Here is a 72,089-nt window from a genome sequence, read left to right as displayed (position 1 = left end):
AATGATGGTTTAAGATATGATTTATTTATAATTTTAATTTTTGTATAAATATTGAAGTACGATCTAAATATAAAAGTATAAAATTATACATGTTGTGAGAGCTCTAATTTTATATTTTTTATTTATGTAAATATTTTTTCGACAAATTTTGATTTATTTTTGAAAAATTAAAATCAAAATTTTATATTTTCAAAAATTAAATCAATGTTTATTAATTTCTTGAAAATAAAATAAATAAATAAATAAATAAATAAAGGAGGGGGAAAAGGTTTGGGGCCAGCTGCATAATCCACGCCGTCTAGCGAACGGGGTAGCGGCCACGGCCACTACCATGCTAGCGACGACAGCGGGATGCTGCAGCAGACCAGGGAGGGGGAGCTCTGGCTTTCCAGTGGCGGCGAGGATCCACCGCCTCTCGCGTGTTTTACGGTGGCCGCGGGAAATGCGGCTTCCGTCGTGGCGATGGGAGGCGGCGCGTCTTCCGCCGCCCTCCCTTTTGGCTTCTCCGACGGCTGGTGTGGCTAGGGGCGGCCGCTCGGCTGCCCATGCGACACAGGAGAGGTGCGGGTCACCGGCCATGGAGGTTTCCGTTCGATTTAATCGGGGAGAAGACAACGGGAAGAAGAAGAAAAGGGTATTTGGTTTGGATCTTAACGGATCCTGATCCAAACCCATTCCAATAAGATCCGAACCCATAATGACTATCGGGTTTTGGGTTTTGATTTATTAAGGTTTTAGATCAGACCCAAACCTGATAAAGACTGCTTTTAAAACCATTTTGCAAATAAACCCCTGAATAATAGTTTATTATAGAAAGGTTTCTGCTGTTTTTGTTGAGCTTTATTTCTAAATAACTATTTTATAAAAAAGTCCTTTTCTATTTAGGATTTACAGTTAAATTCTCCGTCATTAAGGTTTCCAATAAAATCGCTGTAATTTGCTTATTTTTCATCCAATTTGAATGATTTTTTAACTATTGGACTCGTGATGGCTTAAAAAATATTTTGGTTTAATTCCTCGTAATGATAGAATATTTAAATAATTTATATATTATTTATTGAATAATTTCACTCACTATTACAATATTTGAGTGCGTTTTCGCATAGCCCCAAAGAATCCAGAGTACTCTATGAATCTTAGATAGCTTAGTGATTAAGGAATAATGATTTTTTCTCTCATTAAAGATTTTGAATTATATAAAGATGTGTCTATTAGAGTTGACCCAAGGTGACTGTAATTTGATACAAAATTAACAGAAATAAGTGGACTTACTTGAATTGCATAAAGACGGAGAGTTATACACCCAAAAGTGAGAATAACCTTGAATTCTTGTAATCATAGTTAGTTAAATCACTAAAAGTGCAACTAATATGATAGATTACAATTTAAACATAAATTATATGTCCATGCCATAATTATTGTTGTTGTTTACATATTTCATATTATTGTTGTTGGAGTTGGATGATTTCAGCATACAGATTTTTTTTTCATCTCATGAAAACAGAGCGAAAAGTATAGATTACAAATTTTTACCTGTTGCATACCCTATATCTCATCTAGTATCACTTAAAAGAAATCTAACATGCATGATTAATTTAGATTTACAGATCTGAAAATTAAAAATTAAGAATGATTAAAAACTTATCTAAGATCGCATCCACTTGCACGCCGAATCTAGATTGATTGCTGGTTTTGTTTGAAGCCACGCACATGCCTGACCTCTACAGATATCCATATAAGACGATGTAAATCTGTAGTCTTCTAGATCACCGAGGTGCTAGTCTTTTTCAGATTTGCTTCATTTAATTGGATCTCGTCGTAGAAGAAGACGGTATGAAAATCTTCGCATAGGACCTCGAAGAAGAAGCTAGAAGGAACCCTTTCTCTTCTCTTCTCTTCTTCATTCTTTCTCTCTGATTTTCTCTCTCTCTTTGGGCATGGGATCTGATTGAGGAGTGCTTTTGGCATCCTAGAGGTGGGGTGCCCCTATTTATAAGCAAAGAGGGCAGCCACATGAAGTCCACACCCAAACCAAAAGGAGTCCTACTCCTTTTTGAATTCCCATGCCATAATCCAAACTTAAATCTCTTTTAGGAGTTCTAATCTAATTCTAAATCGTTAGGATTGAGTTAATTCCAAAAGAGAGAAGGAGAGAGAGTCTTAGGAGAATGGGGTGCTAACTATTGGTGCCCCTTCTCTTATTGCGCACATAGGGAGAAGGGCGTGGCTCCTCTCTCTTTGTGTGCCAAAGAGGAGGGAGAATCCCAGTCAAACTGGGACTCTCTTATCCTAGTCTAATTAGGTGAGATCCTGGTTTAATTTGAGTTCAATTCGAATCCCATTCGAAGCCAGATCAAACCCAATTCGAGTTGAATTCGAAATCTAGTCAAACTAAGTTTTTAATCCAAGACTTACTTAGATTGGAAAAGCCCATTCAATCCAAATTAGGTCAAGACTAATTAAATTAAATCTGATTTAATTAAATTAGGTTCTAAACCTAAATTTGATCTTATCAAATTCAATTGCAACACTTACAATTAAGTCAAATTTGCTAACACTTGGCAAATCTTCTACTTATAACTTTTACCGATCGATCCTAATTATCAATCCAATTGATAATTAGATTTGAATCTAATCAATTAACTTGATCAACCCCTTTTGTGTGTAACCCTATAGGTTCTATTCTGTTTGATAGTGAGACTTACAATAATCTCTGTTGGTGCAAAAATCAGCTTGCGCCGGAGAAGCTGGAGTCGAGGGAGTCGCGGTCGCCGTCGAGACCTGCAAAGAAAGTCTAAACCGGAGGTGGGGTTGCTCCGGCAAGACCCTCCGACGCTCAAGTCAGTTCTCTGCCTCAACAAGAATGGAGTGCTCGAACAGAGAATTTAGTAGAGTTTTTAGATGAAAGATGAAAGCTTATCGAATAACGTATCTGGAGCCCCCTTTTATAGGCGGAAGGGGCAGTAGCCTGATAGCGACATCTGTAACCGTCTGGCAGTGGGCTGCCCAGGGTCAGACGGAGTTTGCTGCGAAGAGTAGTGGAGTGGACCCATGGCTATCACCGGGGTGTGCCACGTGGAGTCTGCCGCGGGGAGTAGAGCGGCGTCTGTTGTCGTGACTCACCAGCGGATGGGAGAATCGCGCGGTATCCGTCGCAGGAAGTGGAGCAGAATCGTGGCCGTTATTGTGGCCTGCCAGGGAGTAGTGGAGCTGCACGGTATCCGTCGCAGGAAGTGGAGCAGGATCGTGGCCGTTATTGTGGCCTGCTAGGGAGTAGTGGAGCTGCGCGAGATCCGTCGTGGGAAGTGGAGCAGTGCTGTGACCGTTACTGCGGCCTGTCAGAGAGTGATGGAGCTGCACGGAATACGCCGCAGGAAGTGGAGCAGGATCGTGGTCGTTATTGTGGCCTGCCTGGGAGTGCAGATCCGTCGGCTGAAGTTCGACAGCGGTCGGAGCTGATGACGGAGTCTGGCTCCCGTAGGAGTCCGGGCGGAGTCCTCCTTGCGGTTGGAGTCGTGGGCGGAGCCCGGCTCCCGTGGGAGCCCAGGCGGAGTCCCCTGCAACTAAAGTCAGGTGCGAAGTCCGGCTCTCGTAGGAGTCCGGACGGATCTTATCGGCAGTCGAAGTTGGCGACGAAGCCCGGCTCCCGTAGGAGTTCGGGCGGAGTCTACTTGCAGTTGAAGTTGTCGGCGGAGTCCGGCTCCCATAGGAGTCCGGACGAAGTCTGTCTGTAGCCGTTGGAGTCGAGGATGAAGCCCGACTCCCGTAGGAGTCTGGGCGGAGTCTTCCTGCACTTAAAATTAAAGGAGAAGTCAGGCTCCCGTAGGAGTCCGGACAAGGCTTACCGGCAGTTGATGTCGAGGACGGAGCCCGGCTCCCGTAGGAGTTCGGGCGGAGTCTACTTGCGGTTGAAGTTATCGGTGGAGTCCGGCTCCCGTAGGAGTCCGGACGGAGTCTGTCTGCAGCCGTTGGAGTCGAGGACGAAGCCCGACTCCCGTAGGAGTCCGGGCGGAGTCTTCCTGCAATTAAAGTTAAAGGCGAAGTCCGGCAACCGTAGGAGTCCGGACAAGGCTTACCGGCAGTTGATGTTGAGGATGGAGCCCGGCTCCCGTAGGAGTTCGGGTGGAGTCTACTTGCGGTTGAAGTTGTCGGCGGAGTCCGGCTCCCGTAGGAGTCCGGACGAAGTCTGTCTGCAGCCGTTGGAGTCGAGGACGAAGTCCGGCTCCCATAGGAGTCCGGGCGGAGTCTTCCTGCAATTAAAGTTAAAGGCGAAGTCCGGCTCCCGTAGGAGTCTGGAAAAGGCTTACCGGCAGTTGATGTCGAGGACGGAGCCCGGCTCCCGTAGGAGTTCGGGCGGAGTCTACTTGCGGTTGAAGTTGTCGGCGGAGTCCGGCTCCCGTAGGAGTCCGGACGAAGTCTGTCTGCAGCCGTTGGAGTCGAGGACGAAGTCCGGCTCCCATAGGAGTTCGGGTGGAGTCTTCCTGTAATTAAAGTCAAAGACGAAGTCCGGCTCCCGTAGGAGTCCGGACAAGGCTTACCGGCAGTTGATGTTGAGGACGGAGTCCGGCTCCCGTAGGAGTTCAGGTGGAGTCTACTTGCGATTGAAGTTGTCGGCGGAGTCCGGCTCCCGTAGGAGTCCGGACGAAGTCTGTCTGCAGCCGTTGGAGTCGAGGACAAAGCCCGGCTCCCATAGGAGTCCGGGCGGAGTCTTCCTGCAATTAAAGTTAAAGGCGAAGTCCGGCTCCCGTAGGAGTCCGGACAAGGCTTACCGGCAGTTGATGTTGAGGACGGAGCCCGGCTCCCGTAGGAGTTCGGGCGGAGTCTACTTGCGGTTGAAGTTGTCGGCGGAGTCCGGCTCCCGTAGGAGTCCGGACGAAGTCTGTCTGCAGTCGTTGGAGTCAAGGACGAAGCCCGGCTCCCATAGGAGTCCGGGCGGAGTCTTCTTGTAATTAAAGTGAAAGGCGAAGTCCGGCTCCCGTAGGAGTCCGGACAAGGCTTATCGGCAGTTGATGTTGAGGACGGAGCCCGGCTCCCGTAGGAGTTCGGGCGGAGTCTACTTGCGGTTGAAGTTGTCGGCGGAGTCCGACTCCCGTAGGAGTCCAGACGAAGTCTGTCTGCAGCCGTTGGAGTCGAGGACGAAGCCCGACTCCCATAGGAGTCCGGACGGAGTCTTCCTGCAATTAAAGTTAAAGGCGAAGTCCGGCACCCGTAGGAGTTCGGACAAGGCTTACCGGCAGTTGATGTTGAGGACGGAGCCCGGCTCCCGTAGGAGTTCGGACGGAGTCTACTTGCGGTTGAAGTTGTCGGCGGAGTCCGGCTCTTGTAGGAGTCCGGACGAAGTCTGTCTGCAGCGGTTGGAGTCGAGGACGAAGCCATGCTCCCATAGGAGTCCGGGCGAAGTCTTCCTGTAATTAAAGTTAAAGGCGAAGTCCGGCTCTCGTAGGAGTCCAGACAAGGCTTATCGGCAGTTGATGTTAAGGACGGAGCCCGGCTCCCGTAGGAGTTCGGGCGGAGTCTACTTGCGGTTGAAGTTGTCGGCGGAGTCCGGCTCCCGTAGGAGTCCGGACGAAGTCTGTCTGCAGCCGTTGGAGTCGAGGATGAAGCCCGGCTCCCATAGGAGTCCGAGTAGAGTCTTCCTGTAATTAAAGTCAAAGGCGAAGTCCGGCTCCCGTAGGAGTCCGGGCGAAGTCCACGGAGCCCGGCTCCCGTAGGAGTTCGGGTGGAGTCTACTTGCGGTTGAAGTTGTCGGCGGAGTCCGGCTCCCGTAGGAGTCCGGACGAAGTCTGTCTGCAGTCGTTGGAGTCGAGGACGAAGCCCGGCTCCCATAGGAGTCCGGGCGGAGTCTTCCTGTAATTAAAGTTAAAGGCGAATTCCGGCTCCCGTAGGAGTCCGGACAAGGCTTATCGGTAGTTGATGTTAAGGACGGAGCCCGGCTCCCGTAGGAGTTCGGGCGGAGTCTACTTGCGGTTGAAGTTGTCGGCGGAGTCCGGTTCCCGTAGTAGTCCGGACGAAGTCTGTCTGCAGCCATTGGAGTCGAGGATGAAGTCCGGCTCCCATAGGAGTCCGGGCGAAGTCTTCCTGTAATTAAAGTCAAAGGCGAAGTCCGGCTCCCGTAGGAGTCCGGGCGAAGTCCCCTTGGGGTTGATTCTGCTGAGGACTTCGGCTGTAGGTATTTTATACCCAACACCAGTCCCCTTACTTCCGAGTTTGAATTTCGAATGAAGGAAGTACAGAGAGATGGGCACAGCCGAAACCGTCCCCTCGAATCCTGCGCACTGCCGCCCCCAGATATTTTGGCATTAAATGTGCGCGTGCTGGAGTCTTTTCAGATCGGGGCGATACGAAGGGACCTTCAAATTTTCGCCGGTACACTGGCCCAGTACGGCGCCATAATGGCCCTGCTAATCCATCAGCCGCTTTTAGCCGCCTGCCGGGGGAGTGGGACACGTGCCGGGTGTGGACTGGCTTGGGGGATTCGTGATCATTATGGCGCCGGATCCCAGGGTCTATTTAAACCCGTCCTCCCACCTTTAGGTGCCCTATTTCATTTCAGAGTTTTATCAGTGTCTGCCTTCTCTTCGAGAGCCCTGTTTCAGTGGGCATCTTCTCGAGCCGTAGGTGTCTTCCAAATCGTCCCTGTCTTCGTCCCTCTGGTCCCTCAGAGCGATATAGGTTAGTTCCAGCACCTTCAACCTTCTTCCCACCGCCTAGGACTCTTCTCTGTCATTATTTTTGCATCCCTCCGAGTTAGTTTCCTGTGGCCTCTCGCCCCCATCCTGTCCGTCTTCTTAGGGACCTTTAGAGCCCTCCTTCGAAACTACCCGAAATATCGTCCGGCTCTTCCGCTCCCTGCAGTTCTGGGAGCTCTTCCGCCTTAAACCCCCAGGTCCCCTGCTCTGTAGACGAACCTGCGTCTGGGCTGGGCTCCGCCCGATTTTTGCACCGGGCGCCATTCCATGTTCCCTGACCTCGGAGGAACTCCTTCTGATAGGGTTCAGTATGGAGTTCCTCCGGAGTACGACCTGGAGCTGTCTGGCCCTTCTGACCGGGCCAGCACTCCCCCATCTGGTCGTTTTTGTCTGTACCAGAAGCGTTCCGCGCCGGACTCCGGCTTCCGCTTCCCTCCTTTGTTGTTGCCATCTTCCGCTTCTTAGACATCTCCTTGGCTTCCGTGGCCCCGAATTCTTTTAGGTTTTTGATAGGATTTCTCTCCCTTTGCCACGTAGTCGAGGTCCAACCGTCCCTCTCCCTGTTTAGGCACTTCTATACTTTTAAGCGCCATCCTTCGACGAAGGACTGGTGGTACTTCTCCCCCAGTTCGGCAAGAAGGGTTGCTGAAAGGTGCCCCTTCTTCAATCCACAATTGAAGGGAAATATCTCTTCGTCCACTGTCCGACCTTGAGACTGGGCCTGCCCCCTTGGGGCTCTCTGAGGGATTCTGTCCGTCGGCCCCCAGCCTGGGGGAGGATGACCTCCAGGCTGCCCGGAAGCTTCTAGCTTACTCCGCTCCTTCCCTTCCCGACTTCTGAGGGAGCAATTTCTTTTCAACATCGGCCTGAGTCCCCAGGATCCACGAGTATTCATCTTTTACCTTATCTTCTCTTTTCATGCCTTTCTCCTTTTCCTTTCTCTTTTTACCTCTTCTTCCTTTCTCTCTTTTTTCTCTCCGTTTCTTTCTTTCTTTCTTTCCCTTCCTTCTCTTTCTTCTTCTTTTTTTTTTTTTTTTGACTCTTGATTGATTGGTTTGCTTCTTTTTCTTCTTCCTTTTCTCTCTCTTTTTTTTTTTTTTTTTTTTTTTTTTTAGAAATGGACGCCGAAGCAGCGCGGATGTTGCAGGGGCCTTAGGGCCCACAAGAGAAAGGGTGCTGCGACCTCCGGATCGGCGAAGAGGGCCAGGGCGGAGGAGTCGAGCTTAGCTGCACCCGTCCAGGTGGCCCCGGCCATCGACATTCCCTCGGATGCCGAGCCAACGGCTCCCGGGCCTCCTCGAGGAGTCCGCCGACTGGGGCCCCCATTTCGGGGGTCCGCCCACGGAGGCGCCCATAGCCGAGAGAAAAGAAGAAATCGATGGCCCGCAGGGCGAGTAGCCGCCGAACTACTGCGGACGAGTCCCTCTGCTTCGAAGAGGGGTCGGAGAATCCCTTCAATGATAGGGACTTGATCAGGCGGTTGATCGACGGTTGCATTCTGCCTGACGTCGTTGAGAGGATCGACCGTGCCGATCCTAGCAGCGGGCCTGGGACCCTTGGGGTCCTTCTTGAGGTAAGCGAATCTTCATTTCATGGCTATTCGGCCTTTGTTCTAATCTCCTAGCCGCCCTTGCAGATTGGGCACCAGCTCCTCGCCTATATCGAGGCGGCGAGCCGTGCGAGGAGGACGTCCTCCAGGTGGAGGAACGCTGCCAGGCCGAGGTTGCTCGCCTCCAAGCAAAGACGGCCGAAGTAGTCGCCCTCCAGAGGCCCTGGAAAGAGAGAAACGAGCCCGGGAGGAGGAGAGACAGACCTTGAAGGAATCGACGAGAAAGGCGGAGGCCAGATCGCCAACTTGATCGAGCAAACTCCGATCCTGATCTCGGAGGCCAGAGTCCTTGCGGTAGAGGAATTCAAGGCCTCCGCGGAGATGAGGGACCTGAAGGTCCAATTTGGCCAGGAAGCGTTCATAAGGGGTTCGAGCTCTGCCAAGAAAGGTGGCCAGAAAATTTTCAGACTCGACCTCAGCTTCCTAGGCGAGGAGTCTGAAGACGAGACCGGTCCCTCGCTAGCCGCCACTGCTGTCGCAGCCCCCTTGCCGGGGACGCCGAGTTCTCCACCCCCGCCCCCGAGGTCTGAGACCTCCGATCTTGTACCTTTATTTCATCGTAATTTTTCTTTTCTGTTTGTTTTCAAAAATCATCCAATCAATAAAGTTAATTTCTTGTTGCGGACGGCTTCTCCTCCCCCCTCCTTCTCTCTGTTCTCCTTCCTGCAATGAGTCGTGCTTTGACGCTTTTGCCTTCCGATGGCAGTGTCCTGCAGAAGCACTCCCCTGCCCCTGGGGGTCCCGCTGAAATCGACGATCCAGCGGCTGAAGAAGGAAGTCCTTCACCTGACAAAGAAGTTAAAGAAGATGGAAGGCGAGCTCCGCAGATTGAGGAAGGTCATTCTGAAGCCACCGCTGAGGCCACCCACTTTCGGAATCTCCACGTGAAGGGGATCATGGAGTATAGCCGGAGGAAGGTGGACTTCGCGAAGAACTCGAGGAATGCAAGAAGAGCGCCACGATCGAATTTGGGCCCAGGCCGCCAGGATCAGTGCCCTCAAGGTGGAACTGTCAGCTGCAAAGGGAAAGATCGGCCAGCTGAAAGGAAATTCATCCCGGCTCTTGGCCCGGGTCGACGGTGACCAGGAGTGGTCGAAGAAGGTCTCCGACCTTCAGCAGCGACTTCAGGACGTCGAGGTGAGCCACGACGTGCATCGGGCTAGCTGGCGCAGGCAGGTGGAAGAATATAAAGGGAGATTCAGGGCGGCGGCCGATGAAGTCGTCCGTCTCCAAGGCAGCTGGCTAGCAGGGCACAGCTTACTTTCGCCCGAGATTCTGATGAGCTCCAAGCCCTAAGAGGCACCGTTGAGGGGATTTCTGTCTCCCTCGGGGAAAAGCGACTGAGCTGCAACAACTGAAGATCCAACTGGCATATAAGCAGCGGGCCGTCGTGGAGGCGGAATCCGAGGTCTTGAGGAAGAGGCGTCGAGAGGCGGAGGCCGAGAGCCAGCGACTTCGTCGGGCGCTTCAAGACGCGCTGCAGAAAAGGGAGAGCTAGAAGAAGAAATTGAGAATCTAAGGCAGTCCTGGTTAAGGGATGGAGTAGATAATTCTAGGTCGGAGGGAGCAGGGCCTCCTTAGAGCTCTTTTCGTCTTTCTATCTTTTCATGTATTTACTTCCCTTTTTGTCGTTTTGCCTTTCTTTCCTTGGCCTTCCGGGCTTTGTAGCGTGTATATCGGAAATGGAATGAAAAGGGCATTTTGTGTTACCTCGTCCGCGCGTTGCACTAAATTGCCGTTCGTCGAACTTTTCTTGTCGTTTGACTTGTCTGATGTAGACGTCGTTGGGGGGGCGCCCGGTCGTCGATGCGTTAGCTCGCCTTTCTCGTCGTACATGGCCGCAAGCCCGAGCTTGGCCGTCCGGGCTCCATATTATTCGGAGATGTCGTTGTCTTCTTAACCGGTGTCGAAAGTCTTTTTAGAGGCCGGGGGTGTTCGGTAGGAACTCCCCGTTTCAGTCGGGACGAAGCCCTTTAGGTCTTTTGGTGCGGTTCATCCTTCATCTGTTCCCGTCGTAGTTCGTCATCCTTCCTTTTTAATTTTTCTCCTCTTCTCAGAGTGAGGGTCCTCCTCCCGCTTTTCGCGGGATTGCATAGAAGCGAGGAGGTGCCGCTGAGGGGCTTTTTCCTTTCATCCGATCTTGTTGGGCGGCCGGATTTCGCCGCCATCAGTCCTTGCTGCAGAAGTCGCGGGTGGAGCCCGGCTCCCGTAGGAGTCCGGGTGGGGTCTTCCTTGGCGTCGTGGACGGAGCCCGGCTCCCGTAGGAGTCCGGGTGGAGTCTTTCTTGGCATCGTGGACGGAGCCCGACTCCCGTAGGAGTCCGGGCCTTCCACTTTGCTCGAGCCAGGGCGAGGTTCTCCTCCCATTCTCGGCTTGGCTGTGGGGGCACGTTAGGGCGCTATAAGGCCTCTCCCCCCATCCGGTCTAAAAGAATCAGACCTTTGACTTTGCTCATGTCAGGACGAGGTTCTTCTCCTGTTTCTGACATGGCTGTGGGGGCACATTAGGGCGTTGTAAGGCCTCTCCCCCCATCCGGTCTAAAAGAATCGGGCCTTTGACTTTGCTCATGTCAGGACGAGGTTCTCCTCCTGTTCCTGACATGGCTGTGGGGGCACATTAGGGCGTTGTAAGGCCTCTCCCCCCATCCGGTCTAAAAGAACCGGGCCTTTGACTTTGCTCATGTCAGGACGAGGTTCTCCTCCTATTCCTGACATGGCTGTGGGGGCACATTAGGGCGTTGTAAGGCCTCTCCCCCCATCCGATCTAAAAGAACCGGACCTTTGACTTTGCTCATGTCAGGACGAGGTTCTCCTCCTGTTCCTGACATGGCTGTGGGGGCATATTAGGGCGCTGTAAGGCCTCTCCCCCATCCGATTTCGAATAGTCGGACTTTCATTTTAGGTATGTTAGGACGGGGTTCTCCCCCGTTCTCAACATAACTTTGCTTCAAGCGTTTGGAGAGGTCATATCCAGTCGTAACAAATCCACGCCAGATGGGAAGAGTACGTCAAGTAGAAAGAAATTTAGGCTCAAGGTGAAATCGTAAGTGATACATTTACAGATTTTTCAAGTTCCAGGTCGCGGGTGGTCCGCTCCTCCTTGAGGCCCTCCGGTGATGGAGTCGATGGTCCCGATGGGAGGTCGGTCCCCAGGTTGCTCCTCCCTTCTTGCGGTTCAGACTGCGGAAGGGTCCTTGGCCGATCCCCTCTACCCTCAGGCCTGCGTCGGATGAACCTGTCGAGTCGACCTCGTCGAATGAGCTCCTCGATCTCATCCCAGAGCTGGATGCATTCCTCTGTGTCGTGGCCGTGGTCGTGGTGGTAGAGGCAGAACTTGTTGGGGTTGCGCTTCCCAGGGTGTGTGCGCATCCTCTCCGGCCTAGGGAGCTGCTCCCTGACTTCCATCAATACCTGGGCCTTCGAGGCGTTGAGGGGGGCGTAGTTGCGAAATCTCCCTGGTGGAGAACCCCGCCGAACCCCATGATCCGGACTTCTCTGCCTGCGCGCCCGGGGTGGAGTATGGGCGCGCTTGTGCCCGGGAGGGGATCGAGAACGCAGCCGGGCTTCCTTTGGCCTTTTTTCAATTGCGGGCTTACTCGAGTCTCCCGCTTGCCGCTCCCTCGCCGTCTCTTCATCCTTCATTTTGAAGGCTTCTTCCGCTCGGACGTATCCTTCGGCCTGGGCCAGCAAATCAGCAAAATCTCTGGGATACTTCTTCTCCAGGGAGAACAAAAGATCATTCTTCTGAAGGCCACCCTTCAGGGCGGCCATTGCGACTGATTGGTCCAAGTTCCGGACCTCCAGTGCCGCGATGTTGAAGCGGTTGATGTAGGCCTGAATGGACTCTCCTTCCCTCTGCTTGATGTTGATGAGGGACTCCGAACCCTTTCGGGGGCGCCGGCTGCTGACAAAATGGGCCACAAATTGGTGGCTCATTTGATCGAAGAAAAAGATGGTACCCGATTTCAAAGCCGAGTACCAGTTCCTTGCCGCTCCCTTCAAGGTGGACAGGAAGGCCCGGCATAGAATGGCATCAGGAGCACCGTGAAGCAGCATCATCGTCCGGAAGGCCTCCAGATGATCAACCGGGTCCGAAGTTCCGTCGTAGCTTTCGAACTGGAGAAGCTTGAAGTTTGGCGGGATCGGTTCCTGCATGATCATTTGGGAGAAGGGAGGGTCAGTACAAATATCCTCACCATAAGCGGGAGGCGCATGGCGGAGTTCTTCGATCCGCCGGTTCATCTCCTGGAGCCTCCGATACAGGAAATCCTCTCGACTTCGAGTCTCGAGGGTCCTCTGACAGAATGGGGGCAGGGATCTTCCAGAGGTGGAGTCGTGGTCTGATTGAGGGCTCTCTACCCTCGGGTTCGTTTTCCCAGGAAGGACGGGGCGGCTGGCCCAGGTGGCCCGCCCCGCCGTCGGATTCTGGTGTTCCGGGGATGCCCTTTCCGGACGTACCGATGCCTGCGGCTGCTGCTGCTGCATAGCTTGCACAGCTTCGGTGAGGCCTCTGACCTGCTGCGCCAGCAGGTCAAACTGCTCCGCGCCGACCGCCGCCGCCGGAGGAGGAGGAGGAGGTTGAGAAACAGGAGGGGAGGCTGGAGCCTGGGATCTGGCCGTGGAGGCCGTGGACCGTCGTGTGGACGCCTTGCGAGGAGGCATCAAGTATGGATCCCATGGGGGAAACAAGGAGTGGGTGTCGGAGGAGACGATCGGGGGCGGCTCCGTTGAACGCTCCTTCAAGAACAAGGGTACTGCGAAGACACAGGCCCCTTCCTCTAGCGCCAATCCTGTTGGTGCAAAAATCCACTTGCACCGGAGAAGTTGGAGTCGAGGGAGTCGCGGTCGCCGCCGGGACCTGCAAAAGAAGTCTAAACCGGAGGTGGGGTTGCTCCGGCAAGACCCTCCGACGCTCAAGTCAGTTCTCTGCCTCAACAAGAATGGAGTGCTCGAACGGAGAATTTAGCAGAGTCTTTAGATGAAAGATGAAAGCTTATCGAATAACGTATCTGGAGCCCCCTTTTATAGGCGGAGGGGGCAGTAGCCTGATAGCGACATCTGTAACCGTCTGGCAGTGGGCTGCCCAGGGTCAGGCGGAGTTTGCTGCGAAGAGTAGTGGAGTGGACCCGTGGCTATCACCGGGGTGTGCCACGTGGAGTCTGCCGCGGGGAGTAGAGCAGCGTCTGTTGTCGTGACTCGCCAGCGGATGGGAGAATCGCGTGGTATCCATCGCAGAAAGTAGAGCAGGATCGTGGCCGTTATTGTGGCCTGCCAGGGAGTAGTGGAGTTGCACGGTATCCGTCGCAGGAAGTGGAGCAGGATCGTGGTCGTTATTGTGGCCTGCCAGGGAGTAGTGGAGCTGCGCGAGATCCGTCGTGGGAAGTGGAGCAGTGCTGTGACCGTTACTGCGGCCTGTCAGGGAGTGATGGAGCTGCGCGGAATCCGTCGCAGGAAGTGGAGCAGGATCGTGGTCGTTATTATGGCCTGCCTGGGAATGCAGATCCGTCGGCTGAAGTTCGGCAGCGGTCGGAGCTGATGACGGAGTCTGGCTCCCGTAGGAGTCCGGGCGGAGTCCTCCTTGTGGTTAGAGTCGTGGGCGGAGCCCGGCTCCCGTGGGAGCCCGGGCGGAGTCCCCTGCAACTAAAGTCAGGTGCGAAGTCCGGCTCTCGTAGGAGTCCGGACGGATCTTACCGGCAGTCGAAGTTGGCGACGGAGCCCGGCTCCCGTAGGAGTTCGGGTGGAGTCTACTTGCAGTTGAAGTTGTCGGCGGAGTCCGGCTCCCGTAGGAGTCCGGACGAAGTCTGTCTGTAGCCGTTGGAGTCGAGGATGAAGCCCGGCTCTCGTAGGAGTCCGGGCGGAGTCTTCTTGCAATTAAAGTTAAAGGCGAAGTCCGGCTCCCGTAGGAGTCCGGACAAGGCTTACCGGCAGTTGATGTCGAGGACGGAGCCCGGCTCCCGTAGGAGTTCGGACGGAGTCTACTTGCGGTTGAAGTTGTCGGTGGAGTCCGGCTCCCGTAGGAGTCCGGACGAAGTCTGTCTGCAGCCGTTGGAGTCGAGGACGAAGCCCGGCTCCCGTAGGAGTCCGGGCGGAGTCTTCCTGCAATTAAAGTTAAAGGCGAAGTCCGGCTCCCGTAGGAGTCCGGACAAGGCTTACCGGCAGTTGATGTTGAGGACGGAGCCCGACTCCCGTAGGAGTTCGGGTGGAGTCTACTTGCGGTTGAAGTTGTCGGCGGAGTCCGGCTCCCGTAGGAGTCCGGACGAAGTCTGTCTGCAGCCGTTGGAGTCGAGGACGAAGTCTGGCTCCCATAGGAGTCCGGGCGGAGTCTTCCTGCAATTAAAGTTAAAGGCGAAGTCCGGCTCCCGTAGGAGTCTGGAAAAGGCTTACCGGCAGTTGATGTCGAGGACGGAGCCCGGCTCCCGTAGGAGTTCGGGCGGAGTCTACTTGCGGTTGAAGTTGTCGGCGGAGTCCGGCTCCCGTAGGAGTCCGGACGAAGTCTGTCTGCAGCCGTTGGAGTCGAGGACGAAGCCCGGCTCCCATAGGAGTTCGGGTGGAGTCTTCCTGTAATTAAAGTCAAAGACGAAGTCCGGCTCCCGTAGGAGTCCGGACAAGGCTTACCGGCAGTTGATGTTGAGGACGGAGCCCGGCTCCCATAGGAGTTCGGGCGGAGTCTACTTGCGATTGAAGTTATCGGCGGAGTCCGGCTCCCGTAGGAGTCCGGACGAAGTCTGTCTGCTGTCGTTGGAGTCGAGGACGAAGCCCGGCTCCCATAGGAGTCCGGACGGAGTCTTCCTGCAATTAAAGTTAAAGGCGAAGTCCGGCTCCCGTAGGAGTCCGGACAAGGCTTACCGGCAGTTGATGTTGAGGATGGATCCCGGCTCCCGTAGGAGTTCGGGCGGAGTCTACTTGCGGTTGAAGTTGTCGGCAGAGTCTGGCTCCCGTAGGAGTCCGGACGAAATCTGTCTGCAGCCGTTGGAGTCGAGGACGAAGCCCGGCTCCCATAGGAGTCCGGGCGGAGTCTTCCTGTAATTAAAGTGAAAGGCGAAGTCCGGCTCCCATAGGAGTCCGGACAAGGCTTACCGGCAGTTGATGTTGAGGACGGAGCCCGGCTCCCGTAGGAGTTCGGGCGGAGTCTACTTGCGGTTGAAGTTGTCGGTGGAGTCCGGCTCCCGTAGGAGTCCGGACGAAGTCTGTCTGCAGCTGTTGGAGTCGAGGATGAAGCCCGACTCCCATAGGAGTCCGGGCGGAGTCTTCCTATAATTAAAGTTAAAGGCGTAGTCCGGCTCCCATAGGAGTCCGGACAAGGCTTACCGGCAGTTGATGTTGAGGACGGAGCCCGTTTCCCGTAGGAGTTCGGGCGGAGTCTACTTGCGGTTGAAGTTGTCGGCGGAGTCCGGCTCCCGTAGGAGTCCGGACGAAGTCTGTCTGCAGCCGTTGGAGTCGAGGACGAAGCCCGGCTCCCATAGGAGTCCGGGCGGAGTCTTCCTGCAATTAAAGTTAAAAGCGAAGTCCGGCTCCCGTAGGAGTCCGGACAAGGCTTACCGGCAGTTGATGTTGAGGATGGAGTCCGGCTCCCGTAGGAGTTCGGGCGGAGTCTACTTGCGGTTGAAGTTGTCGGCAGAGTCCGGCTCCCGTAGGAGTCCGGACGAAGTCTGTCTGCAGCCGTTGGAGTCGAGGACGAAGCCCGGCTCCCATAGGAGTCCGGGCGGAGTCTTCCTGTAATTAAAGTTAAAGGTGAAGTCCGGCTCCCGTAGGAGTCCGGACAAGGCTTACCGGCAGTTGATGTTGAGGACGGAGCCCGGCTCCCGTAGGAGTTCGGGCGGAGTCTACTTGCGGTTGAAGTTGTCAGCGGAGTCCGGCTCCCGTAGGAGTCCGGACGAAGTCTGTCTGCAGCCGTTGGAGTCGAGGACGAAGCCCGGCTCCCATAGGAGTCCGGGCGGAGTCTTCCTGTAATTAAAGTCAAAGGCGAAGTCCGGCTCCCGTAGGAGTCCGGGCGAAGTCCCCCTTGGGGTTGATTCTGCTGAGGACTTCGGCTGTGGGTATTTTATACCCAACAATCTCCATCGAAGGAATATCGAAAACTCTTTTCGATGGGCTGAAATAATTCCAACTCATCTTGAACTTGGATCATAGATCTAAAATATTTCAAGTTCTCCTAATCTACCAGTGATACCTAGTAGTATATAGTAGCAATCTAGCAGAACAGAATATTTAGAACCTCTAGGTATAGTTACCATATGATTTGATTCCTCTATCATGAGTTCCGTAGGATGAAGGTCATGGACAGCTCATCAAACCCTAGCATCCATTATATGCCTAATTTAATTAGCTTGAGTCTAAAATATAATTTTGATAGAAACATCTTTCCATCCATCACCTTGCTATGGTCACAGACTTGTGAACTCAGCCTCTTAGATTATATAGAACTACTCTTCTTCTATTGAGGTTGATAGATCCCATCTTGGTATTCTTCTACTCTTATAATAGACCTACTGTAGCTAACATACATTACAAGAATCCAAATGGTTAAGGGATCATATTTATGTGCAGTCAAACTACAGCAATCTTATTATGAGCAGTTAAGGTACCTCAGATAAAAAAACTATCCATAAAACTACAGCATCGAGATAGTCATCGATGAATGAGTAGACATCCATATGACTTCTCATATGATCATGCTCGGTACCATTATTTTTTAATAACTACTTGTACTATTACTCCAGTGTCCCCACACTGTAGACTCAAGACTCATCTAAAAGTGAATCATGTATCGATTTAACCAGATCCATCACCGTCCCCATAATGGTTTATGATCAGGAGCAATTAAGAATTAATTATACATGTCTCAAATTTTCAACTTTTGAGAATATGTATCTTAAGCATTAATTTTCTGGATGATTCAAAGACATAATAGTAAGAATGGATAAAAATCTTTTCATTTTATTAATTTGAATAAATCAATTATAAATTTATATCCTGAAGTTATTATATTGTTCAGCCAATAATTGGCTCTCTAGTTCATAAATCTAATAATTATTGGTTATGAAAATTATGTAGTGCATATTTTGACATTGTTTATTATGTTTAAATTTATGATTAAATTAGTTGCGACACTTAATATATGCTATGATTGTTGCTCAAGGGTGTTTTATAGTTGTATAATAAGTATGATTAGCAAAAATATAGAAATTTACATCATGATCGTAATTATAAGTATGTTCTATTATTTACAGCTATGACCCCTACTTTACTCTCATCGCATCTATCTAATATTCTCATACTGAATATATCTAATTATCCTGATTGGCACGAGTAGCTTTTTACTATCTTAGGATGCCTAGATTTAAATTTGATCCTTCATAAGTCTCAGCCTAATCCACTTACCCCCACTAGTTCTTCTGATCATAAGAAATTATGTTAAAAATAGGAGCATTCTAATAGATTGTCTCTCATATTATTAAGAGTTTCATAGTGAGAGACATTAGGAGATCTATTCCTGATAGCGAATTGATTTCTGAGTATTTTTTCTCTTTAGAACAATAATTTATCAAATCAAGTAAAGCCTTAGTTGGTACCCTTATAAACAAGTTAACCTCAATGAAATATGATGAATTTTTTGGAGTATGAAAGCATACTATGAAAATATGTGATATAGCTGAAAAATTGAATGACTTGAGATGACAGTATCCAAAATTTTTTTTATCTAATTTATTCTCAATTCTCTTCCATCCTAGTTTATTCAATTTAAGATTTATTATAATACATATAAAGAATCATAATCAATGAATGAACTCATCTCTCAGTGTGCGAAAGAAAGAGAGATTGAAACAGAAAGGGATCCCAGTTGTTCACATAGTTTCACAAAAATATCCTAAAAAAAAGATAAAAAAAATAAAAGATCCAGTAATCCACCAATAAAAAAGTTTTATAAATTAAAATATTTCTTCTATAACAAGGAGGGACATATCAAGAAGGATTGTGAGAAAAAAAAGAAATGGTCTGAAATTAAGGATATTCTCTTATCAATTATTTGTTTTGAAATCAAATTTATTGATATTCCTTCTAATACCTGATGGATTGATTTGGATATTATAATTCATGGTTCTAATTCATTGTAGGAATTTTTTTCAATCAGAAAGCTAAATGATAGAGAGCGATGGATCTTTATAAAGAACCAAATGAAGTCCAAGATTATTTCAGTCAGGACCTGTAGACTTATCATAGACACCAAATTTCAATTAGATTTACATGATATCTTTTTAGTTTCTTCAGTATCTAGAAATTTAATTTCTTTATTAAAACTTGTTTTAAAAGATTTTTTATTTACTTTTATAAATTCAAGTTTTAAATTAATAAAAAAATTTATTTTGGTTGGTACCAGAATATTATGTAATGGATTATATAAAATAAATTTAGATTTTTTTTACACAGTATTTACTTATTTTGAATGTCAATATCAAAATGAAATTTGATATTATGAATGAGAGTTCTTCAATATTATGGCATAGACGATTAAATCACATATCAAAGAAAAGATGACTAGATTGGTTGAGGAAGGTGTTTTATCAAATCTAGATTTTAGTAATTTTGATATGTACATAGATTGCATTAAAAAAAAATAAATTAAAAGTCATAAAAGACATGCCACTAGAAGTCAAGGACTCTTAGAATTGATACTGATATTTGTGGCTATTTTTCATCTTGTTTTGAAGGGCAAAAGTGTTTCATCACCTTTATTGATGATTTCTCACATTATGTTTATGTTTTTCTGTTGCATAAAAGGTACGAAGCTTTGAAAATATTTAAGATATACAAAGTTGAAGTAAAAAATCAATTGGACAAAAAAAAATTAAGATGGTAAAATCTAATAGGGGTGGTGAATACTACAGCAGATATGATGAATCTGATCGTAATCTTAGACCTTTTATCAAATTTTTTGAACAGCATGTCATTGTAGTACAGTATACTATACTAGAAAATCTCCAATAAAATGGTATGGTTGAAAGACGTAATCGCACTTTGATAGACATAGTGAGGAGTATGATTGGTAATTCCTCATTATCCTTGAATTTATGGGGAGAAGTCTTGAAACTCGCTATGTATATCCTAAATCGGATACCTAGTAAGGTCGTTCCTAAATTTTTTTTTGAATTATTGATGAATAGAAAATTAAATTTAAGGTATTTACATATTTGGAGTTGCTTTGTAGAGGCTCGATTATATAACCTACAAGAAAAAAAAATAAATCTCAGAACTATTAGTTATTATTTTATAGAGTATCCAAGAAGATCAAAAGATTTTAGATTTTATTGTCCATCATATCCATTAAAATTGTTGAAACTAGAATTGCTAGGTTCATTGAGGATAATGAAAATAGTGAAAGTGGTGAACCATATAATGCAGTGTTATAATAAATAAAAAATCTTTTCTTATTATAGTAATACCTAGAGATATTTTATATGAACCTGTTCAATCTGAGATTATGGAACATCAACAGGAGGTTGATACATCAGTTTCTGAACAGACTATCAATGAACTTGATCAGATTGAAAATGATCACAATAATGATACTGAATCTGAAATATTATGGAGATCTACTAGAAATGGAAGATTGACTATTCCAGATAATTATATTATTTATCCACAAGAATGTGATTATGATATTAGAATGAAGGATGATCCAGTCTTATTTAAGGATGTCATGAATAGCAATAATTTTAAACTTTGGTTAGATGCCATGAAAGATGAGATGGAATCCATGATTAAAAATCAAATCTGAAAACTTATCGAATTGCCTAAAGGATTTAAGTCTGTAAATTGTAAATAGATTTTTAAAATTAAATAAGATTTCAAAGATAATATCGAAAGATATAAGGCTAAACTTGTAGCAAAAGAATTCACTCAAAAAGAGGATATTGATTATCATAAAATATTTTCTCCTATTTCTAAAAAAGATTCATTCAGAATCATTATGACATTAGTAGCTTATTTTAAATTAGAGTTACATCAGATGGATGTCAAGACTACGTTCTTACATGGAGATTTAAAGGAAGAGGAGTATATAGAACAGCCAGAAAGATTTTCAGTGCAAAAAAATAAAGATTGGTATGTAAATTAAAGAAATTCATATATGGTCTTAAATAAGCTTTCCGACAATGGTACTTGAAGTTTGATCATATCATTACTTCTTTCGAATTTAAGAAAAATATCACTAACCAATGTATATATCTGAAGGTGAGTAAAAGTAAGTTTATATTTTTGATTCTATATGTGGATGATATCTTACTAGCCAGTGGTGATTTAGATCTCTTGCATGAAGCTAAAAGTTTTTTTTTGAATATTTTCACATTAAAGACATGAAAGATGCTTCTTATATTCTTGGTATAGAAATCCATCGTGATAGGAGTAAGAGATTGCTTGGTTTGTCTCAGAAAATTTATATTACTAGGATCCTAAAAAGATTTGAAATGTCTATTGCTCATCAAGTGAAGTGTCAATTGCTAAGCATAATAAATTAAGTAAATTTTAGTATCCCAAGAATAAGATTGAGAGAAATCAGATGAAGGATATATTTTATGCATCTGCAGTGGGTAGTTTGATGTATGCTCAAGTATGTACTCTCCTGATATTAGTTTCGCTTTGAAAATGCTTGGTAATATCAGAGTGTCCAGGTATAGACATTGAAAAGCTGCCAAGAAGGTAATGCACCATCTTCAGGGGACTAAGGACTACATGCTCACCTATAGGATGATCATTAGTTAGAGGTGATCGGTTACTCAGATGTAGATTATGCTGGTTGCTTTGATAGTGAAAAGTTTACTACATGTTATATTTTTCTGTTGGCTGGTGAAGTAATTTTATGGAAGAGCGCAAAACAGTATATTATTATCTACTCTACCATAAAATTGAATATATAAACTGCTACGAGGCTTCCTCACATGTTCTATGATTGAGAAAATTCATCTTAAGGCTCAAAGTTATGGATTCTATTTTTAAGCGCTGAGAATTTATTTTGACAATTCTGTTGCAGTTTTTTTCTCTAATAGTAGCAAGATGATCAATACAAATAAGCACATTAATGTTAAGTATCTTACTATAAATGAGAGAATTAGTAGTCATTAAGTATCTATTGATCTTATTGGTACTGCTTGTATGACAACTGATCCCCTGACTAAAGATTTGGTGCCCAAAATTTTCAAAGAGCATATAAAAGTTATGGAATTTGTTATTAGATATTTAATTTTAATAAATATGATTTTGAGATCTCTTAATAGTTTAATGACTACTACTATTTTATTTAATTATTATTTGTATACATCATAGTTGACTTTTGTCAAAATTAAAGTAAATAGAAGTGTCATTCATATAACATAATAGTGGGACCATTATCATAGACAGTATCATTTTTGATAGCCTATGTACTCCAATATAAGACTTGGTTAAGTGAGGATTATTGATATCATGATATATGAAGGAGTATATCAATTGAGATGTATAACCACCATGATCTACATTAATAGTTTTTACTTAATCAAAGTACAAATGATCTTTCAAAAAATAATAATTGGATATTTTTAAAAAATAAGTGTGCACTCATCAGGTCATTTTAAGTTATTTTTCAAAATTAAAGTATTTTATTTTAAAGTAAAGTTTTTAAAAAATCAAAAATTATTTGTAAGTAATAATATAGGTCAAGTGGGAGAATATTAGATTTAACTCCTAATGTGTGGCCTAATTATCATTTAATCAATTTAACTCTTTGGATCAATCACATGTCTAAATCAATTACAGTGAGCCTAATTAATTAAAGAGATCTATTCCTAATAAGATTTGGACTGAAAGTTTGACTCTAATTAAAAGTTAGTCTTTTGATGGGACAAGATAAGTACAGGTATAAATAGAGGTGGCCTGATTCCTTTCTCTAACTCTCAGAAGGGTGTGAATAATTTTTATTGATTATCCATGTTAAGGAGGAAGGTGAAGAGAGAAGATCAGACATCCCATGTGAGAAGACTAGGCATCCTACAGGCTATATGATCGTTGCATTGCATAAATGATGGGCAAGGTATAGTTTATTTATGATTTTGATTTTTGCATAAATATTGGAGTATGATCCAGGCATAAAAGTATAAAATTATCTAACATTCTCATCTTCAAAGTAAATCTATCTAAGGCTGCAAATTGGTCAGGTGAATGTATTACTCCATTGGGTTTCAGCTTATTAAATTCGACTCAATCTGATTTGTTGAGTTAATGTACGTGATTCATTGAAAAGTCATGTTCAGTAGTAAGGCATTTATTTCTTTACTAGATAAAGAACAACTCGACTTACAAACTGATTGGGTTTAAAAACAACAGATATCTAACTTAATCAAGTTTGATCTAACTCAACTCGAGAACTCATTAATTTTTACCATACATTGCATATCAATGACATTAATTATAGATGAAAGGCTTTGTGAAGATTTAATTGACTATTACCAATATCATTTTTAGTTTTCTCACATGCTCTTCATTTTATTATCAATCCTTTCCACATGTAAAGGAGTTCTCTCTTTTTTTTTTTAATTTTCTTATTTTGATCTTGTGTCTAATCTAATCCAATCTTACCTAGAGGCCATGCTTGGCCAAACCTTAGACAAATGGACCAAAAGATCTACAATACTTCGTGGATTGATAGACCTGATCGATTATGAAGGGTTGGAATCCAAGTCCACCAAATTTTTTGAGGCATGTTGGATATGTTTGAAGTAGAAAATTCTTGTGCATTGTGGGTATAGAAAATCTGACATGGAGTGCATCGCTTTATATGATTGATCCGTGTAGCCATCGCTTTTCAATGTATATTTAATGCTGCAGTTTTATTTTTTTTGTTTGAAAAATTTTAAATAGAAAATACTTCTTTTTTGAAAAAATTATAACATCTGATTTTATATTATAAATCCTACATGTAAAAATTATAATTTTGATGCAGGATATCATAATATGCCACAGGATGTCATAATTTTTTCAAAGAATAAGAGTATTTTCGTCATTCAAAAGTTTCAAATGAAAAAATAAAATTGCATACATTAAATACGTATTGAAAAGTGTTGGATAAAAATATTTTTTTTATATTATGACATCCTGAGTATATATTATGACATCTGGATCATATTATGACATCTTGTATGTAGAAAATCATAATTTGACACAGGATGTCATAATATGTCATAGGATGTCATATTTTCTGGACATATTATGGCATACTAGTATAGAAAGTCATAATATGCCATATGATGTCATAATTTTTTTGAAAAGATAGAATATTTTGTCATATAAAATTTTTAAACAAAAAAATAGAACTGGAGGTATTAAATACGTATTGAAAAGCGGTGGTTACATGGACCAATCACATAAACGGTACGCTCCACATGGATTTTCTACACGCCTGTAGTGCACAAAGAATTTCTCAATTTTAGACAGGCATCAGGAGATTCTTGGTATGATAGAGCATTCAAGAGTCCTATGCTACCTCAGGTTCCTATCATAGGAAGGCCCTTCGGATGTCTGAGCGTACTGAGCTGGAGGATTTATTCGTAGATGACTTGAGGGTGGCAATCCAGGGCACTATCGATGATGGCCAGAGTTATCCTGATCAGGTCAGTTTTCAATGCTATTTCTATGTATCTTCTGTCTCATACATTATGCCGAAGATACCTTGATGAGGCTGAAGCAGTAATTTAGAAATTTCTCTGGGCTCCCACAGAGAAGGGGCGGGGGTCTGGTGTTCAATTGTGGCTTGGGATGTGGTGTGCCTCCGATCTGTAAGGGGGGTCAGGGTGTGCAGTCTCTGCAAGTCCGACGTGAGGTATTGATTGCCCGTCATGCTGCGAGATTTTTATTACAGCTTGATAGCCCATGGAGTATGATGATGTGCACCAGGCATGGCAGCTGGAGCCGTGAGGGGAGATCCATGCTAGTCGGAGTAGCTCCAACATTTGGAAGGAGATAGGTCATCGTGCTCCTGATGTCTTGGCCCATATGACGTGGCTTTGGGTGATGGACAGTCGATTGACCTCTTGCATGACCCATGTTGTCCGAGCTTCCTTTGACTCGATGGTCGGCCTTCTTCAGCACTGAGATTGGGATAGAGCCGGGTGTCTAACCTTTTTCAGCCACAGGAGAGAGATGGAACCGCAGTTGATTGCAGGCTATTTGACGATTCACTTGCGAAGAGGGTGCTGTCTCAGGCGATTCCATCCTGGGGCCCGGAATCCAGGTTTGGCAGTCTTCATACACTTCTAAGGCTATTTCTAGGAGCTCTATGAGATTTACAGAGGTGAGCCGAGGAGGTTGATGGATGGTGCATAGATCTGGAGACTCCGGATTTATCCCAGGGTGTGCTTTTTCTTTGGAAGATTCTTGGCATTGGCTACTTACTAGAGCTTTGCTAAGTGCAGAGGGATGGACATTCTGATTGCATACTCTTGCTGCGAGTTAGAGGTTGAGATCTTAGAGCATACGCTTTTTTAGTGCCCCTGAGCATGATGGGTGTGGCAGCTAGCTACCCCCATTCTGGATACTTTTATGGAGCAGCCTACCTAGTTTTTTTAGAGGACTTGAGGCAGAGCACAGAGTTTGAGGCCACTAGACTTGTTGCCACTAAAGCAGCTTATTGCTTTTCATATCTGGCTTGCTGGAATGCGGTGTCTTTGAGGAGACTTGACAGTTGCAAGGATGGTTTTTGAGAGGGCTATGACCCAGGCTATGGAGATTGTGGATGCTGTGCCTTCTGATTTGACCTTCAAAACTCAGGATACCTAGGACTCCCTTCCTTCTCCTAGAGCGCGTAGGAGAGTCTTCTTCTCCTGGAGCCCCTACCTCCATCATTCTGAAAGTCAATTTTGATGGTAGTGTGACCGATTGGAGAGGAGGCGCTGGCTTTATGATCCATGGCCCCGACTTCGTTCATCGTGGCTGAGGTGTTCAGCTTGTGGATACTACGGTACCCACTGCAAAGTGGAGGGCGGTCTGGAAAGGCATCGTCTATGCGAGAATGATTTTTGGGCCGACCAACTGGTTGTGGAGGGGGACTCATACACTAGTGGCTTGGATGCAGGGGCCTCATGATGTGCTGCTACCTGTAACCCCATGGTGCGTGATATCCAGTGTCTGATGCGGAGACGTCTCTTCTATAAAATTTGGCATATCTATCGTTAGGCGAACAGTACGGTGGACTGATGGTCTTGTTGTTATTCAGTATTCTAGTAAAGTTTGGATGATGTCTCTTTTTTATCAATATATATATATATATTATATATTTATTTATTTTTTTTTTTGATTTGTTAATTGTACTCATATTAAATAGTAGAAACAATGCCTTACCAAAAAAAAAAAAAAAACAAAACAAAACAAAACAAAACAGAACAGAAGCCGGTCATATCCAGGATTGAGCGATCGAGCTTGTCGCTTCTATATGGTCGAACCAAATCGCATCAACGAGAGGGGAGTCTCCAATGGACGGAGGAGGCGAGAAGAAGCGGTGGCGTGCGAAGCGCTGCTCCGCGCGTTGCTCGAGTGCCACCGGCGGATCCGCGACCCCTGGCAGCGGGAGGCGTCGTGCCGCCACCTCAACCGATCGCTGGCAGAGTGCATGGTCTCGGCGTGCTGCCCGGAGGAGTCGGAGGCCGTTCGGAGCCTCTGCTCCAGCGCTGGCACCACCCTCAAGCGGACGCAGTGCCAGCAAGCCAAGCTCTCCCTCTCCATCTGCCTCTCCTCCCATCAAGAACCATCATAACTAGTGCCAATTGCAACCCTAATCATCTCACACGCGTTTCTGTTCCTTAATTTAATTTTGGTAAGTATTCTTTTCCATAGTTCGGATGTTGGAGTGTTTTAGGTTGATCACATCCATTGGAGTTTGTTCTTGGTCCATTTTAGTTCTGACCATATATCAGTTTTTAATATTTCCCCTTTTTTCTTAGATTGAAGAGTATAGATGTTGGCGAATTTGATGATGCTATTGGATTATTTTTCTATTCAAAGAATTTATTGTTGGATTTTATGCTTTTATGATAGATGATCTTTCTTTCCCTTGGCAAAGTTGTGAAGAATCTATATGTATGGGGTTTTTGAATGATTTTCTTCAAACAGTAATGGAAACTTAATTACCAGAGTTCTAACTTAAAGAAACATTTTTGGTCCCTTGTTGGCAAGAATTGTATCACTTGTTTCTCCACTTCTTGATGGTTAAACTTATGAATTAGTTAATAGTTTGTGCAAACTACCTTCGAAATTCTAGGTGGGAGTCAAAATCTGAGTCCTGATTATTTGAGTTAAGTTAGAAAGTTGAACATCTAGTCATTAACAGTAACTATTTGCACTTATCAGGAGTTTCTACCCTGTCGTGGCATAGTAGTTTTCTGCATATCTCATTGTTCAAGTTTTCAGTGACTGACATGAAAGCCAGTTTTAAAAGTATTACTTGCATTGGAAAATGGGAAACAACTTTAACCTTTGATGAGAGGCAGGAAAACATAGAAGAAATCTTGCACACTCATGTGAACTTGATTTGCTTGGGATGTGTCATTCATTAAAAGTGGTCCTTGAACATCTCTTACAAGGCTCTGTTCTTAAATCACATTGACTATATTTAGGACTTGGATTTCAATTGGGCGTTTATTTCTTAGAAATGATATTTTTTTACAGGGTATCACATGCTTAATGGTACTCGGTTTTGGGAACTAAGATTTCTAAAGTGCCATGAAATAAGCAAAAATTTTCCCACTTTTTGGTTCTTTCATCTAGAGTTTCTTTGTGCCCGTCAACATTCCCACCTTTTGGTTCTATTATCTGGGCGCCATCAACATTCTTTTTCCCAGCAACATGTGTATCATGTTAATTATCCCTGCTGATTCTATATTTCAATCCTATTTGTGGTGTATAGTGTTAACAATACCAGTTGAGTTCTCCTGAGACAGTCAATAACTACTGGTATCCAAGATGCCTGTTGGTGCATTCTTTCTTGCTTTGATATCAAACAAAATGGCATATGCTGCTTCAAATTTGATGTAGTAGGATGCAGTCTCTGTAGCTTGGTTCTTTTGATACTCCTTGTTGGAGATCTGGCCAAGGATGCTTCCTCAACTTGGTCATGTGGCATAGCTTGCTTTGTTTCTGTTGTGAATTCAGTAATGGTTATCTAGATGACCATTCTTCTCAAATCAAAACATGAGCTGTTGCATTTCCATGATGACTATGATTTATAAGCATTCTATCAGAAAGCAATACAAAGCTAACGTGTTTCTGCTCACAGGCATAAACCTTTTCAATCATGCTTTGGTTTTCCAATCATATTCTGTTTTTCCCCTTTTTTGTTCTAAAGGTTTTACTGTATTCAGTTATGTGGATTGGGATCTGCCCACATCTGAAGTCAGCAGCTTCATTGTTCATTCCAATTTGAACATAATATTTATTTTGCCATATATAATATAGGACTTTGAGTTTGCTAATTGTCAGTCCTGGATATATCTAAGGAACTATAGCATGCTTGATAGAAGTGAGTCTACTCCACTTATTTTTGGGAAGCAGGACACTACTTTGTAAACGAAGTTGTTCAAATTCATGGAAGAATACCTGTAGTGTTCCAATAATTGAACGGCCTATAAGTATGCTCATCTCTATTGTTTTAGTGGGAGGTTTCTATGATTGGATCTTACTGTTTGTAGAGTTCGTACGCAATTGAGAGAGAGAGAGAGAGGGTTTAGAAAATTCTTAGAATTCTAATCTAGAAAGTGTTCTAGAATCTTAATCATTGAATTTAGGAAAACTTTAGGGTCCCAATCTAAGAAGTGAGAGTCCCCATTCAAATTGTTCAGAATACTGTAAAAAATATTTTTTAAGAATAAATATAAGAAAGGATGTTTTCAAAAGAATCATGTGTATATGCTTCAGTTCAAGTGCATAGCACATACTCCATGTTATTGGAATATAATCTCAAAGGTCGATTCTTTATGCTGATGATATAGCACCATGATAATCTATATATACACACGTGCATTAGCCTGCGTTGAGTTAAAAAGTTCCAAGTTCAAGCCTGGCCCAATTTTAATCAAGCATGAGAAACTAGGCCATGTAGCTCGGTGGGTTGAAAACCTCAACCCAGGCTTAACAAGAATGGTGCTGGTCTGGTCTGGTTTTCTTAAGGTCTATTGAGCCGTTCACTGACAGCTTAAGTTTTTGGGTTCCAGTGTTTAGTTAAGATGGCCAAGGGAAAGATGTCTTTCACCAGTTGCAATGCAATTTAATAGGGTTTTCTCTCTATCTTATTAGGGTGCGTTAGAATAAATGGCTTGTTGTATAGACAAATTTGGTCATGCTGGAAAATAATTTCCACAAACACACCAAGCTTGTTATTGGATTGACTACCTTACTAAAGCTGATAAAAACTTTCTGCACCTCTGTGTTAATGTTTATCATTTCATTTCATCCTCTTGTTAAACCTATATTGGAATTTATTTTATGAGCATGGCAGATGCACCCCTGGTTGAACAGTTTGGTATTTGGAAGCCAAACTCACTCATAAGCAGCATTTGATGATAATTAGGGGCCATGTGGGTGTACTTCTACTAGCACATACTGATAGCTTTGGTGTTGATCAAATTAAGAGAAATCCCCAATATGCAGCATAAGTTGCCGCACTTAAGGATGATCATATTTTTTAATTTGCTCCTCCATAAGTCTATCCTAGCAGAATGAATTTTATTATAACTGAAACATGGGACAGGTCTAGCAATAGTTCTTTATTTTTCATCAGTTGCTTCGATATTTTTAGGACTATATTTGGGATGTCTTCGAGAGTATGACTGGTTGCTGAATTCTTGAGGATCATTGTATTTGCTATTTAGTGTCTGCTCTGGTTTTTCTGTCTTAACATCAATTTCAATTAATTAGATCATAAGATGAGCTAGCAATAGTTCTTTCTTTTGTATTTTGAATTTTAGGGCTATACGTTTGGAGATCCTACAAAGTCAGTTTGATTGCCCAATGATCAAGTTGCAAGTCCATAGTCTGTATATCTTAAGACAAATATTCATATTCTTTTGCCCCCTTTTTTTTATTTTCACGAAGTGATGAGCTCCACTCTATTACTATTGCCATTAAAAATTTAAAACTTCTATCTAAATTTTGATAGGTTGATTCATAACAGCATTAGAAAAGGATATTGATTAGAATGGCCCCTGTTGGTACTTAAAAAGGCCAATGTTTTTGTGATTTTTAACTTCAAATATTAAATAGAATTTCTTTTAGTGATGGCTTCCATGCTATTATCTCATTCTGCTTGATTATTGACTCAGTCAGAATTTCTATCCTCTCTTTTACCCAGTGTCTTCTTAGTATGACCAGGCTTCAAATTTATTTTCATGTACATCATAATTTAGACCTGTTTTGATTGAGTGATATTTGTTCCAGTCAATCTGACACCATGGAGGCTTATTTCAAAACTAATGGGATGAAATTAAAGGAACTAAGGTGCTGTGATTGATTGCCTCAGGAAGAAGATGGCCAATGTCTTTTGAGGATCTTATTGATGTTGGCAAAACCAAAAGGCAACCACTGATTTAATGGAAGAAAGTTCTGATGAAGCTGATGTAATGGATGAAGCATCCAACGGGCATGATCCACTTGTTGAAGATCCTAGTAGTGAGGTTCTTGAAGAGACAGAAGTGAATATCCCAGTTCAGAAGTCCTGTAAAAATGATGATATCCAGGAATATCAGTTATTGTAAGGCCAGACTAATGGAGTCACAAGATTCGCTATCCTGAGCTCTTGCTGGCAATAAAGTAATTTATTCCTACTCTTTATTCATATCTTGATTATCAAATGAAAACATCAGACAAAGATCAAAGGACAAGATCCGATGGTTCATTTTTTTGAGCACTTCATGTTAATGTAGACCTTGGAGATACAAAAATGGAGCGTAAGACTGTTATTCTTCAGCGTGTTCTGGAGAAGGACTATGCCTAGTTGAAGTGAATTCTGATGTAACTAAAATATGATGTGAGGTTAAAAAGTGGTTCTTTCTTTCATATGAAATTATTTTTAGGGCTATATTTAGAAAGTCTAATGCATTAAACGGTTGCTGACAGCTAAATTTAAAAGCCACAACTATCTTCTTCTTCTTCTTTTTCCCTTCCTTTTAATAAAACATTTCTTCTTTCGTTTCATTTTATAAGACATTTCTTCTTAGATAACCTAAGTATATCTTTATTTATAAAAAACATCAAATTGGTTGGCCATGGTCCTCTAAAATGCTGTCACTTCTTGTGATTCCGAACCATAAGTATTGAAGTAGAGTTCTAATTTTCTTTCTAAAATTGGTGGATTAACATACTATTTTCTTTTTCTTGCTTGCGGACTTGATCAAACCCCCTGACCCCGTTATTTTCCTTTTCTTCTTAATGTGTTCTAACATCAGATTATATCTTTATTCAAATCTTTGTATGTCTTTTCTTTTGCATATAAAATCTTTTGATCTGTTTTACAATGAGCTTGTTGAGTGCAGTATCACATTGCAATGTAATTTGCCCTCAAGATATGGTGGTCCACTCTCATTGTAATGCACATTAAATATCTTGAGTTCCTAAATACTCCCAAGGTTACATGTGCGAGTTGCGAAAACAGCTCCACCATTGATGATTCCACACGGAACTGTTTTGATTTTCCCTTTCTTGATTCTGAGAAAAGATTTTGTGCACTTTCAAGTAAGGCCTCGGAGGATAAATGTGCCTGATGTATTGGTGGATGATATGAAAAATTCCTCTTGTTGTGGAACACTTTCAGGTCAGTTTGCCTGGTGCCTGTGGTCCCACTTTTAAAATGTCTGCATGGCTTAGTATCATTCTACTTCATGAGTATGTGGGGTCGACTACATGAATGACCTCTTTTGGCTGGAATTCAATTAATGTTTCCAGCCTGTAACTGCATTAATGGGTGAAATTTTTCTTGAAAATTTCTTGCTTATTTAGTTGTGCTGATGTATCAGGTTGGATATGGAGTCTGCTTCGTTATAGTCTTGCAGAGTGGATGCATAATAATACTCATTGTGTTTGTTCTTCACTTTTTGACCATGGGTCCCATGATTCCACTACCAAGAGATTTTTGATGGTGAAAGGTTGTCTCAAGGGGCTTGCCTCTTGAGCTAGAATCAATTAATTTCCTGAACTTTCAAAGTAATCTTGTCAATAATGAGTCTTTTTTGGATAAATTTTCCAGTGCTTTATATTATGTTATTTTGCTACATTGCAGCTGCTATATTTAGACTCATCATATTTTGCTGATTAGGAACCTTGTTTCTTCTTACGGGAAATTCTGGTGACAGCGTAAGCCCCAGTATACCTTAAACACAGTATAACTATCACTCCATTTGCTACTTTGTGAAATTTTCATGAAGCAATGCTCCTATTTGGCTGTCTTCCGATTTTCTGAGACGTCCATTTGGTGAAACCAGCAACTGGTTACTCTTATTGATCAAGAAAGTTCATAGGACAAGACAGGCAATCTGAAACTATGATACAACAGTGGAATCTGTTGTATAAAAATGTGAAACTTCACAGAAATCATTCTGTCCTGATGCTGTATAAGCATTAATTACACTTTCAGCTTCTGGTGGACCAGCTGTGTGGATCAGCATTGGGCAGAGGAAATTCATATATTATTGAATTGGAAAACAACAATGTATATAAAATAATGGCAATGGATTTCCGGGTACAGATTACAGATGTCCTCAATCAGTTCTTAAATCGTGCTCGACTAATGAGTTATCCTACTAAATACTACAAAACTAAAGCATGGATTGGTGCTATAATCTGAGTAGTTCTGCTTCTTATGATGGATATTTGACCAGTCCTTCCTCCCCCCACACTATTTGGAAGAAAGCAAGCACAGAGAGTGTTTGGGAGGCTTTTTCAGACCAATGCTTTATGCGCTGTCCCATCTATGCAGTTGATGGGGTGAATAATTTCTTGTGATTTATTGTCTATCTAGTTCCCCATGTCTTTTTTCAGGCCTTTGCTGCATGTCTGACTCATCTAAAATAGTTTCTTTGCTTTATCATTCTTTTTAGTGCTCTTACTTTAATGGGACTCAGTCAATGAAAGCATTCCAGTAATTTCAATTAATCTGAAATTAATGTGTGTATAACAGACTAACAGTTCTGTTTGCGGTTGCATGTCATGTTGATCAGCCTACAGTTATAAAATGTCATTCTTTTTGTTGTTGATACAGTGTTGACAGAGTTGATACATTTTGGGAAAGATCAAGACACTGGAGGCTTATTGTCGTCACTGTGCCTCATTGGATTCGGAAGGTCAGCTCTTATCTAAACCCGATGCCTGGACGGCGGCACGGATGCCTTCTTTCTTGATGTATAATGATATAATAGTGAGTTTAGCTTCTGGGTGAGTTTTTCATGAAACTAACCAGATGAATCAGATTCTACAAGCTTAACATGAATAGAAAATGGCCAGTAGTTAAATGCACATGACGGTGTCCTGTATCTTATTGTTAAATTAATGTAGAAGATGAAGAGGCTTTACTCTTGCACATGGTGTGTTGAGGCCTTGCATCACTGCGCGATCTCATGAAGGGATTGATAACAATTGCCTTTTGAGTCAAACCTATCCTGAAGTCATGGATCAGAAAAAGAACATTGCGGGCAAAAGAGAAGCTAATGAGGAGCCTTCACATGCTGGGATTGCTGTGTCATTCACTCACTCTTACCTTTATTCACCTCTGTTTTGTTCGGACTTTAGAAAAAGACCAAAGAAACAACCCTTGGAATCTGGACAAGGGACCTCAGGAATTTAACTTAATATTATATGTCATGAGTCCCTAGCCCTTTGGAAACTAAAAAGAATTAACGACGTATTAAGTCAAGTAGCCTTCTGGACGCAGAGACGGCACTTTGGTTTTGGTACACCAGTCTTGTGATTCCAATCCTTAATTAAACCACCGCTACTTTGATGGTGGCACCACATCCACAAGCATGGTTCTTAGTTCCTCCAGATATTGAAGCAATGTATAAAAAGCTATTGAGACCTAGTTATCATTTAATATTAGACAAAATGATTACACTAGCCATGATTCAAAATAGAGCCAAAGTTTTGATGCAAGTTCTAAAAGGGCTTTGAGCCTCTTATATGCAAGAGATTGCCATCTCCTTGAAACAAAGGAAAGATGAACAAGTTTTGCTGTCTCTTGCTCTCCTCACTCTCCCTCTTCTCCACCATGGTCTTCTCTTGGCAAGACCGAAAGCCCTACCAACCTGACTACTTAGAAGGCTCCTCCCAGCTGGTGAACCTTGCATACCACATGGGCCCCGTGCTCTCCTCCTCCCCCACCAACCTCTACACCATTTGGTATGGCCGTTGGGATCCACACAAGAAGCCATCATCAAAGACTTCCTCCTCTCCCTCTCCTCCCCTTCTCCTTCGCCTTCCGTCGCCGACTGGTGGCGCACCGTCCGCCTCTATACCGACCAAACTGGATCCAACATAACCGGCACCTTCGTGCTCGCCGGGGAGCACCGGGACTCCGAGTACTCGCACGGCACGACGCTCTCCCGGTGGCTATCCAATCCGTCATCAAGTCCGCGGTCGCTGCATATCCTCAGCCATTGCCACTGGACGCCTATAATGGTCTGTACTTGGTACTGACGTCGCCGGACGTCCGAGTGGAGGACTTTTGCAGGGAAGTGTGTGGCTTCCACTACTTCACCTTTCCGGCGATCGTCGGAGTGACGGTCCCGTACGCATGGGTTGGCCACAGTGGGTCTCAGTGTCCTGGAATGTGTGCGTACCCTTTCGCATCGCCGGATTACGTCGGAGGAGCGGGGAACAACGCCAGCGGCCGCAGCATGGAAGTGTTCAGAGCACCGAACGGTGACGTCGGGGCCGATGGCATGGTGAGCGTGATCGGGCATGAGCTGGCAGAGATGTCGAGCAACCCGCTGATCAATGCATGGTACGCCGGCGGTGATCCGACCGCCCCAACGGAGATCGCCGACCTGTGCATCGGGGTTTATGGGACAGGAGGTGGTGGGGGGTACGTGGGGAGTGTGTATAAGAGTTCGGAGGGGGAGGGCTACAATTGAATGGTGTGAAGGGGAGGAGGTTCTTAGTCCAGTGGGTGTGGGATCCTGTTAGGAAGAGTTGCTTTGGGCCTAATGCAATCCACTGAGGAGTTTATTTTGGGTGGTTTCTTATCTTGATCCAGCTTCGGGGATGGAGAAGGACAGCTGTTTTCGTTTTTATTCCTTGTTCTTTCTATAGTATTAATTTGAGAGAATTTTGTGTATTTGGTTTGTGTCTTTCAGTAATTTGAGCAATTTCGGAGACCTCCACGGATTGTGTCTGGTTATATTTCCCAGAAAATATGATGTTTTAGGATAAATCATTAATTAAAAAATATATATATCAAGAGCGCAGCGCTGCTTTGCTTTCTTTGGTTTTTTTAAGAGAAATCACGCGGCCTTCATCCGATGGTTGTTTTAGCCAAATCACACAGCGTGGCCCAAATCAAAAATATCACGATATTAAATTTTTCTGGAAAACAAGGCTTATTAGATATCTGTTTATTTGAAGAGGACTCCAACGGCTTAAAAATTACGCGAATTCGAGACCTGATGGGAGACGGGATCTTTTTAAATTATCAAAACTACAACTTTGCCATTTTCTCGTTTTTTCGCCAATTTGTTTAGAGCAAAACTTCTTCAGCATTAGGCTGCTCAAGAGGCCTAGAATTTATAATGCAATCTTTGTACTTATATCTATATCAGTTGATAAAGTTTTTTGGAGTGTTTTTTTTTAAGAACTATAACAAGCGAATGCTGGAATTTATCCAATTAAGCCACAGGGATGTGCCTCATGCTAATATGTTCAGAATTTGTTTTAGTTATTTGAATTTGATTTGAACTCCAATTCAAGATAAATCTAGATACTGATAGGATATATTCTATGGTGGTTGTGATAAAGTCAAATTCTTATGTTAAGTTGATTTGAATTTCGATTCAAGATAAATCTAGATTTCGTAATGGGATATATTTTATGGTAGTTGTGATAAAGTCAAATTATACATGACCATACTCTCCATAACTGACTCTAATACTGTTTCTGATAGATGAGACATGTTATAAAAGGATACTCCATATAAATTTATTTTTCAATACATTTGAGACTAATTGTAAGGTCCTCTATATTGAAATTAGATTTAGAAAATCAAAGTACTGCTTGTAGGTGACGAAGAGCACATCCGATTTTTTTTCTTATTTTTGCAATCAGGTTTCAAGAATCACACAGTTGGTTTCAGAAATCACATCGGTATCAATAGTTTCTTTTTATGTAAGTTTCATTATCACTATCACTCATTATTCTGTCCTTTCAATATTTTTTGGAATGTTTCACTTTCATATCAATCAAGGTAGATATTGTGTATCTCAACTAAGATCCAATAGAAGCCAACAAACTATTTTTGCAAGCATTAGTGTATTTTTTCAGAAGTGAATTTTATTGATGACACATCATTAAATACGATCTTTATTCTCTTTCTATTCAATATTATTAATTTTGTCAATGAACTTCATCGTTTTCTTTCTTGACAATAGTAGCTCAAAACGAGGATAGGATTTGTATGATAGAGATAAAATCAAGAGATTATTTTTCATCAAAAAAATAGATTCAATTTTTTGACCAAGAGTCTTGCTTAAATATAATGCGGAGAGATTTTAGGTGGAGAAAGATTTACAAGAGAGATGAGTTGTCAAAACCCAAATTAGAATAGATGCTAAGCTGTTGGGTTTTGCTTAAAGAGAGACTAGAGATGGCTTGAGAGAGATTTACTTGGAGCTTGAGATCAAGAGAAATATATAGAGATCAAAAAGAGATGAGTTTCCTTATTAGACTAGTTGCCGAATAGAATTGAACTTGTTAAAAAATTAGGAAATCTGAGGTTTCAAATCTTCTCTAATTTGAAAGAAAAATAGAGGGCCCGAGCATGTTTGTCATATCATAAAATCAAGACACAAAGATATCTAATGGCTTAAATATTATCTAAAAAAAAGGGAGAAAACATGCAAAACAAATAGCCAATCATGATCGCCCCTTTCCTTCTCTTTTTTGTGATAGTTATGCTTGCCATTTGACACGTTTAAAGCAAAACCTCAATATGATAGTCTCTAGTTCCAAACCACCATGATAGAACTGGTACCTCAAGTGTAGCTTTAGTGTGTAAGGCTGTTGATAGGACGGAGTGATTAAGTGACCAATAAGGGCATAAACAACTTTGACAATAATGGCCTGCAGAATCTTGTACCAATGTATTTCAATTCTTGTTAAAATAAATAGAATGAACAAAAATAAGAAAAGAAGGATGGTTGCCATTAACAAGTACATTCACTTTTTCTTTCCTTTGAATCTAGGTTATTAGACATCCATATATCTCATTGTGTGACTCAACATATTTAATTGGATCCTTTTTTTCTTGTCCAAATTAGAGAAAATATCTAGACGGGCTCTCGCAGAGAAAATATAGACCTTCATGGGTGCCACGCGAGGTGAGATTTATTGAGAAATGCTTTTTTTTTTTCTTCCTTTATGAGTGATGATATTTTGAAGTTAAGTGACGGATGTATTGAAGAAAGGATAATAAAATGAATAAAAGATATTATTTAAATAGTTTGAACTCACCTTTTATAGTATAACGTGCATAAAGAATTAAATAATTAAAAAACATGAATAATTAAATAAATTAGAAAAAAAATTAAAAATAAAATAAAATAAAATATTAGACAAAAATGAAATATAAAACTATATATCCTAAAAATAATTTAATATTGAACATAAAGGATAAAATATTCATAAGCATCAAAACAAACAAGTCAATACATATAAACAAGATAGAACTAAAAATATAAAAAAGAAATTCATCATAGAACTAGGTCAATTTTTTTAAAAAAAAACTACCAATGCATCCCCAACTTATTTGTAATCTAGTTAGGAAATATAATTTGACCCATTTATTTGATATAAACCCATATCCACCAACTAGATACAAGTTTTAATCCATCATTCATATGAATGACTAAAAGTAAAGCAAAACAGAATATAAAAAGATCACAACAAAAAAAAATCACATTTAATTTCAAATATGTCATCATAATCCTAGTTAATTTAGAACCTAACTAAAAATAAAACTAAATAAAATACACACATCCCAAAATATTGTTTGCCCCATGTCCATCGCTCGATATAATATTTTTATTTTCTTTAAAAAATAGTAGACCGCACTACATTAAAAAAGTTAGAGAACTATCAATTACATTAGATTTCGGAGCTAGTTAGTTTTTCTTGAGGTCATTGGAGTGGCTCATTGAGTATGAGAGTAAAGTTCTATTTGGATGGAAATAATTTACATCAAGTCATTTTCTTAGATAAAAATTTTTAATTGATTTTTTTTTAATACTATATTTTTTTTGAAAAAATAAACTTTGGGCTATTTATTTAAATCATTTAAAAATTAGATGGTAAGGATTCTAGAGATTGAATTTCATAGGTCAAGTTAGGATTATCAAGAATCGAGTCTCCTAAAATATATTAGGTTAGGGTTAATAGGTGATGTAAAATACCCTATGGGTGGGGATGAGTTGAGATGTCTTAATCTAATTTCTTATTGAGTTGGATATGAATCAATATTTTGTACATTATTGATTTTACTTAATTCAACCTAAACCAACAGGGCTCAACCATCACCGCCCCAAAAAGTAGAATTCACCTAAATCTTTTTATTGAGGGTGGGTTCGTTCAAGTTAATAGAGCATGGACCAGATTTATTAACCCTTAAATGCAATCTAAGAGAAATGGTCTTGGTTTTTTTCCTTTCTGGCTGATCTTGTATTAACAAATTACAAGAGATCAACATATGTTAAATTAACATTTGTTCTAGAAAAAGTCCTTCCTAAATATCTGTTGGCTTTTCAAGAAAGAAACTTGGTAGAATGTATTTCATAATTATTTTATTTTTCAAGCGATTTGTCCTTTGCATACATAATTAGAAATAAATAATTTTTTGGCTCATCAACCATCCATAGAGAATTTCTTATCCAAAAAAATTATTCATAGAAAATAATAAGAGAAAATCCAGGAACAAATAAAATTAGTTGCTAAGAAGGTGAAAAAAAAAAAAATTTATGAAGAAAAAATCTTTTCTTCTCTATTAGGATCCATCCATTTGGTTGGGATATATTAAAATACGGATTAATATGATAATACTTGAAATTTATTTATCAAAAAAAATAATTATAAAAAAAATAATTTTTACTATGTTTGATGGGTGAAAAAATTATTCAGTAAAATAATACTGAAAAAAAATTAATATGTTGGTTGGAACTTTGGATATAAATTTATATAAAAATATGATCAAATTTATAAATATATTCTTCAATATAAAATAATTTTGTAATATCAAGATAGTATTGCCATCTTCAATTAGTTTTTATATAATGACTATAATTACGTAGTTCTTTACATAATATAATTTTTATAAATTTTTTTATTAAATAAATTTAAAAAATATCGAAACAAATTTAATGATTATATATATATAAATAATTTTATTAAAAATATTTTTGTCAAAAATAAATTATCATCATTTAAAAATTTATTAAATATTTTATTAAATATCAATTTATTTATAATATTTATTTTATTTTTTTTAAAATAAATATAAAATCTATCAATTTTTTTTATCATTTTTTATTTTTTATTTTATTTTTTATATCAAACATCATGCGTTTTAATGAAAAGATAATAAGCATTGTCCCGAGAAAAATCAACAAAATCGATCAGACGGTCAACACGTTTTCACCTACTCTTAAAGTTGCTCGGAATCCGTAGGAACTGTTACCGTTCTCTAGACGGAGTTGGCACCCTCGCCGATCCCCTTCGAAAACTTCTCGGCGAGTCGGAGAGGAAGGCGAAGCATATTACTTCACTCTCGTCAGATCTAGGGCTTCTAATCTCTCTTCCCTCCAACTCCGCTAATGGCCTCATCCCACGTAGTTGGCACCCTCCCCGATCTCCTTCAAGAACTTCTCTGCGAGTCGAAGAGAAAGGCGAAGCTCATTACTTTGCTCTCCTCTACCCTAGGGTTTCCAATCTCTCCCCCTCCAGCTCCGCTAATGGTTTCCTCCCCTTCTTTGTTGCTTTCTCTCAATTCGAAAAAAGGCCGAAGAAATTCAATCGATTCCGCGGCTCAAATTCGTTAAGAAGGCCTCAAGAACCGGTGGGAAGAGGATAGGCCGGCAACTAGGTACCCTTGATGAATTCCTAGTAAAGAGAACACCCATCCGTGTTGTTCCTTCAAAAGTGTCCTGCATTTGATATTTGTCACCAAAAATATGTCTTTCTTGGTTTTGAGGAAACTATTCTTGGGCCTGGATTGGGATTCGCTAACAGCGGCTGAAATCTCGGGCCTCCAAATCCGCCGCAGTTAATCTCGGGATTCTTTTCCTATTCAAGATTGAATTACAGCTGTAATACTATATTTAATAGCAATGTTGTTTTTGTTTAGGACTCTTATAGGGTTGTTTCTTATACTTGGACTCAATGAGTGACCTGCCTTAATAGGCTTTCTCTTGGGTTTTTAATTGAGACTTGGATTGATTCTTTTTCTTCTTCTTGTCTTGGTTTTTTTTATCCCTTGTTTTTTTCCCCCTTTCTTCCTCCTTTCAAGTTCCAACTGTTTCACTTTTTACCCTTTTTTCATGAACAACAGAAAGTCTCACTTAGGTTCCAAATTCTCAACAATGGTAAACATTATTTAATGTTTTTGCTATTCTTACATCAATTTTTATGTTTTTGACTTCTGTTTGTAGTGTTCTTAAGTGTACTTCCTACTTGCATTATTTTCCCTCTCATTTGTCCAAGTTGCTGATTTGTTTCTTCAAAACTCATTATTGTGGATTTATGTTTAATCAGTAGAGGTTAAATTTGACTGCCTTTTTGCTGTTTCTTTTTGTGAATCTAGGCTTGTGTTATCGTTGGGAGAGGTAAAATTGAGGAAGATTTTCTGTGCTAGGTGTGTACTTGGTGCATATTCTGATGTCCTAAAAGCATTGCAGTAGATAGCAGAGATCCTAAGAAGCATATTTATTAAGGAGGATATGAATGTGGATTATGTGCTTGAAGTTTCACAAATTATCATAGTAATAAAACTGTAAGTTCAATTACCATATCATCTATAGAGTGATCCTTTTCCTTGCTTGCTTTTCGGCAAGCTTACCCTACGAATTCGTAACAAATCACTTTAGATTATAAAGTGGTTTAACCTCGTAAAAGTCGATCCTAAGGAAGTCAAATGCCCTAGATTTGAGAAGTACTTTGGGATTTTGGAAGTTCAAGAAGTGCTTGCTATATTATAAATGTTTTTATTTGGACACTATATGTTGAAATATGGAGCATTGTATATGCTTGTATGAAATGCTTCACTACTATTGTGCCCTCTTGATAAAAATATCTAAAGAAAAAACAAAAGAAAAGAAGAATTATGTTGCATAATCACATGCCGAGGTTGGTTGAACTATCCAATTTAATTGAAGCTCTCTCACCGGAGTAGAACTGGGGTGAACACCTATTTCTAATTTTTTTCAAGATTTTACACTTGTACATGCTTTCCAAGCACTTCTTCACTATAATTGATTTTGAGAGAGTTGTTTTGCTATACCTGCACCCCAACTTCTTTTACTTGCATTGACAAACTTATGGACCATAAACTACAAAATTGAGATGTTATTTTGTCACAAAACTAATGATTTAAATATTCTAATCGACCATGTGATTTGTATGAAATCCCAAAGTTGATATTGGTTCTTCTAGTTTTATTTCTTAGCAACTATCTTATACTTATTGTGCTACTCTAGCTTTAGAAGTTTATTTTTGTACAGGTACATGTTTTGCTGTACCGCTAACTAATTGTATTAATCATAATTATTTTCATAATTTAGTTTTGGATCAACAAGATTGCATATGTAGTTTAACTATTTGTTGAATCTAAGGTTTTAAATCCCATGGGATGGAATTGTTCTGGTTTCTCCAAGGAATGGGACAGCCGCTGTCCTGCCCCATCCTAATGACGGTGTTGGTCATGCGTCCTAATGATGTCCTTTACCTTTCTCCCTTTCTTCTTTTCTTTCTTTCTCTCCTTCATTCATTCTTTCTTTTTCTTCTTTCTGTTTTTCTTTTCTTTTACCCTACTTTCCTTTCCTTTTGCTGTCTTGTATCCCTTTCTTTATTTTTTGCCCTTTTTCTTCATTTTTTCTTCCTTCTTTCCTTCTATTCTCCTTTCCTTTCTTTCCTCTCTTTTTCTTCTTCTTCTTCTTTTCTTTCATTTTTTCCTTTTCTTTGACTTTCTTTCTTTCTTTCCTCTTTCTTTTTCTCACCCATGTGGATGGGCTTTGGAGTCCCGATCCTGTCTTAGTCCCCTTTCTCATAGGATTTGTTTGGTTCGTGGGAAGAATTTTTCTTCTCAGAAAGTAACTTTCTAGGAAGTTACTTTCTGAGAATAGAATTTTGACATGTTTGGTTGATCATGAAAAAGTGACTTATTGTAGAGTAGCTTATATTTGGTTGAGCACTCATTTTCTTGAAAAAATTATGTAAAATACCTATGATACCCTTAGTAAATATAAGACCATACCTTTTTGCTCCTAAATTTTATATAAATATAAATATTATATTAATATAATAAATTTATTAATATAGATATAAATATATTAAATATAATATAATATTAATATATTAATATAAATATTATATTAATATTAAAAATTATATTAGTGTAAATATTAAAATATAATAATATTAAAATATTAATATTATATTTATATAAATATTAAGATAATATTAATATAATATTATATCACTATTCAGTATTTCATCCTAACCATCCATTGATATTTTGTAAAATGTTAGCTGTGGATCTTAAAAGGATATTTTGGAAACGAAAAAAGTACTATCACTTTCCATCCTATGGGAAGTGCCAAAATCCACCTCCTCTATGGATTTTCACTTCTCATGAAATGTGAGAAGTGACTTCCTATGGGAAGAGCTTTTTCTACTCTTTCTTTTCTTAAAACTCCAACCAAACAAGATGCTTTATCTCCATTTTTCAAGAACTGCCTCTTTCCCCCTCCACTTTCCATCAACCAAACGAGTCCATAGGAACCGGATGGGATGGCTAAGATCCCCTCTCACATTGGGACTTAAAAATATTGGTTGAATCTTTCTACTTTTGAAACATAAACATTGCATTAATAAGCAAAACATTGAGCATACCGGCCCTAAGTTGGTATATGAGGGGTTGGTATGCCTAAGTCTAACTGGCCTTGAATCACTCGTACAGCCCTATGGACACTCCTTTTTTCAGGCTTTTAAAAGTGTTGACACTTTTGGAAACTTGGACATGGCACCACACAACATGAAATAGTTGGTTCCACTTTAAAGTGTCCTATTTATGTTAGCAAAAACTATTTACACTTGGAACTTTATTTTTGGAGAGTCATGCAAGAGACCAAGGTTGGCAATTTAGTCTGCCACATCAGGTACCCGATCTGACCATAATGGTGTGCGTTTTAATTGACCTGAAGCAGATTTGAGGCGAGTATCGGTAAAGGTAAAACCTGCTTCAAGCCTAAAACAGATGTATATGCTATTCACAAGTCCTCTCCTGAAGGCAAAAAAATGATTTGTATGTAAACAAAATGATTTTTGTAGCTTTACTTGATCTGATCCATCTAAGCTGCTTCATTTAACTCTACCTACCTCGTCCTACCCCGAGACTCTACCCGCCCTGCTTGGCCTTGAGGCATTTTTGGGACAAGAATGGTTAATTGCCATCCCTACAAGGGACTATTAATTTCAAGTGTTGGACACTTTAAGCAAAGTGTCCTTGTATTTGTAATATAAAGTTATCAAGGACATGTGAACATTTCAAACAAAGCATCCTTATGGTTTCAATATAAAGTAATCTTTGTTATGTAGACACTTCTAGAAAGTGTTCTTTTAATATGGAGTTATCTAGGTTATATGGGTAGTTTAAGTGTCATTATGTTTTGAATATAAGTTGATTATGGTCAATTATGAACTTCAATATCTCAACAAATCTTAAATAACCTTGAATTAACCTAACTAATTTAAACAACTCACAAACTCATGGCTATTCTGTTGATTTGCTTGTTAGATAATATATATCTCTTCTTCCTTTTTTGATATTCTCTTTTTTAGATGGGCATCAAAGCGCACACACGTGCACAACACACACACACACACACCATCACATATTTATCCCCTAGAATTTTGTAGGTTGTGTTCAATGGGGGTACTGGAACATGTCTAGTTGGTGTAGTCTTGTATTGAGGCCTATCAACCCTACATTAACACTATATAGTTCAATATGCCTTTTTTCTTTGCTCATTGGCACTAAGGTTTACCACTCCTGTATTGAGGATCGTATCATACTACCTGGCTATCAATATGGTATCGATCCTCAGGATTTGAATTCTTGCATAATATTGCATAAAACAATGTCCAATTTTTTACAATTGCTCTGCTATTAGTCTCAATTATAAGTACTAAGTTGTCTTGTATTTATAAAGGAATTCTATAATATGGACAAAACATATCAAAACCATGGAGCCTTGGCACAACTACTTGAGGTTGGCTTTTTGAATCCTCCTTCACCGAGTGTTCATGTTTGGGGCTGCTTTTTGATGTTAGTTCAACTAGATATGCCGAGCAATCACAAATATTGTCTTTGGATTCATTTCATAGTTTGACATGCTTTTAAGAACCAGTCGCCAAACTAATTCCTCCTTTTTCATCTAGGTTGGTACAAGTATTGGTGAAAGTTTCGTTACATGGATAACATCATGAATTCATATTTTACTACTGAGTGTATTCTTCTTGACAATCTTCATTGTTTTTTTGTTTGGTAAATTGAATCAAATTAGCTACTTATTTAGGAGTCATATCTAGCCAAAGTTGTGAATGTTCAACTCATGTGAAACGGTTGTCCCTAACTTTGTTAGTTTTTGATGCTAATCTTAGTTTTACTAGTTGTAATAACTATAAACAAATCTTACATATTTTTTATTCTGTACTAGTGTTATACTATTTATCCTGGGTCATGATTCTTTCCAAAGAATAAAGTTTCTGTATAATTGTCGCGAGATTTTTATTATGTTTTATTAGTGCTTGAATATCACATATTATTTGTCTACTTCACTTTTTCACTTCATGATTGTCCCTTAGCAGTAGGGATTTAGAAATTGGTAGGTCGGTATGGTACCATCTGTAGGGACCCATGTAGCTGTGTTTAGTCTAGGTAGCAATTTTTGACCTGACTAATTTAATTGACCTGAACTGACCTGTTGAGTCTTGGGTTAATTATGTGTTAGTCAATCCTGACCCACCGATGGGTTGGCTCTGGTTTAGGTCAGGGAGGGTATATGTTGTTATATATATATATATGTGGTGTGTGTGGTGTGTGTGCGTGCGTGTGTACACATATATCTACATATATGTATGTACACATGTATCTACATATATGTATGCACACACATATGTATGCATATATGTATGTATATATATATGTATATATATATATATGTACATATGTGTGCGTGTGTGTATGTGCGTGCGTGCGTGTATATGCATACATATATGAATGTGCGTGTGTGTGTGTGTGTGCATGTCTCTCTCTCTCTCTCTCTATATATATATATATATATATACATACATACATACATACATATATGAGTAGTGGAATTTGGGGTGAATGTGCACCATGGGATGCAATATTTGTTTAGAGATTTGTAATTCGTATTGTTATTTTATTTATTTTGTTATGTCATGTGATTTACTCCACAAACCATCAAAAAATAGCCTATCATACAATATGACGCCCCGGATTAGATGGGCTTGGGCCATGTAAAATGGGATAGTAGGTTTGTTGTAGGTTGAGTTTAGGTTGGGCATTCTTGACTTGTTGGTGGGTCGTGTTGGGCTTGGGTCAAGCCCTATGGGCCTTGATATATGATCTCAACTTGAGCAGAACCCAGCCCTACCCATAGATTGCCACCCTTAGTTTTGTCTAACATTATTATGCATTGGGAGGATATTTCATACTTATACAGGGCTAAAAAACCAAATAATGACTTCCAGTTAGTCTTTTTAGGTGGAATTATAGGTTGTTAAAAATGGTATCTGAGTGGACAGGCATATGGCCCATGTGGAGTTGGGAACACTGCAGCATCGACCCTTTTAGGATTGACCATGGGCCGATCATGGTGTTTGCTATTAGATCTGATTGGATTTGGGTGCAATCCAGTGAGGATGCTAAAGGGTCAATTTTGGGGGGGGGGTGTTATATGTGGCTCATGAGAGCATGTGTTTATTGCTGTATTAGTTGTACACTGGAGAGATCTTAGGAATTTATACAAGGCTAAAGAACCCATAACTCTTAACTAGCTTTTTTGGATGAGATCTTTGGTTGTTACACCATCGGTACTATACTGTTATATTGCGAATTTGGCATAGATATGAGTGCTGGGATGCCAAAACCATCAATGCCAATACGTCTTGGTCGTATTGATCAATAATGGTGCATACCAACAGTACTGTACTGACCATATGGTTAGTATTGATATTTTTTTGATTCTTTTTAGTACTACAAATTTGGAATATATTGCCGGTACTAATACCCCACCAATACCATATTGTTTTGTCAAAAAAGCATTATGGGTTTTCGCACTGGTATTTAAAACCTTGCTTACTGGTGCTTGCTTCATATTTTTTGATGGTTCCTGGTATTTTTCTTTGGTAAAAGATAGGTTGGAAATTTGGAATTTATCTATTAGTTTTATCATGTTGGACTTTGCTCATATTCCTATTGAGTATTATATTTAAAATTTTGGTCCAAAAACTCAGTTTTGGACCAAATGGGATCCAATCAACAGTTTTGGCAGTTTTAAAGGTTTTGTATCTAGCTGCAGTTGTAAATTAATAGAAGTATGCCAACAAAGATTAAGAATGTAAAGAAAAAAAAAGTCAAGGAAATAAACCATGCATCATTCTAAAATATAGCAAATTCTTTCTAACATATGTATGTAATGATTTTCAGTGGTTTGCATAAAAATTACAATTTTGAAAGATTATAATGTTAAAAGAATCATGTCTGAAGTGTAATATATCACATATAACAACTTTAATTTTTTTAGGGATACTAAACATTGGTTCAAACTTCAAATCTTGATTGTACTGTATCATATCGACTTGTATCATGTACTGCAATCAACTTGTATAGACATAGGAATATTGTGTGGTTCAGTGAATTGTGAGTAGATATAGGTGGCATACCACATCTCTTATTGTATTGGGACATGAACAGCGCAGGGGCATACTGCAAGATTTGAAACCTTGATCCTTACTTGGTCAGGCCTTGTGCTAAAATGCATCATGGAATATCCAAATCTATGATCTAGAACTTTTGTCATGCCTAGTGCTCATTTGGTGCATTAACATCAAGCTTCAAATACATAACCATAACCATCCAAGCTTTTTCCAACCGTTCGGAAATCGCTTTATGAATCATTTGCCAAGAAAACACCAAGTTTTTGACTTATTTGTAATTTTGTATAGGTACATCAAACTTTGCTAATCATCATAAATGATGGTCTTGATCCATCATATATTTTGAGGGCAATCTAACTCATGAGAACCTAGATGCTTGTGAGATTTCTTTTTTTGAATAACCAAAAAATCTAGATGCTTAAGTGGACAAGTGGTTGGCGTGGTATGCATATCATGTTGTATCACATTGATACTTGATCCAAACCAGCAAAAAAAAAAAAAGGATCCACATGCTAAATGTGCCACTTATTTTTTCAAGTTAACACAGTAATTTGAATCACTTTTTACAAATCTAATGAATGTACTTTGAACCAGTAAAAATAATTTCTAGCTAATGCATTTAAATTTTCAATATAGTGTAACAAATCATCCTAGATATCTGATTGTCATTGAAAATGTACATCATACTCTGTTCAGGTAATTTATATATGAAATGACATTGCACAACTATGATTATACATTAGGAACATAAATGAGCTTTAGCACTATTAGCAATAACTATGGGGGCAGGTGTCTCTTTGCATGTTAACATGCTGTCAGCATTCTATAAAATATGTTGGTTTTATGGGAAGCTCGTATACTTGGTAGTACCATGGGAATCTCACATGCTGCTGGTAGTATTAGAACTCACAATTATGTATCCTTGATTCTTTTCTTAGATTTCATTTTAAGACAAATGCTACTTTCATGTCTGATCCATATATTGAAATTTTCAAATCCTCAAATAAGCTAAAATAAAAAGGGTCATCTTAGACCTTTTTCATATGGTAAGTTAGTGACAATATTTTAGCATGACTGGCTACATGTTTGGATTGGGAAACTGAGATATAGGTCCACACTGCTACCTATTGACACTTACAATGTGCATCGAAGCTATATATGTGGGCACAAGCCAATATGCAGCAATAAACTCTGGCATGGATGATGCAAATATATGTACTATTCTGTACCTTGTTGACAAACTGTGTTGTGAATGTAATGACAATTATGTTTGAATGAGATTTTAGTTGTTTGAACTAAGTGCTTATGCATGTATATCTATTTATATAAAAATATGAATCCTGATCTGTTGTCATACCTACATTTTGATGAACAGCTGTACTATGTCAAAAAATATGTAGCATAGCTTCCTTTTAACCTCTAAATGTGCTAAGATGGGAATTTACTTTAAACATGCCCATTCACAAAGTTTTAGAAATATTTACTTATCAGAATATTTGGAAGGTTATTATGTTTAGTGAAAGTGAGCTGTGTTGAAAGTTGAAGCAGTTTCTCAAGATGTAATCAACTGGGTTTTGGTTGCTACTAATTTGTTTTATCAGTAGCAAAGGCATGAAGAACTTCTAGGGCTATAAAGGCGAATATGTTATTCTATCAATCTTGGCCTTAATGTTCCAAGAGATAAGAAAAAATTATCATCAGTGAGGAGTATTATTTCAAGATTCACTACATCAAGCTATATAAATATTATTTTAGGATAATTTTGTTCATATACTGGACTTATGTGGTGCCTTCTCAGGCTTGAGACCAAAAGAGTTTTGATGTTTCATTTAATAGTTGTGCCATTTTTCTTTCCGAGGCTGTTGTATTGACTGTTGACTTTGCTCAAATTGAATAGCTAGTCTCTAAATTCTCTGAAATGATATTGTTTTCTTAGCAATGTGCCATGTTTTGGCAAATAATTATTGCACACAGATTTGCTTCATTTCTGAATTTCGATCTTCATATTGTTTTTCCCTTTGTTTGATTTTGTTGTTTTTTGGTTTTCAGACTATGGACATGCACTTTCCAGACATGTGCATTGATAAGGAAACTGCAGTAGAATATGTGAAAGATAATAAACCTCATGTAGCATCAACTGTTGTTCAAGAGAAAGAATACTATACTATTGCATATGATGAATCAACTCCTGCAAATTGCAATCTAATAGAAAGATTTGATGAAAAAGGAACCCCAGATATTGTAAATGGAGTCTCAAATAGATCAACAATGGCAAGCAAACAGAGTTTTTCTGCTAATATTAATGGTCTTGATCATACATCTGCTTTTACTGGTATTTCTGCACAACTGAGCCGGCAGTTCTGGAGTGCTGGTGATTATGAAGTCAGACAAGCTCATGGACTAGCATATCAAGGTATTTTACTTTCACCAGGCTATTACTCTACTGTTGTTTTCGCAGAGTATCTTGGTTGACATTTGCTAATAATATGAGTGCTTTTTTTTGTGCTTACAGATGGTCAAAATCATTTAAGTGTCCATCCCAAATTCCTCCATTCTAATGCTACTTCTCACAAGTGGGCTTTTGGTGGTATAGCTATTGTGACCTGAAAGTATGTTGATAGATGCTTATCTTGTTGCACCAATATTCACTGACAAAAATTTGTGTTGCTTTTTTTTTTTTTAAATCTCTTATTCCAGCTATAGCCGAGCTTCTTGATAATGCGGTCGATGAGGTAGATATCTACTTTTATTATTTTCACCAAAGATCTTTAACTTTATCTTCAACTTTTATTATTTTCGCCATAAGTTTCATATCATAGAATATTGAACTAAACATTGTACTTAGTTGGCATATGTGGTATAATCCATACCTGTCGTGTGAGTGCATGTGTGCATACACATGCACCTGCATGTGCATGATGGGTGCAAGTGCATGTATATGTACTCAGTTGGCATATGTGGTATAATCCATACCTGTTGTGTGAGTGCATGTGCACGTGTGTCAGTGCACTTGCATGTGCATGGTGGGTGCAGGTGCATGTATATGTGCATGGGTGTGCTGCACACGCATGCTTAGGTGTTGGTGCATGTGCTCATGCTTGTGTGATTGGGTGTGTGCATGTATGCAGGCCTTAATGTATGCCTGCATGGGCACATTTATGCATGCGCACATGTGTGTGTGCACGTGTGCATGTGTGTGCATGTCCATGTGTATTTTATCTGCCTGCACAAGGGTTGCTAAAATCAGTATAACTATTTCTTAGAACTCTGTATTACAATAATCTACTTAAATTTCTCTTATGTTGTTTCCATGGAATAGATACAAAATGGTGCTACCTTTGTCATTATAGATAAAATTGCAAATCCACGAAATGGAAATCCTGCTTTGCTGATTCAAGGTGCTTGTTTCTTTGCTTTGTCTTACCAAGAAAAATTTTAAATTACTTTTATGACTTTTATATCGTCAATCTTTTTTTTTTTTTTTAAATGTCTTAGATGAATTTTCCACATCTAATGGGTGGTTTTTTTTAAGACATAGATGAATTTTCCACATCTCATGGGTGTTTTTTTTTTAAGATGATGGAGGTGGGATGGATCCAGAATCCTTGCGGCATTGCATGAGCTTTGGCTTTTCTGATAAGCAACCATGTTCTTCAATTGGACAATGTATGGATCATTTTCCAATCATTTTACATGTTATCTTTATCATTATACTGGTTTGTAGTTATACTGATTGATCCAAATGTAGGCCAGATGGAAATGGTTTCAAGACTAGCACCATGCGACTTGGGGCAGACGTTATTGTTTTTACCCGCTGCAAGCATGAAAGGTCATAATTCAGAACCTTAAGGCTCATTCTACTAAATTTTATATCTGGACTATTTTCAAGGCACAAATTTGTTAGCCTTCAGACAAAGGGTCTGATATGATATCATTATACTATTGATATATTGAGACCTTGGTACTAATATAATTTCTAAGTAATATATATTTAACTTAAGAATCTCAAATCTCTACAAACCCAATCTCAGAAAATCTAAAATCTTCTTTTATAACTTTTAAGAGATGATCAATTCACAATAATGTATTTGAGAAAGATAAAATGTGCTTTGGAGAAACTGTCTTCCTTGGTGCATCTCTTTCATCCAAGATATGTCATTCAACTGCCGGTGCACAAAAAGGTATGCTAGCAACTTTTTAGATAGTCTTGTGAGGTTATTAGTAAGATGCAAGTGTGCATGGCTATGTTTTGTCTCTGCTTGCTGATATGCATACCAAACTAGTTTAAACATACATACTAATATGTCAGGTCAGGGTTTTGCATCCTCTTGTCTGTCCCAATCATGCTTGTTAGTATTTGAGAAGGTTCGAAACTATCTGATAGTACAAACAGTTTGTGTAGAACAGCAACAGTGTGCTGTTATGTGTAAGAGACAGTTTCATGTCCCTCCACAGCTTCTAAAATGAATTTTGAGATTATTTATGCTGCAGTTTTGTAAAAATATTGTCTAATGTTAGCTTATATGACAAACAATTGAGATTATGGAATATTCATAATAAACAGCAATGAACATAGACATTTAGGATGATTTGCAATCCTCAAATTGCATTTTTTTTTTCCCCATAAATATGTTGTATCCTTAAAATATTTCTATACACCATCATAGAGTGGTTAATATTAGTCCATGTTAAAATAAAAAAGAAAGCAGTGTATCTTAGCATGTAAGTTGCAATTTTTTATAAACCATTGTACCTTTTGCACCTATGTTGGCTGAGTGTCAACATGATACATCACTACATTGTAGTATGTTGGCCCTGACAGCTGAGAGCACAGTCTGCATTACTTTAGTCCTTGCCTTCAACAAAAATGAGCTGTTCAAACAAGGCATAAATCCAAGAACAAAACTAGATGCCAGGTCTCTTCCTTAAGGTAGCACTATCTATGTTAATCCCTTTATGTGCACTGCCTTTCAGGCTTCTAAAGCATGTTCCAACATGGTAGGCTTGCACCATACTCTTCCTCATTTTCTTCTCTTTAAAACCTTCATTTCTAAATCTTATCAATTCTTCCCTGATTGAAGCAGGTAATTTCTTAGCTGACTGAACATTTTCTTTGCCTTCAGGGAATTGACTCAAAGTGTTGGACTCCTTTCCTATACCTTTCTAAGACAGACAGGTTGCAGTGATATAGTTGTACCATTAGTAAGAGCCTACTGAAGTCCTTATTTAAATTCTTTTGTTCCCTTTTCAACTGTCTTGTAAGTATTTATAATTATGGACGATCTTAGAAAGATATTTCTTTGACAGCAAAATTATTTTGCTTTTGTAGGTGGATTACAAATTTGATCCATCCAGTGGTGTATTTAAAAGGTTATTCCGACATGGTCAAAAGCAATTCTCCTCTAATTTGTTTATGCTCTTAAGATGGTCCCCTTTTGCTACAGAAGATGAGCTCCTAAAGCATGTAAGATGCATATATGTTTTCTCTTTGTTTGGATCTAAGCTGTTGAATGCATGAAACATAGCAGTTTACTAGTTTGCAGAAGCATATAAAATTATCAAATGTTTTCTCAATTATTGACACATGGAAGTATCTTGCTTGTAATGTTACATTGGAAAATAAAATATTAGAAATCAAGCAAGAACAAACAGAAGATGATCCAGGTGTTTAATGATAAATCTAAAAATAACTAATAACTGAAAATTTAGTTATTATTAATATGGATTTCTTCAGCTAGCAACTTTACTCTTGAGGGTGCCAAGTCCCAGGTGTCTGGTGGGAAGGAGATAAAAGGGAGAGAAAACAAATAGAAAAGGTGGAAGAAGGGATAGCATAGAGAGCAGAACGGTGTTCCGCAACCACATGAAAAGTGGATGATGAAAGGCCCACGCATGGAAGGAAGAAAAGCAGAGTTTGCCACATGGTACTTCTCAATGGTGCCATTGGTGCCATAAACATCTTGCTTCGAAATCAAATCTTTTGAAAGTGATTAGGTTGGAATGATTGCAGTGACTTCATCTCACTTATATCTCACTTATAATATATATAAACAATGCACTAATTAGGGACCATAGATCCACCATTAGTGGCTTGCAGTGCTCTTAAATCCGAACTTTGACCCATATCAAATGTCTTCACTCCTGAGCCAATGACAAAAGGGTGCCTAGTAAAGATGCAATCCAACTAAGTTGACGGCAGTTTATATCTATGTTTGACAACATCATGAGGATTATAGAGCTTATACATCGTATTATTCAAGGTGATGAAGGCTTTATATATTGTTGCAATATTGTTTCTTCATTCCATGCCTTGTTCTCCTGATAAATTCTTTTAATTCTTCTGTTGGGTGGATGTCTGGTCAGGACACCATCTCCCAAGATCTTTTCAGTACCACGCGATGTAGCAGGAAGAAAGAAGAAATAAAACAAAATAATCAAAATATGTGGATCAGTCACAAAAGGGCTCGTCTCTACGGGACATGCAAACTTCACTATAAAAAAGAAATTTTACAAGAGGAGATCTCACTCTCAACCTTTGTACACCCAATTCTCTTTCACTAGAAGTTTTTCTCTCAAAAGCTCTCTCTCTCTTGAAAGACCTCCTGAACCTCTGAAGTGACCGACGTTCGCTGTCCAGGAGCCTCCTGCTCCTCTCACAGCATACGGCCTTCTCTCTCTCCTTCACGGGCCTCGATCTTCTCTGGTTTTGTGCGAACATAGCCCTCACGGATTTTCGTGAGATAAAATCAAACCTATTTAAAGGGCTTAAACCTGATTAGAGAAGGATTAGGAGTCTTAAACAAAGCCAAATAACCTCCTAGACCGTCGGATCAAGATCGGGAGCCACCCACGCCGTCCGATCGTGCTCCGATCCACAGAATGGTGCCATGGACCGCGAGAAACGCGTGGAAAACGCCCACGCGGTCTACAGGTCCAGTCGTGGACCGTCCGGTCCACGGTGGACCGAGGTACAGGCCCAGGCAAGGTGCCTGGGTCTGGGCCAGCCTGCGCGCACGGGCTTGGGCTGCGCCCGCCCGCGGGCCCGAGCACGGACTGGGCCGCGCGCCCGATTGGGCCGCCCATCCGCCTGGGCCGCGCGCCTGGGTCGCGCGTCCCGTGTGTTGGCACCTCCTGGGCCGGCGCCGCCGCCGCTCCGCCGTCTGCCGCCGGCGGTCCTTCACCGCCTTGGTCTCGTGCCGACTTCAAAAGCTCGTATCTTCTCCATTCGAGCTCCGTTTGGGGTGATCTTGGTCTCGTTAGACTTCATTTTTCGCCGCGAACCTCGTTGTAGGCTCAATGTGGGCTGAATCTCGAGACGTCAAATCCTAACAATCACCACCTCGACTCGATATTTGGTCTCCTCCAAACTTCGAGTTTCTGGATCTTCTCGTCCCCATGTCCTGAGGCAATCGCCTGCTGATTATGGATGGACAAATATGGGAGTCGAGCCAGGCTGTTCGATCCCATCTCCGTCGTATGCTGTGCTCCTCCTAACCTGAGATCTGCTCGGGGCATCATCCTGCGGTAATAGGAATCTCACCTTACGACGTCGCCTCTCGTCCTCCGAGTCTCTTGTTTCGTGCTCGATCCGCCTCCACCTGGAGCTCCACCTTGCTTTGGACTCTGTCTGGCTCCCGAAGTTCCACCTTGCACTGGGCTCTCCGTCAGGTAATAATGTCTTCTGCTCCCCTTCTTTCCCTCCAGCATAATCCTATTGCCGCGTAGCACCCTCAGGATTCTTCCACCAGCTACCGTCCTGTAGCCTCTCGAATCCAGTCTGCTAAGTGAGATAAGATTCCGTCTGAAATCGGGTATGTATCGGACTTTCCCAATCTTCTCACTGCACCGTCATGTGTCCTCCAGCTGACCGTCCAATATCTCTGATCGCACAGCTCGATCCATCCGGCAGATATACAGTGCCCTCACTGTTCTTCAGGGAGTCAAACTGCTCCTCTCTGCAACATACATGATAGGGGCATGCAGAATCTAATATCCACTGCTGGAAGAAGTAGATACCTCATCAGATATCTTCAGGACATCTCCATCTGAATCGCTGCCGGCCGTCGCTACAGCAGCCACTGTCTGATTTTTGAGTTGAGGGTAATCTCTGGCTAGATGCCCTAACTCCTTACACCGGTAACACCTGATTTTGCTCAAGTCCCTCTTGGACTTGGATCGCCCTCGTTGCGATCTCCTATCGCTCCGTCTACCACCTCCTGCTCCTCCGGAAGCCACCAAAGCTGAGCTACCGCCATCTGAGCTTAAAACCGGATTCTTCCTCCTGAGAACCTCGTTCTGGAGTATCGCTGCGGTGATCTCGTCCATCTTGATAGTTTTCTTCCCACTAGAAGAGCAGTCATCAAGGACTCGTACGAAGGGGGAAGCGACGTCAGCAAAACTAGCGCCTTGGTCTTCTCCTCAACATTCTCGTCAATGCTGAGGAGGTCGGTGAGGATCTTCTGGAAGTGACTTAGATGCTCCTGCACGCTCTGTCCCTCAGTCATCCGCAGTTGGTAAAACTGTCTCCAGAGAAAAAGAGTGTTGGTGAGAGACTTTGTTATGTACAACTCCTCGAGCTTCGACCACAGCACCGTCAGAGAAGTCTCGCTCAGCACATGGATCACCACCTCATCCATCAGGTACATGCGGATGGTGCTCACCGCCTGCATCTGTAGCCGTTTTCAATCCCGCACCTCCATAGTGGTCGGCTTTTCATCGCACAAGAGAGCATCGATCAACCTCTGTTGGATGAGCAGTCCTTCACCTTTGTCTGTCACAAGGAGAAATTGCTCTTACCATCGAACTTGTTGATCTCCATCTTGATTGTTCCTGTCTTCTCCATCTTCAGTCTTGCTCACAACGCTGCAATCTGCGTTCTTGTACCGTCTTGCTCTGATACTACTTGTTGGATGGATGTCTGGTCAGGACACCACCTCCAAGATCTTTTCAGTACCACGCGATGCAGCAGGAAGAAAGAAGAAACAAAACAAAACAATCAAAATACGTGGATCAGCCACAAAAGGGCTCGCCTCCATGGGGCATGCAAACTTCATTATGAAAAAAAAAAATTACAAGAGGAGACCTCACCCTCAACCCTTGTACATCCAATTCTCTCTCACTAGAAGTTTTCTCTCAAAAGCTCTCTCTCTTGGAAGACCTCATGAACTCCTGAAGTGACCGGCGTCCGTGTCCAGGAGCCTCCTGCTCCTTCTCTCATAGCATACGGCCTTCTCTCTTTCTTTCACGGGTCTCGATCTTCTCTGATTTTCATGCGAACACAGCCCTCACGGATTTCTGTGAGATAAAACCAAGCCGCCTACTCTCTGTTTCACCGATCAGCCCTATTTAAAGAGCTTAAACCTGATTAGAGAGGGATTAGGAGTCCTAAACAAAGCCAAATAACCCCCTGGACCGTCGGATCAAGATCGGGAGCCACCCACGCCGTTCGATCGCCTCCGATCCATGGAATAGTGCCGTGGACCGCAAAAAATGCGTGGGAAACGCCTACGCGGTCCACAGGCCTAGCTGTGGACCGTCCGGTCCACGGTGGACCGGGGTACAGGCCCCGGCAAGGCGTCTAGGCCTAAGCCGGCCCGCGCGGCGGGCCTGGGATGCGCCCGCGAGCGGGCCCGAGCCGCGCCCGCGCGTGGGCCCGAGCACGGGCTGGGCCGCGCGCCCGCCTGGGCCGCGCGCTTGGGTCGGCATCCCGCGCGTTGGCCCCGCCTAGGCCGCCGCCGCCGCTTGCGGCTGCGCCGCCGCTGCTCCGCCGGCGGTCTTCTGCCGCCTCGGGTCTCGTGCCGACTTCAAAAGCTCGTATCTCCATCCGAACTCCGTTTGGGGAGATCTTGGTCTCGTTGGACTCCGTTTTTCGCCGCGAACCTCGCTGTGGGCTCAATATGGGCTGAATCTCGAGACGTCAAATCCTAATATCTTCATTTGATAACTGAAGTTATATCCAAAAAGTCAAAATCATACTTCTTAATGTTCCATTATCTTCAAGAAAATTCATTTTCAAGATTGCTAGTGATATATACATGTTTCTCAATTATCTCTTGCTTTTCCTTTTTCTTGCCCAAATATTAATCTTGCAGTCCCTTCGTATTCCTGTGCAGTTCAATGACATGGGACACCATGGGACAAAAATTATTGTGTACAATCTATGGTTCAATGATGAGGGGAAGATGGAGCTTGATTTTGAATCTGATACAGGGGTCAGCAAAATATCATTTACCTTCTAATTAGTGGATTTTTATTTGCCTTTACATGAGCATTGCTATAAATAGTCAGGATGACTTAGATGGTTAAGCTTGTGGTTTTTATTTCTGCAATGATTTGTCCCAAAAGTTGCTGGAATTTTTTATACTTAATTCATTGTGAAAATGGAATTATCGTGAATACAGATACCCATGCTTGCAGACACATCACACATGACTTGCATGCACATATGCACCTAGGCAAGTACACATGCACATTCACACACTGTCTTCAGCATTTTGATATTCAATTTAACAAATCTTCTGTTTTCTTGTTATTTTGCCTATATTTGAACACAATTTTGTATCTATCATCCGATCTGGGATTTCGAGGGAAGTAGCAATTTCTTCCTCAATTTTGTCTATGACAGTTGTTTTATTAAAATGCCCTCCTATTTTTTGGTTGCAGGATATTATGATCAGTGGAGCACCTAAGCCCGTGCAAACTAATAGCATTTCAAAGATGCTAACTCAAAATCATATTGCAAATCGACTCCGTTTCTCCCTGCGAGTGAGTTCTAAACTTTTAAGTTTAATTTTCTGGATTTTTTTTCTAAACCTTTTTTGATATAATTTTCTCTTAACTTTTGATTTAAAATCTTACAGGCATACTCCTCCATCTTATATTTACACTTGCCTGAATATTTTAAAATTATTCTGCGTGGGCAAGTAATTGAGCATCACCATATAGCTAGTGATCTTAGATATTGTGAATGCATCAAGTATAAGCCACAAGTTGGGGGAAGGACAGAGGTTTGCCCTGGACTTTAGCATTTTTCTTAATGCTTGCACTTTTTCTTCGGTTATATTGTTTGTCTGGTTACATTTTATGTGCTTTCTGAACCAAAAAAAAAAAGGTATCTTGAAAGTGCGTGGTAGCCATCACAGAGTATCCACAGACGTAATCATGCCAATCAAAGTTATTTGGAGTGGATGTACATATCTTTTTCTGCCATTCTTATTAAGGGATACTGCATCACTGTCTGCATGCTTCTTCCAGATAGAACTCTTATCTAGAATGAAGTTGAACAATCAGGACTAGGGTCTCATCACATTTCAAGTCCACAATGGCAGTAGATCATTTTTGAAACTTAGTTTTTCATCTGTCCTCTTCTTTGTGATAGTGTTTGACAGCAAATGACGAAGTTGCAAAATCAGATAGCATTTTCATAATGATGGAAACTAAATGAGATGAAATACACAAAAACTTTATCTTTTTTGTAAAACTTCACTCGTGCAGAAGATTCTAAATTTTGTTGGTTTCCACTTTTCAGCCATTTTTTTATTTGGAGAGTGGATATTGCAGGGCTAGAAAGATTCCAAAAATTCAATTTATTATGCTGACCTTTATATACTTTTCAACAATCATAGATTTTTTTGGTAGTAAAAAATTATAGGCCACTTTAAAGCGAATACCTCCTGACATATCCATCTGAACAAGGTTTTGGAAACATGTAGAGAAATTATTTGGCAAGAAATAGGAAAAATACATTTTTAACTACTCCAGCAGGATAATCTGCAATCAATCTAGAACATCCGAAAGGCTCACCACCACAACCACTGCTGCAACCACCACATTATTGCAATAACCTGTACTGAATTCTGCTCCATATAAGTTTTTAGTCAAGTTATAGAAAATCAGTTCCGAGTATTCCAGGGGATGTGGGATTTCGAAGTGACAGTAGGAGTCCCCTGAAACAAAGTGGAACTTGAGTGACCCTGAGAAATGCTAAACACAACTTTTGATTTGTGGTACATCTTCTTCCTCATTGAGTCAATTAGAAGCGGCTTGACCATTTGATGGCTTGATCTCCATCAATTCATCTTGGAGCAAAACTTGCACCTTACCAAGGCCGATAACCTCCTTAACTAGGTTAGCCACAACCTCATGACTTATCTTAGGATTCAAGGTTCTAGGTTTAGACTTATCAAAGAAACTTTTGAAAATTTGATTTAATGTGGTTATTGGATGCTGTGATTGGTTCCCATCTGTGCTGTTATCTGTAGCTGGTTTTCTTAGCAAAGAAAGTTGATACATGATTTTCTATCGTATGGTAGGTTCAATAATGCTAAAATAAGTTCCCTCTCCATGTAAATATGCATGTAACATCTGCACTGCTGGAGTTTTTTCTTCCATCCACCAGATTTTTTATAATCTTCTTGGAGCCAAGAGCAATAGATGCAATCTGACCACCCTTGATTGTATCAGAGCCAGCTCCATTTCTTCCCATCTAATTTGGGAAGTTGCCTGTCTTGCCAACGTGGTTCACCTTGGTAATTTAACTAGCAACACTTTTCATTTCCTTCTATTTTGGTAAGCTAGCATCATCCATAGTCCATAGACCCTGTTTGGATGTGGGTGTTGCTTATTTGCTGATGTCATGAATCTGTGAGGAGAAAAAGAAAAGGGTTTGAAAAAAGGAAGAAAATTCCTGATTGTGGGGGCCATCAATCTTGAAATTCCAAAATTTTAGGGATGGTGTAAATTGTCTTCGATTGGGATTTTAGTATTCCATAAAATTCAGGATTGCGTAATTGGCAGCTTCTCCTGGTACCACAGTCTTCCTCTTTCCGCTTCCAGTCTTCACCTCCATCCATTGGTGTGATGGTTATCCTGTGAATATCAAAAGCATGTGTCAAAGAAAGCCTTAATGGATTATGGATACATGATTTTGACCATTGAATCAGACCAAACCACATTTGGTTCAACCATGGAGAATGTGTTTTTCTATAGTATAACAATGAACATCAATTTATTGGTAAAATTAAGGTTGTAAAAGTATGTTGCTGGTATCCTCTTGTTGCTTTATTATATTATATGATTATTTATATATATATATATATATAATATAATTACATGCTAGGTTTCTAATTCTCAAAATTTACTGTTTTCTTTTCCCCCTTAATTCAGGCTGAGGTCATCACAACCATCGGATTCTTGGAGGGTTCCCCGCAAGTTAATGTTCATGGATTTAACATATACCATAAAAATCGTCTTATATTGGTGAGACTTGCTCTTCCATTTTAGCTTCATAGCTATGAATACCTTAATTGGATTGTGAGTCACAATTACATCTGTGTTTCTGAACTGAAGATCACTTCCAATTTTATTAGCTTCTGCTGGTTTATTTCGAAAGTGCTTTCGGTCTTGTGCTTGTAACAGCTCATCAAAATTTTTCCTGTGTAGAAGATTTGTTAGTATCATCTGCACACTTGGTTTATCATCAAACCTACATCAGTCTCAAGTTGGTTGCATTGAGTCACAGTTACTTTTATGCCACTTGAGGAGCCCATTGGTGGCTTCTCTAAGTTCAGCTTTGCCTGCTTTAGAACTTATCCTCTTTGGCCATGCTTTGCATTGATTGCTGCATGCGGATTCTCAACATCATCTGCATGTGGTTGCAATATCACTTCATATCTGCTTCCCATTCACTAGATCGGACAGCAGTGTTAATTTACTTTGTTAACCAGCTTGCTCCATTGCCAGTTAGCTTTGTCAGCCAACTAAACCAGGCAGTAGCCTATGTCATGCATCTTCTGAATTTGCAGTTGACATTATCAAGATCTTCATTTCACAGTATAACTTTGTGAAGGGTGAAGACTATCATGTCAGCATGTCTATTTGGCCGCTAAAGGCTTTTTTTCGGGTTTGCATTTGCTTGCCAGGACATCTACATAGTCATCTTCGTTGACACATTTGACATCTATGGCTACCACATCACCTTTATTATGTTTTTTCATGCCATTTTATTTTTCTTAGGGACTTGCCTTATCATGAGCATTATTCGTTTGATTCATCAACTCGGTTGATGTTGTTTATGCTTATGGACCCTCCATGTTAGCTAAGCGTCCTTGTGGATTTTGTTATTTTACTTTTGAATCTGCTGTTTTGCCTCCCCTTTTATGATCACATTTAAACCATACATTGAGTTGCTTACTTGTCTCCTTGTTTAATGATGGAGGAACCATACCATCATTCTTGTGGAAATCTCTTGGCATACGGTCAAACTTGAGTTTCATAGGGGCATCACCTCTAGTATTTAATATTGACCTAATGCCTGCTAGGTGTAGTCCAAGGCCGTATTTTAGCCAAATGATTCATGTCCCGGCGGGATGCCCTATGGACACCGGGATAGGGTACCATCCTATGTGTCGGACAAGACCATCCGGTGATAGGCACATCTTAGAACATCCTCTACGACATCCCCTATCCTAAGTGTTGGACAACAATGGATGGCAGCTTGTCCTCTTCCATGGGAAATTGGGACAGCTCATCTGACAAAATTTAAAACCTTACTTTAGTCTCTGTTGTTGTTTGTTATCTCTGGTTTGTACCATCTATCTCATTCGAATTTCTAACTTTATCTTCTTTTTAGGGCAAAAAAGATGCATACATATCCGTAATCTATTTAATTTTTTTTCGTATTTTCTCTATGTGGTTTTGATTGTTTGACCATCCATTTTTGATGTTTGTTACTTGTGGATATATTCAATTTGAATAACATTTCTGAAGTCCGAACAATTTATATGACAAAACTTGTAGGTTTGATGTGAATTGTAAAAACTTAAGTCTGATCCTTGATTTACTCAATAGGCTGTTTAGTTGTCATTTTGATTTTTTTTTCCTGCTGGGATACACTCATAAGCTGCATCTAGATTTGCTATTGGCAAGATTTAACGGGTTTTATATGAATAATATTAACATTCTAATCAGTTAATTGCTTAAAATTGGCATGAAATTTCACATTAAACAGCTTTCTATATGTTAACAGTATGGCAGTACTTAAGGCATATAGTAGTTTACAGTCCAAAGAATATTTATGATATGATCACAGTAGAGGAAAGACAATGAGCACACGTTGTCCCCATCCAAAGAAGGGTTGGGAGCAAGTATAGGATAGGCTTCTCTGCATTGAGAGATATATTATTTTTCTGGGTTTTGAGTCTCAGATTGTAGTTTGTTCCTCCATTTTGGTTTTGTGCATATGTTTTACTTGCTCGATGTTTTTTAGGTTCATGAAAGGAAACTTTGTTAATGATAGTGCTAATTTGAGGTTTTCATCACTAGGCCCATCTTGTTTGCCATGAAACATTCTAGATGAACATTTGTTCAAATTTTGTGCTCAATGTTTATGGATCTGGGTTAATGATTGTATGTTCTACAATTCATCTTGCTATTTCTGAGTCCATATTCTTTTCATCTTTTTTCCCCTTGTAATAATGTGTTTTATCTTTTCAGCCTTTTTGCCGAGTTGTTAATTCTACAGGCAGCAAAGGTAAAGGTATTGCTGGTAAGTGTTTGAAATAATGAACATCTTGACAATGTCAGCATTAGGCTTTTTTTCATCAAGGCTTTAGCCTTCTATTCATATGAAGTTTGTTTGTTGAAACTTGCATAAATTGGTCAAATGGGTACTGCTGTTTTCATTCTTCTGTTTGAACTCATCCTGATTACTTGATTTTTTTCTAAATGGTTGGGTTTGTCAGGGGTACTAGAGGCAAACTTTATTAAACCTACACATGACAAGCAAAGTTTTGAAAAGTCGATCCTTTATCAAAAACTTGAATCACGCTTGAGGGAAATGACCTATGACTATTGGTAAGTAAGCTTTGTTTCAACTAATTGCTCATGGAGTTTATTTGTGATGAGAATGTAGGATTTTTAACACACACATCTTCCATGTAAAACTTATCTCTTCTGTGAATTAGGGAACATGCTAATTAGGGCAACTTGCAGTGTTTTTCTGGTGTACACCATATAGCTTCTTAATATGGTTACTGTGCTAGTAGATAATCAAGGAAAGCTGAAAAATTTCTTCTTGAGAAGTATAATAATAAAAACAATAGATGGCATTATATCCCAAGATTGCTTGGTTATGATTCCCTGCTCATGAGTGTTACATCTGTCACACGCACCATCGCATATTGCGACAACAGTAATATGGTTATTCCAGCAATCAAGAATCTCTATGCATATCTATGATTCAAAAGATGATTGTGAATTTGTGATTTCCTTCAACGACATTATCTTCCCTGAAGCTCAAGATTTTATCTCATCTAGTATTCATCATGATAACTTCTCAATAAAGACTCATACCAACTAGTGCTTCTGATTGATGTTATTAAGAAATAAGTTTACGAAAGATCTCTATGATACTGTTTGAGGAGGATGCACCCCATTTATTTTTTGACATCATCATCTCTAAATTCTCATCTTTTAGCTCATCGATTCACATCCTATTTATGAAGTTAGCCTGCTTTCCTCATGAAAAAACTATCCATGTGCAATGTCTGGGGAAGTGTTTATTATACTTAATAGTCTATAGTGTTCAAAACTAATGCATCCTTTCTATTCTTTAACCTGTAGCTTACTTTCTACTCTGGTGACCATTCCACTATTGTACCATTAACATGTACTGATGATATGTATTTTGGTCTATCTTATTATCCCATTCCAAATAACACTCCATGAATAATATTAGGGTTTAATAAAACAAATGAGAAATAGCATGTTCAATTTAATCTGGTAAAAGTAATGTTATACTGAAATGCTTATCAATTTCATATTCAAGTGCTTCTTATTCCTCTGGACCTTACTTTTCTATTACATCTAATACATGTCTCAGTACATCATGGCCACTGCTGTGAACTCGTGTATGAGCTTGTTGGTTATTTGCAAATAGTACTTTGCTTTCATCTTTGTTAAATGTGGAGATCTGAATGGAAAACATAATCAGGCTTTCCAGTTGCATGTCCAACGGGCGTGGTGACTGGACATCAGTTGGGTTGGGTTTGAAGTGATCCTCAGCCTCTTACCCTCTCAGTTTTCAATCTTAACCTGACCTTGACCAGATTTACCAGGGGGTTGGCTCTGTCCCACCTGAAGTTGTCTGGCACTTCTGAACCTAAGACAATAGTTAACTCACACGACCTAATCAACTTGTCAACAGCTGAAACAAAGAGAATTTTGGAGAATAACCCCACTAAACTCTGATAAAACATTATGACCATGGATGAAGATGGTGAGTGGACCCTAACAAGCTATTCTTTGCCTGTGTTTTTTAAAATGCTAGATGAGACATCGAAACAGATGATCAACATCATTCATCATGGCTATGACATCATAGATGTCGACAATAAAAATTTCAAGTGTATCAGGGACTTGCTGCATTTGCATTTTTGTAACTAGCTGGAGGGCTTTATAAAGAAAGAACAAATGGTTTTTAATCTATGAGACTATATGACTCTAGACTACCCAAAGAACTTGATTTTCTTTTTCCAGATATGTTTCTGAGATGGGTAGAGTACAATGGACAATGTAGATCACTTTCTTATTTATCCCCTAAGATACAGAGAGGGTGTGATGGGTGGGAAATGGGAAGCGAGAGATGATGGCAATGAGGTACCAGTAAAGAAAAGGGTGTGGTTATTTAGTTATAGATCACTATTATATAAGGATCTAGTTGATTGATTTTTAATTTTGATTCTCTAGAGTGTTTGAGAAGCCTATTTTGGCTGTTTGATTATTATCCTATATCCAAACTTAATTTTTTGGTAATCCTATGGCTTGAAGAATACATTGTGAGTTTGTAACTGACCTCCCTGATCAATATAATTGCTTATATTCATGGCCCAAATTGAGTTGTGGCTCTGACCTGAACTCAAAATTTTAAAATCAGGGTCAAAATGCCTGGCCTGAGCATATTTGAACTTAAAATAAAATGACTTTCCTTGGGCAAAATTAGGTCAGGTTAGTTGGATTACATGATTGATTTAAAAATTGCAACCTCTATTGCCCACCTTTAAAATCATATCCAGTCAGTAAACCTCTCTTCTTCTTCATTTCTTGTTCTTAAAAGAATTTTATTTGTTTTTCCAAATTGACGACTCTTAGAGATCACACCATGCATTTATTGAGCTTTTAATGCCATACTTTGGATCAGATCATAATCTTGAATGAAAATAAAAAGACTCGTTCAATGTCATATCTGATTATTTAGGGCCTGTTCTTTGATGGATAAATATTTTGAAAAAGTTGGTCAAGATGAATAAGTTACTTTCCATGGGTAGTATTTACCTATGAAATTGAAGAAAATTTTATCTATTTAGAGGATGGCTAAATCATTTTTCCATTAGCTAGTAAAGTAGACATTTAATTTTATTCCTAAGATACCCCATCTTTATTTTCAATGCCTCCATTCAGTGCCCAATAACTCAAGTTGCCCACTTTCTCCAAACCTAAAAAGCATAAAGTATATTATGAAAAATATGGATAAATTTTAGCAACTTATCCAGGAAAATAGTAATGCAAAAGAGCATGGGTAACAGATTTCAAAGTCATTTTCCCATATGTAAAAGAACATGGGTAAATCATTTTTCTGTCTAGATATTGCTTGGAAAATATTTATCATGGAAAATCTAGATTCTTAGATAAATTTTTTATCCACAAAAGAACGGACTGTTAGTGGCATTTTGCTTTATTCTTGAAATCTCATGGCATATGTTGACTTTAACACAAAGGCAGTTGGTGAAGGTGTATTGCAAAATCCCAGGCTTCAAGGCATGCTTATCGCTGTCTTTTATTGTTAAAATAAACTATAGTATAGTAGAAGCAAGACTGAAGAATATCGCTTGAACCTTTTTTAATTAAATGCGGTTGTTGACCCCCTTTTTTTACATTACAAATTGTAAGTGTTGTCTAAGAATCATCAACAAATTAAGCTTCCAAAACTTATTGTGATATGAGAATATCGGTGTGTGTATGTTGCTACTTGTTTTATCTTCATTCTTTGTACCTCCTTGCCTTATATTGGAGATATTACTTTATATCCTTCTACCTCTTTTTTTATTAAAAAAATTGAAAGCTTCTTTGATTTATAGAAGAGTATTTTACTACTTTATTATCAATATCCTGGCAGAGGTGCCTTATGCATCCCCCCCCTCTCTCGCTCGCTCTCACACACTGTACTTTTCTTTGGATATTGGCAGGGGGTGTCATTCCCATTTAGTAGGTTACACCAAAAACTTTTCCCATGCATCCCGAGCTCCAAATGCTGCTTTCCATCCACTGCCTCCCTTAGGATGCACCGTGGGACAAGTAATTGTGAATCCTAGAGCTCCGCAAGTTCGAAGAGACAATTCCTCTAACCTATCAGCAACCATCCAAGTTGTGACTGGACCATGTGCTGCATCATGCTCAACACAGGGAGAATATATGCACAAATGTAGTGCCAGTTCCACAACAGGTGTCTCCTATACGTGTACTTTGTAAACAGATGTTCATTGTGCGAAACTTATGCTGGTTGTGACATATGAAACAGGTTTGTTAGAGAAAAGGAGAATTGAGAGTATTGCAGGATTTGAACCATCAAAAAGGCTGGCTCTGTCTTGTGAAAAGGATGATGGGATTGTAAAAGATTCTAGTCAGCAAAACAGGGTAGGATGATGGCCATGATCATTTATCTTTTCAAATGTCCTGCAAGATGGTTTCCTTGCCAATAATTCCCAATTTTAATTTCCTACTGAGTCATCAGCAGTTGAATTCTGCCTTGCAAAATATGCTTTTGATTGGGGAAAAAAAAATTGGAACCTTTGGAGCAAAAGAATTTAATATTGATGATGTGGAACGTGTGTTGGTTCTACTTCAACATAGAAGTGATGAAAGAACTTCCTTCATAGTTATTTGAACTATTGTTCATCAGCTTTGGCCCTTGAAATTGAATTATAAGACCTTCCAGATGGAAGGGAAGAAAAATAACCTTGTATGCACCTACCTACAAAAAAAAAAAAAAAAAGAAGCATGTATGCATGATAGGAAGAAGAATTATGGATCTTTTTTGGAAGCCAAGAATAACATCGCTGATTTCTATCAATTCTTTTGGCAGTTTGATAATGATGTTGGACAGCGGCGAGCACAGATTTTGACTATGATGCAGGAAAATAAGAAGATTCATGCAGAGTGAGTAAAAAAGAAAACATTTTGTTTCTTGGGAGAGCAATTCTCCTGGATTTTAATATTCTCTTAGTTATATATTGCTTCCTTGATATAGCTAATCTTTTCTAGATCAGAGAATTTGTTAGAGGCTATTAGTACTTCTAGTCGGCCTGTAAGTGCCAATGCTAGCTCATGGCACTAACGGTTGTTATGGTGGTTACATGTAGTTTTTCTTGTTGAAACAGTTACAGAGTTTCTTGAACTGTTTGCCATGCATGCTCTACAATTCCATGAGAAGATATTAGCTCTCAATTTGACTGCGTGATTTTAATTTTCATATTCACTTGTCACTCGTTTCTTCAGGTGTTTGCACTATGCGAAGATGCAGCAAGAGCTTTCTCTCAAGGTATACTTACCAATCAGTCCTTGTTAAACTGAGATGTTCATGATCCTGATTTTGGGCTAGCGAAAGAGATCTTGCGAAAAGGCCAGCATTTTGCTGCATCTTTTTTTGAACTGCCCAGATCAAACATATAAATTCTTCAAACTTTTTCCTTAACTTCTGAAAATTGATGCTTCATGAAATACATGTGCCAGTTCAGTTGTTTGTGCTTATTGTAGATTTGGCATTATGCAAGTTCTTTTATTGGTAACTTACAATCGTTCTATTGGGCAGGCTCAAAGGCTTAGGGTAGAGCTTGGACAAGTTCAGAAGCTGTACAAGAACCTAACAGCGGAGCTCCTTTCGTTGGCCGATGTCAAGTTGGAAAATCATAAATGGATATAGATCTTTTCTTTGGTACCTGCATATATGTTTTCACCTTCCTTTATGGCACCTTGAGCCTTCTCGGGCATTAGGCTGAATATTAGTAGCAAATATGGAGATGATGAGTACAATTCAAGAGTAAATCCTATATATCCTACATCTTTTGATATTGATTATTTGTAGAGCAACTGAATAATATTCTTCTTGGTTGTATTTTATTGACACTCCTTGGAGACCATATAATGGAAATAAGTTGTCTTTTAGATGTGTAGCTTATGTTTTCCCCCTTTTATCAGCAGTATACATAAGTTACTTTCTGATTTTCAAACCAAGTCATTCACACAAACAATATTTGAGGAACACCTTCGATTAGGAGGCAATCTGCATCCCAAATGAGAAGGTAGGGCAGGATGCCGCTCAGTGCAAGCCCACATTCGGTAATTACGCCTCCTTAACAGGGAAGTCATAGGGTGATTCGGAAGAAAAGTTGCAGCTGGAACGGAGGGAGGGAGAGCTGATATGTGGGTGTTCACACAACAGTCCATATAAAGCCAACCCTGGCAGGATGACCAGAGAGGCGCAGTACCTATGATCCAGGCTTTGGATATTGTTTATTATCTTTAAGCTATTTACTGTCAAAAAAACATTTACATCATTTACGCTTCGAGTGGTCAAAATTGAAGAACCCACATACCATGAACAATGCATATCTTTTTAACCACTCGATGCATAAACTGAGAATCTCCAAATCATATGTTTTTTTTTTTTAATACTAAATGGTTTAGAGATGGGAGTCCACATCTAACTAGGATCATTAGCATTGAGCTTTTGGTTATCTGGTCTCTCCGAGCTTATTTGGGCTGTTTTATGGACACCCATATGTATATATGCCTACCTACATGCATCCATGCATGTGTATGTGTGTGTTGGTGTATGTATGTGGGTGGAGGGCGTGTTTATATCCAGCTCGATTCAAAAATTAGATTGAAATTTGCTTTCAGATAATAGGAACTTTCAGATGATATGATGAGCACTCGGTTATCCAATTGGGAGCGATACTATTTAGCTTATCCATGTGTATATGTGTGTCTCCGCGCGCACGTGCATGTATGTAGCTTGAATTATATTTATATTTAACTTGATTAAAAATTAGATTGAAATTAAATTTGGTCAAAAATAAGTAAATCAAAGTTGATCTCAAAATTCAGGTTCGGAGGAGGGAAGTTGGATTTTCTAGAGGCTATTGGTGTGGGCGTGGATGGGAAATCCTCCCTCATTATTACCCTTCCATCTAAATCTCCTCCTTTATTCTTACTATTGTAAGATTATAAATGGAGAAGAGAAGATTTATGGGATGGATTAGCTAGTGGTTTCCCAAGCCTCCCATAGAAATGGTTTGGAGTTACATAGGTGTTTGAATGTAAGAAAGCAAATGTTAATCTTTGAGCTAGTGTCGGCAAGCAGCTTGGTGGGACTGGTTCAAATTCAGCAAAAGAATTCTTACAAGGACCACGTGCCGGTTTATATAAAGGATAGGGATTTAAATGTAAGAATGCATATCGTTGAGTTCTGAAATAATCTCGGCAAGCGGCTTGACGGGACTAGTTCAAACATATCAACTGCTTCTTACGTTTCAGTCCCCGTATGAGATTTTAGTAGTGTCTATTAATTATCCTTTCTTCCTCTGCTAGTACTGGGCCTCCCATCGAGCTTACATCTCTTGTCCATGCAAACAGCCATTTTAATGTATATATTTCTTAAAATCTCAGTCTTAGTTACCTGCGCAGGGAAAAACGAGCAATTAATCAGAAAATTATAGTGTTGAGGCTACGTACCTAGAGTGACAGATCTTCTTCCCTCACCGAAGTCACGTGAGGTATTGTCCGCTCTGGAGTGGGGCGCAGGCCACATGACCCACTGAGAACCTCATCCCTCACGATTTTGTCCTGCAAAAGGCGCCTCACGTGGGCAAGAGAGAGTCCGCACTCTTAAGCAGTAGACACTTTCGACTGTGGTCGATATAGGACTTTCGAAGCTCGACCTCTCGATGCCTGATAGGGATGGCAAAATTAATCCGACCCGATGGGTATACACCCTATCCGAACCCGGTCAAACCCGAAAAATAGGGTTTGACTGGGTTTGGGTTCAGGTTTGGGTAAAACCCGAAAACTATAGTACGGGTATGGGTAGGGTATGGGTAGTGCTATTTTCTACCCGAATCCGATCCGAACCTATGGGTATGGATAATACCCGAATCCATATCCGAATATATATATATATATATATATATATATATATATATATATATATATATATATATATATATATATATATATATATATATATATATATATACATACATACATACATATATATATACATATCCGAATATATATATACATATCCGAATATATATATACATATATATATATACATATATATATACATACATATACATATATACACACACATATACACACACACACATATATATGATCTCTCTCTCTTTCTCTCTCTCTCTATATATATAATTATATATATGTATGTATGTATATGTATGCATGCATATATGTATGCATGTATGTATGTGTGTGTGTGTTAGAAGTGTGTATGTGCGTATGTATGTATGTATATATATATAATTGGTAATTCTATTTTTGATTGATAATATGCATAAAATTATTTTACTTTTTTTTTGGATATAGAATGGACGGGTATGGGTTGGGTATGGGGTGGGTATGGATTGGGTATGGGGAAATGGGTTACCCACGGGTATCCCGAACCCGTTGGGTATGAGGATGGGTATCTCTTTTCTTACCCGATTGGGTATTGGGTAGGGTTTGGGTATAGGGCATTAAGTTCGGGTTTGGGGATGGGTAGTATACTACCCGACCCAAACCCTACCCATTGCCATCCCTAATGCTTGATCCATAACATAGCCTCCCCAGTCGAGAGGGTCGTATGCGTGAGTGCAGGGACGGGTTCCCCTTCCTGGCGCGTCAATGTTGAGGCTACGTACCCAGAGTGACAGACCTTCCCTCCTCACCGAAGTCACATGAGGTATTGTCCGTTCTGGAGTGAGGCACGGATCATATGACCCACTGAGAACCCCACCCCTCATGATTTTGCCCCGCAAAGGACACCTCACGTGGGCAAGGAAGAGTCCGCATTCTTAAGCAGTAGACACTCTCGACTGTGGTCGATATGAAATTTTCGAGATTCGACCTCCCGATGCCTGGCCCACAACACAGAAAAATATTTTAATAGCTTTTCGTAACTTACTCTCGAATACGAGCATTGGCAGGTTTCTAGTTTGAGCTGGGTAAAGCATTGGTGCGTTTCTTGTTTCAGCTGGCTATCCTTAAAGAATCACGAGAGGTGTTCCTCTCTAAGCTCAATGCAACTCCTACAAAATAATTGGGTTATTATTCTATATTCAGATTTTTTTTTTTTAAATGCACATAAGAAGCTATTAAAATATAACCTTGGTTTGGAGAGCGCCCTTCAGCAAATTTTCCTTCTCTTGTACTCTCTGTACTTTGTTTAATTAAAACCAAATACTTAAAGATGCATAGGGCTGTTGGAGCTACAAACTTGTTCTCAACATGAAATTCAAATACTTATGTTAAAGTGTAATCCTTGATCTTGTGCCAAACTTGTGCAAAATGGAAAAAAATAAAATTATCCTTAGTGTGGTGGAGGCAACCAACTTCCCGACCTCGAACGTCAACCAAACAGCCACCTCGGGAGAGGCCTTAGATGACAACCAAGCAGCCACCTTAAGTGTTTATCGACGATCGGTGCATTCATAGACAGCTTGGCTCAATTAAATCTCTAGAACTGTTTCCATCATCCACTCGCATGTGGGCCAAGATTCCCATGATGAAGGGCATAATTATGGCCCATAGCGATTACACCGTAGGCAAAATAATTGCTCACAACATATGCCTGAGTTGCAAGCCCATTATTGATTGCCATAACTAAGTCTTGGAAGCCTACAGTAATGGTTAATGAACTCCCCTCTATGTCAAGAGGGGAGAAAGGGACCTATTCTCTCTTTTTTTTTTTTTGACTATTTTCAAAATTTAAATTAACTTAAGTGTTAGAGGGTCTCTATTAAAAAAATTCCGGCAAGTGGAGTTTTGGTTGTGGGTGGTAAAGTTTCACTCCAACTCATCTTCAAGCCATCCTCCACCTCAATCTCTAGCCAACTTCTTTCGGAGTTTTGCGGCAATATTTAGGCTCTAGTGTTCTCTAAGACATCAATCCTTAAATTTACATGGATCAAGATATTGATCATGGGTGAGTGCTAAGATGCTGGTGCTGCATTAACTTGTATTTTAATGCAACTAAGTTGTTGGAGATGGTAGAGCCATTGTGGATAAAAGAAATTATTAGAT

General features: G+C 40.5%; 3 protein-coding genes across 9 annotated transcripts; all 3 read left to right on the top strand.

Moving 5' to 3' along the window:
• Positions 1-25,737: 25,737 nt before the first annotated feature.
• LOC109505771 (uncharacterized) lies at positions 25,738-32,882 on the top strand. 3 transcript variants are annotated; one of them, XM_019850006.3, is made up of 2 exons: positions 25,738-26,133; positions 32,563-32,882. In XM_019850006.3, the coding sequence occupies exon 1, from the start codon at positions 25,753-25,755 to the stop codon at positions 26,071-26,073; it is 321 nt and encodes a 106-aa protein (XP_019705565.2). In that variant the 5' UTR covers positions 25,738-25,752; the 3' UTR covers positions 26,074-26,133; positions 32,563-32,882. The 3 variants fall into 3 exon arrangements, with proteins under 3 accessions (XP_019705565.2, XP_019705564.2, XP_029123892.2); XM_019850005.3 differs by lacking the exon at positions 32,563-32,882 and adding an exon at positions 29,830-30,140; XM_029268059.2 differs by lacking the exon at positions 32,563-32,882 and adding an exon at positions 29,748-30,140.
• A 141-nt stretch (positions 32,883-33,023) lies between these two features.
• LOC105056219 (protein EXORDIUM-like 7) lies at positions 33,024-34,752 on the top strand. The gene is given in 4 exon segments (XM_010938342.4): positions 33,024-33,712; positions 33,715-33,900; positions 33,903-34,424; positions 34,427-34,752. Coding segments are annotated over 4 exon segments (996 nt in total). The 5' UTR covers positions 33,024-33,513; the 3' UTR covers positions 34,516-34,752.
• A 4,462-nt stretch (positions 34,753-39,214) lies between these two features.
• Positions 39,215-67,960, top strand: LOC105056203 (protein MICRORCHIDIA 6). 5 transcript variants are annotated; one of them, XM_019845863.3, is made up of 20 exons: positions 39,215-39,639; positions 48,786-49,149; positions 49,249-49,323; positions 49,434-49,468; positions 50,056-50,134; positions 50,313-50,402; positions 50,490-50,565; positions 51,860-51,938; positions 52,066-52,200; positions 56,849-56,947; positions 57,399-57,500; positions 57,596-57,742; positions 59,901-59,993; positions 62,229-62,280; positions 62,477-62,588; positions 65,978-66,234; positions 66,310-66,425; positions 66,874-66,947; positions 67,287-67,329; positions 67,600-67,960. In XM_019845863.3, the coding sequence occupies exons 2-20, from the start codon at positions 48,789-48,791 to the stop codon at positions 67,708-67,710; spliced, it is 2,136 nt and encodes a 711-aa protein (XP_019701422.2). In that variant the 5' UTR covers positions 39,215-39,639; positions 48,786-48,788; the 3' UTR covers positions 67,711-67,960. The 5 variants fall into 5 exon arrangements, with proteins under 5 accessions (XP_019701422.2, XP_073108110.1, XP_010936621.2 ...); XM_073252009.1 differs by having other exon boundaries at positions 39,215-39,818; XM_010938319.4 differs by having other exon boundaries at positions 39,215-40,138.
• The last annotated feature ends 4,129 nt before the right edge of the window (positions 67,961-72,089 follow it).

The sequence above is a fragment of the Elaeis guineensis genome, chromosome 2, assembly GCF_000442705.2.
Source record: "Elaeis guineensis isolate ETL-2024a chromosome 2, EG11, whole genome shotgun sequence".
Lineage (NCBI taxonomy): Eukaryota > Viridiplantae > Streptophyta > Magnoliopsida > Arecales > Arecaceae > Elaeis > Elaeis guineensis.
Note: the sequence above shows the minus strand (reverse complement) of the source record. Positions and strands in the feature narration are given on the sequence as shown.

What these genes read in the sequence shown, in the direction of transcription:
- LOC109505771 (XM_019850006.3), top strand. Translation starts at nt 25,753, where the DNA reads ATGGTCGAACCAAATCGCATCAACGAGAGGGGAGTCTCCAATGGACGG.
- LOC105056203 (XM_073252007.1), top strand. Translation starts at nt 48,675, where the DNA reads ATGTGCCATGTTTTGGCAAATAATTATTGCACACAGATTTGCTTCATT. An exon ending in ATAAAAATCGTCTTATATTG is followed by an intron (nt 59,994 to 62,228) that starts GTGAGACTTGCT and finishes TTATCTTTTCAG; the next exon opens with CCTTTTTGCCGAGTTGTTAA. An exon ending in AGCAAGAGCTTTCTCTCAAG is followed by an intron (nt 67,330 to 67,599) that starts GTATACTTACCA and finishes TCTATTGGGCAG; the next exon opens with GCTCAAAGGCTTAGGGTAGA.